The 72089-nt window shown below is 34.6% G+C and overlaps 1 protein-coding gene and 1 non-coding gene across 2 annotated transcripts; both read left to right on the top strand.

Moving 5' to 3' along the window:
• The first annotated feature begins 48425 nt into the window (after nucleotides 1–48425).
• On the top strand, nucleotides 48426–48531 carry LOC121217114 (small nucleolar RNA R71). The gene has a single exon (XR_005913316.1). It is a non-coding gene; the product is annotated as a small nucleolar RNA R71 (small nucleolar RNA).
• A 10496-nt stretch (nucleotides 48532–59027) lies between these two features.
• Nucleotides 59028–65270, top strand: LOC107951954 (amino acid transporter AVT1A). The gene is made up of 13 exons (XM_016887143.2): nucleotides 59028–59292; nucleotides 59443–59647; nucleotides 59956–60239; nucleotides 60535–60749; nucleotides 61082–61105; nucleotides 61192–61372; nucleotides 61475–61694; nucleotides 61774–61909; nucleotides 62003–62022; nucleotides 62128–62273; nucleotides 63687–63730; nucleotides 63859–63921; nucleotides 64789–65270. The coding sequence occupies exons 2-13, from the start codon at nucleotides 59445–59447 to the stop codon at nucleotides 64879–64881; spliced, it is 1629 nt and encodes a 542-aa protein (XP_016742632.1). The 5' UTR covers nucleotides 59028–59292; nucleotides 59443–59444; the 3' UTR covers nucleotides 64882–65270.
• The last annotated feature ends 6819 nt before the right edge of the window (nucleotides 65271–72089 follow it).

Here is a 72089-nt window from a genome sequence, read left to right as displayed (position 1 = left end):
AAGAAAAACGAGTTTCGGATCTAGATTAGGGGAAAAACCAAGTGTTTGACGATTAGGTCCAATTCTACTATTTTTGTACCGAAGTAAGTTCGTATGTAAATAATGTGATGTTATATTTATGTTTTAAATGCTTTAATATTGTATGAATTGTTTGATTGACTCTTTGGATGTAATCGATAAAGTTTCAACAAACGAGAAATCCCAATTGAACCTTAGGAATAGAATAGGATACGAGTGACATGTCATTAGGAACCCATGTGTATATGTGTTTATGTGATCCGGGTACTAGTCTCGTACGTCCTACCAGTGGCTGGGTAATTATGCATATGTTGCGAATACCTGATAGCTTGTGTGAACAGCACTGTGTAGATATGTCGTGACTGACAAGTTGTATGAGATATGAGGTAGCTTTAGCTACATATGTCGCACTTATGTGCAAGATTTTTCGAGTATCTGATAATATTCCAAGTGTTCAACGGGAATGTCAAATATGTGAAAGGATGTGGTTATGTTACAAGTTGGTATAGGTATGTAATAAACTTGATAGGTGATGAACTCTTGGTAAGGTTGTGATTGATGCAAGTTATGGCTATGAGATTTTAATATCATTTTTGTTATCCCACATTATATAAATTGCATGATTAAGGTGTGGTTAAGATGCTTATTATTTGCATATGAACTTACTAAGCTATATAGCTTACTCCCCCTTCTTTCCCTTATCTTATAGTGTCACCAAGCTAGCTCGGGTTCAGAGACCATCGAAAATCCATTCACACTATCAGCAATTCGATGAATTCAACATTTTGATTTATGGCATGTATAGGGGACTTGGTCATTTTGTTATGTGTCATAATTGATTTGGCCAATGTATTGGCTTATATTGGTTAGAAATTGATTTTGATAAGGCATTGGAAATGGGCTAATATTGGTTATAAGTATATTTATATAATGATGCCTATCTTGAATGATGTGTTGATGTCTTGGTTGTGGATGTTTGGTGGTATGTATATGTTTGGATTGGTGCTACGTTATGTTGTGTAGGTGTGTGCATTAAAGGGTGACACAATGGCTTGGTAAATAGCCTTATTTTTGTCCACACGGGCGTGTGTCTAGGCCGTATATGACATACAGCTTGCCCCATGGGCATGTGTTTAGGCCATGTGCCCCCTGCACCTTAGTTTTGAGAAACAGAATGCTCAGAATTGAGCACACGGGCAGAGACACGGGAGTGTGTCTCAGCCGTATGGGCGGCATGGCCTCGAACACGGGCGTGTGCCCTAGCTGTGTGAAGTCTGCACCTATTTTATGAAAATTAATTTTCCACATGGCCTAGCACATGGGCATGTAACTTGGCCATATTATCTCAATTTGTTCATGGGTTACATGTCAAAGAGTTACACGGGGATGGGACACGGGCGTGTGTGACCACAAGGCCTGCCCACACGAGCGTGTCCCGAACCACTTCCAATGCACATTTTGGGCCTCGTAGGCTCGTCTCAGGGACTTTATGGTTAAATGCAAATGGTTTTAATTTAGACGCAAATTTATAACCCGAAATTGTATGTTTGTTTGTATGATAAGTCTAGTAATGCCTTGTACTCTGTTCCAATGTTGAATACGGGTAAGGGGTGTTACAGACATCAAAGTTATACAACTAATTCCATTAAGTCATCATCGTACAATTATTCACTTAATGTCTTAATAATTTACTTAACTATTATTATGTGTTAGTAATTCTATCACTTGAAATAATTTCGTAGCATCATACTCTTCTACTATTTTTCCTCCTCCTCCTCTCTATTCCATATCCTTTATGCACGCGTATTCATATAAGAATTTATGGGTTTTAGTATTGTATGCCTATATGCAACATTAATTTTAATTTTACTATTTACATAATTTTAGCAAAGTTGTCAACTTGAGTAACAATCACTAAATTATTTATATCTGAATCTATACAATTAAAAATTAAAATCCACTTTTTTATTTTTGAAATTAGACTAATTGAAGTTTTTATTGTAAAATTTCAGAATTTATACCCAATCCAATAAATACAGTTTCTTCTTCAAATCTTCCATTGTGCTGATTCTAGGCAGCAATGACCCTTCTTTACTAAAAAATAATTATTTTCAGTACAAATCTCAGAATATTTTTTTGTTTCTTTCCCTTGAAAATAGACTCATTAAGATTTTATTCATACAAATTTCATCAGTTAATTTTTTTTGTACAATTTACTATGATTTTTCAAAGTTAAAACAGGGGATCCCGAAATCATTCTGACATTTTCTCACAAAAATTATTACATCTCACAATATACAATTTCATTGCCTGCACCGTTTCTTCTATGTGAAACTAGACTCAATAAGATTTAATTTCTTATTTTATTCAACCTCTATTTTGATTTCTACAATTTTCAGTGAATTTTCAAAGTTGAACCCTGCTCTATCTAGAAACTATTTTAGTGATAATGTCTACTATTTCATGATTCTTTGCATTAACTTTCATTTAATTATACATAATCATTATACTTTTGATTATTATTCAAATTAATAATTTATTTTTTTATATTAATGTCATATTCATTTCTTCACCTTGAAGTCTCTCATGATACAAATCATAATTTTTTTTCTCTTTCACTTGAAATTTGATGTTCCTATACATCATACTTCATCAATTACTTTCTGCCTCTACTATTTCGATTAAAATTTCACATTTCATGTATTTCAATTATAACATTTGTAACACAACTCAAAAAAGTAAAGTTAATATGAAAACTTAGCTCTTTTGATAAGAAGGCCTCATCTTATGCTTTTCTTCCATTTCATTGTAAACTTCATCACTATCCTTCTCTTCTCTTATAATTTTCTTCATTTGCCTCTACTAATTTCTTACTTCTAAATTATGAAATTTTCTCTCTAGGATCTTTACTTCACATTTCTTCTTTGTTGCCTATGGAAATTTCCAAGAATTCTAGGTGAAATAGTAGGATTTCATGATAAATGACTAAATTGTAAGGAAATCAAAGTTTCTACCTTACTCCATTCTTCCTCACGTTGGAAAGATGAAGAGTTTTTCTTCATCTTTTCTCCCTTTTATATCAATATTTTTATAATTAATTTAAATTAATATAATATTTTATTTAAAAAAACACAAAATATCACCAACATAATCATTACATTCTAGAGTTATTGCTCTTGCTAATTAACCATTTTACCCATTATGATCTTTCAAATTCCATCATTAAATCATCACTTAATTTGGTAAAATTGTGATTTAATCCCTCATATTCCTTCCACTTATTCAAATTGGTCACTATTAATCAATTTTACTTATTTTCTAAACCCTTCCCCCTTAAGATGTGTGTACTATTGGCCCTTCAAGTTTTCCATATTTATAATTTAACCCCTCACATGTTAAATATTTACACTTAGACTACATAACTTTTTATATTTTTATGATTTAGTCCCTAGCTCAAATTAATATTTCACAACATACTTTCGATTTCATTTTTCTCTAACATCCCTTATCATTTACTTTATTTATATCTTATTTCACTAAAAATCTATCTCATTATTTTCAACCAAAGAGTTTTGGGGATGCTACAATCAAGGTAAGGATGATGAAGTTTTTCATGTTTATCTTATTAAAAGTGTTTGGAAATAACTTGTAAGTGTTGTTTAATATTAAATCTTTTGTATGTATGTGTTGTTAATGAACATAAAGAGAAGAGATGTGAACAATAAGGGCTTGATAAAGGAAATGATATAGCAAAAGAGTGAAGAAAGGAGAAAAGAACTCATTCCCAAGCATTTGATAGTAAGTTCTTCAAGAATTTCACGTTACCTTATTAAGACCTAAGTGAAAATTTGTTAAATTGGTTTTAGTAATATTTGTTAATTTTTATTTATATAAGAAAATGTTAAGGTATATTATGGAATTTAATTGTAAGTGAATATGAACTTTTAAAATATATTGAATGTCTTATGTATAGTGAATTTAAAGAAAATGATTAAACTGAATGTATATCTAACACCCCTCACCTATATTCAATGCCAGAATAGGGTTACGGAGCTTTACAGGACTTACTATACAATTAAACACACAATTCACATACATTTTAAATTTTCATATAATCATCATTTAAAATCATTCACATCATCCCTAATACGAGCCTACGAGGCCCAAAACATGCATTCGGGGTGGTTCAGGACTAAACTGATAACTTATGAATTTTTTACAAAACTTAGAATTTTTTTCAAAATACAGGGGACACAAGCCCGTGTGGCCCGGCTGTGTGTCTCACATGGCCAAAGACACGCCTATGCCACAGGTCGTGTGCACATTCAAAATGGAATCACATGGCCTTGTCCCATCCGTTTCCGATCCCGTGTAACTCTCTGACTTGGGTCACATGGCAACACACATGTCCATGTGCCCTAAAAATGGTCACAGACACCCGTGTGCTAGGCCGTGCCAAACTTGTAGGTAAATTGACTTATGACACAAGGCCAAGACACAAGCCCGTGTGCTGGGACGTGTAGAGCATACTGACTTGATTTTTAATTCAATGTCAGGGGTACATAGCTATGTAACATAACCGTGTGTCACATACAGCTGAGACACACGCTCGTGTCTTTGCCCTTATGGACAAAAATAGGCTATTTACCAAACCAGTTTGCCACCCAACTTTACACATACCTAAAACAATCCATTTGGCATCAAAACATGGCATATATAGGTATTAATCTACTCTCAACCAAGCATAAATTTTACCATTTCAATGCCAACCAATACATATCATAATAATACCACAATATGCCATTTCAATTTCATACTAAAACTCATAATCTCAAATTATCAATATGAAAACTCTCAATTTTGCATCATTTAGCCTAATCTCACAAGCATACCAAGTTCAATTCTCAACCATTTACTACCTATAGTTACCAAATATTAATAAGCATAATATAACCATATTTAAACATTTAACCAAAACCATATACACATATATACACAACCAAAACAACCAAATTAAGCCAAATCACATGGCTATATACAAACCCAAAACATTTACATTTACAAGCCAATTTAAATGGCTAACTTCATTATCAAACTATATATATATATCAAAATGACCATAATCCTATACAAGCCATTTACCCAAAATACTTAAGTTTAAAGGTACCAAGTGATAGTTGGATAGTGTGATGAAGTCTCCGACAGTCCCTGAATCCGAGCTAGCTTTGAATTCACTATAAAACATGAAAATTTTAACAATGTAAGCTATAAAGCTTAGTAAGTTCGTATAGTATTTAAATCGACTCATCATATATGCTCAATTAAAAAAATAATACATAACATAACATATCTTGTAATGAACCACCAACCTACCTCATTTGCATTCACAAAGATGTAACTTTCACAATTTTTCCTTAATTCAATGTATTGCTTGGTTCATGTGCACACCTGTACCATCTCGTATCAAACTCATACTCATTCACATCTTTGACATACCCGCTAAACCATTCGGAATACTATCGGATACTCAGGAATCTCGCACCCTAAGTGCCACATACATAGCTGAAGCTATCTCAATCTCGTATCACATATAATCCTCACACTAGAGTTATCAATGGGTCTGCTTACACAAGCTGACTGTCATGCCGAAGCTACACGGTGCTACTCACACAAGCTGACGAGTATTCGCAACACATGTCGAATAACTCAGCCATCGGTAGGACGTACGGACAAGCACCTAAATCACATAACCCCTAATGACATGTCATTTGTATCCTAATCATTCCTAAGGTTCAATCAGGATTTCACACTTGCCGAATCGTCGTCAAACATGTCCGTAGTGTCGTATTCCTAGCATATGCACTATCAAAACATTTGAAATACAAATACAATAATGCTTATTACATACGAACTTAACTCGAATGCGAAAACAACGAATTAAGTCGATTAATCTGAAACCTTATTCTTTCCCCTATCTAAATCCGTATTTCGCGATTAATCTCAAACCTTGTTCTTTCCCCTATCTAAATCCATATTTCGCTTTTCTTGATCTAAATGTAATCAAAATTAACTTATTTAATAATCTCTCTATTCAATTTAATCCAAAACACACATTAAGGAACTTTTACATTTTTGCCCCTAACATTTCTACATTTTTACAATTTAGTCCTTATTTAATAAAATCACAAATTCATGCAATTCAACCAAAACCGATGCTAGCCGAATTTCAATTAGGTCCCTAGCAGTCCATATTTTCCATTTATTTCACAATTTAACCATAAAATTTACACATTTCACAATTTAACCCATAATTGACAATTTTGTCAAAAATCACTTTACAAATGTTGTTTATCTAAAAACAAGAATGCATTTTCTACCATTAAACATCAAAACACATCAACTTTCATCAATGGAAAAACCCTAAAACTTTAACAATTTTGCAAATTAGCTAGCTAGATTAACCTGCAACAATCTCAAAAACATAGAAATCTTTAAAAATGAGACAAAATTGAACTTACATGCATGGAGGTTTCTATCTTTAATTTTCGGTGGTGTCTTTCAAATTAGAAAGGATGATACATTATTCTTTTGTTTTAATTTACTTATTAACTAATTTACTAATTTAACCTTAACATATAACCTTTAAATTTCATAATCAATGTCCATATTTGTCCACTCAATATAAAAATGATATAATTACCACATAAGGACCTCCAAAATTTAATTTCATAGTTATTTAGTACCTTTAACCAATAGAACTCAAATTTTACACTTTACGGGATTTAGTCTTATTTATCAAATTAATCACTCAAACGATAAGATTTCTTAATGCAATTTTCATACAATCATTTAATCATATGTAAAAATTAAAATAATAATAAAATAATTATTTTGACCTTGAATTTGTGGTCCCGAAACCACTATTCTAATTTGACCACAAACGGGCTGTTACAACTCTCCCCTTTAGGAATTTTCACCCTCAAAAATCTTACCAGAAAAGAGGTTAGGGTATTGTTTTCTCATAGCCTCCTCGGGTTCCCACGTGGCTTCTTCAACCCCGTGACGTTGCCACAACACTTTCACCAAAGCTATGCATTTATTTCTTAATTATTTAACCTCTCGAGCTAAAGTTCTGATCGGTTCTTCGTTATATGTCATATCAGGTTGGATTTCTATCTCAAACGGAGAAATGATATGCGATGGATCTGATCGATACTGTTGTAACATCTATACATGAAATACATTTTGGATCTTTTCTAATTCTGACGGTAACGCTAACCGATATGCCACTTGCCCTATTCTTTCAATGATCTCACACAGCCTAAAAAATCGCGGACTTAGTTTTCCTTTGCGACCAAATCGAAGAATTTTCTTCCATGGAGACATTTTCAGAAATACTTTGTCACCGATCTGAAATCCATTGTATTTTTGTTTCAAATCTGCATATGATTTTTGTTGATCTGAAGATGCTTTCAAACTGTCGCGAATTACTTTCACTTTTTCTTCAGTCTCTCTGATCAAATCAACCCCGTGAATCTTTTTCTCACTAAGCTCGGTCCAGTACAATGGAGTTTGGCATCTGCGATCATACAATGCTTTACACTGTAACAGCCCATTTTTAGTGAAATTGGAATGGTGGTTCTGAGACCACAAATCCGATCTGAAAATAAAGTTTATTTTTATTTTATAATATGGTCCGTATTATGATAGACATATCGTATGAAAATTTTGATACGAAAATTTTATCGATTAAGTGTTTAATTAAGAGGACTAAATCGCATAAAATACGAAAGTTGAATTCTTGTAGCTATAAGGATTAAATAGCTATGGAATTCAAAACTAGAGGTCCTTATATGGTAATTAGACCATTAAATAAAAGTATGTAGATTTTTGGTGACTCATTCATGGAAAAGTTAGAAAAAAGTAGGAACTAAATTGGAAATTGACATAATTAATTAATTAAAAAGATGATAAAAGATATCATCTTATTATTTTTGTCATCTTCAACCCCAAAATCATATGGAAACCCTAGAAGAGAGAGAAGAAACTTTCAAGGCTTAATTGGGTAAGTTTCCTTGTCCCATTTTTAGTATTTTTGATATTTTTGAAATCGGGATAGCTTAAACTAATCTATTTGGGGGATTAATTTAAAAAGTTATCAAAGTATGGAAAATGGGTCGTGGATGTATATGCTGAAAATTAGAAATTTAAGGTAGAAAATGAAGGGTTGTTGATAGATCAACAACTTTTACAAAGTGCTTTTTGATGAAAACATGATTTAGGGACTAAAATGTAAACTTGCGAAATTGAAGAAAAATGCTGAATTTTTACGAATACATGCGCTGTAAATTTTGTAATGGTATTTTGGTTAGGCTTGGAATAGGGAGTAAATTGCATAAGTTTCATTTTTTGAGCCTAGGGATGAAATTGGAATTTATGAAAAATTAAGGGCAAAATGGTAATTTTGCCTAAGGCATATATTGAGTTCAAATAAATATGAAATATGAGAAATTTATGATTAAAGTTATTTATATAGATCCGGACAACACAAATTCGAGGTTAGACTAAGGAAAAGAAAAGGTTTCAGATTAGTAGATTATATACGCGAACAAGTGTCGAGGTAAGTTCGTGTAACTTAATCGAGTATGTAATTATGTTAATTAAAATGTTATACTTGTATGTAATGTGACATATATTGAAATGCATTACTTGACTGCTATAATGGACAATTTAATTCATGCTTGAAATGGTGAAAAAAGGGTTTTGTTTCGATTGAATATTGAATTCCGATGAATATATGTGCTTCCCGAAATGGATGAGGTCCTACATTTTTTGCGGATAGGATTTAGCTCGAACGAGTAATCCTATTGACCTCATTATAGAGAGGATTTAGCCCGAATGGGTAATCCTAATATAATACCTCTCGAGTATACATTATGATTAGGGTTTAGCCTGGACTGGTAATCCTAATTAAGTTGTTCTAAGCATACGTTATATAAAGGATTTAGCCTGGACTGGTAATCATGTTATACGATATGTAGCTCGAGAGTGTGTTCCTTGATTAAGTGCCCTAATGGGTACTCTTGAATAAGAAATGACGGATTATTAAATCATACACCTTAAGTGTACTACTTGAACATCCATCAGAATTTCAATGATTCAATGGACACGACTCTTGACATGGTATGAGAATTTTGAGATGAAATGACAATGACTTGAAAGAATATTGCATGATGAGCTCATCTATGTTTACTTGATTGATATGAAGATTTTGGTCACTAACATATTTGATTGAATGCATGTGGTTAGGAAATTTTGCTAATGGATGGAAAAACATGATATTGTATGCTTAGATTTAATAAACGGGATTGGTAAGTTTGGTTTCCGTTATTCGAACTTACTAATCATATAATGCTTACTTCATTTTATTTTCCCTATTTTACAGTGCTTGGAAGCTCGCAAAGGTTGGAGATCATTAGAGCACCATCACACTATCAACTAGTTATTTTGGGGTTTACATATAGTAGAATCATTTTGGTATAATGGCATGTATAGGACAACTTGACCATTAGTGGCTTGAAAATGACATTTGTAATCTAGCCATTGGAATGGCTAGTGATGGTTGTTTTGATATACTTGTAATGTCATGCTATGGTAGTTAAATATATGTTAAGTGGTTATTCAAATTATGCCTAACATATGAAATATACTAAGGTAAGATTATAAACATATATGCATGTAATGATATGCCTTGTTGAAAGATGGAATTTGCTTAATCTGAATGCTTAAATTGGTTGGTATTTGGATGAGTGTCTTAGTGCAGGAAAATGGTAAATTTGGTGACAAATGAGGCTAGGAAATGGCTTTATTTTGTACACACGGGCTTGTGTCTAGACTGTCTGTGAAAAACGGCCTGGTACCATAGGTGTGTAGTTAGGCCATGTGTCTCCTGCACCTTAATTTTGAGAAACAGAATACTCAGAATTGAGCACACGGGCAAAGACATGGGCGTGTGTCTTGGCCGTGTGAAACTTGCACCAAATTTTGAATTAAATTAATTAACCATATAGCCTACCACACAGGCGTGTGGCATGGCTTTGTGTACAAGTCAGAGAGTTGCATAGGGTTGAACACAGCCTGTAGCATGGGTGTGTCCCAGGGTCACACGGGCGTGTCCCTTGGACCACATGGGCGTGTGAGCCACGCACCTTGGAAAATTTTTGTAATTTCGCAAAAAATTCTTAGAGCTCCCGATTAAGTCCTAACTTAATTCTAATGCTCGTATTGGGCCTCGGGGGTCCAATTAAGGGACGTTTTGTATGATCTCGGTTAATAAATAGTAATTTACATAAATTATTGTAAAATGTTTTAAAATTTTTGGTGATACTCTAAAACCCTGTACTAACGATGGATACGGGTTAGGGGTGTTACACATACGGCGCCATCTTTATGCTCGATTGAAAGCTGTTATCGTACGTGAATTCAACCAACGACAAAAATTTCTCCCAGTTGCCTTCAAATTCTAAAACATAACAACGAAGCATATCTTTGAGAATTTGTATCACTCTCTCAGGCTGACCGTTAGTTTGCGGATGAAATGTAGTACTAAAGTTCAACCTCATACCTAAAGCTTCTTGCAATTTCTTCCAAAATCGCCACGTGAACCTCGGATCTCTATCCGGAATAATAGAAACTGGTACCCTATGCAATCTAACAATCTCAGAGATGTACAATTCAGCAAATTTATCAAGTGAATAATCTGTACGTACCGAAATGAAATGTGCAGACTTCATCAGTAAATCAACGACAATCCAAATAACATCCTTCGTTTTCAGAGACAGAGGCAAACCCAATATGAAATCCATCGTAACTCTATCCCATTTCCACTCTGGTATCATCATTGTTTGAAACAATCCTGAAGGCACCTGATGTTCGGCTTTAACTTGCTGATAAACCAAACATCTCGACACGAACTAGGAAGTGTCTCGTTTCATGCCTGACCACCAATACAACTGTTTCAAATCATTGTACATTTTTGTACTTTTCAGATGAATAGATAAACAACCACTGTGTGCTTCGTGTAGAATTTTCTGAATAAGCTCGAAATTCTTTAATACGCAAATTTTTCTTTAGAACATAAAACAATCATCAGATCCGATCTGAAAGTTTGAATCACTATTTGACTCACACTGTACTCTTTTAGCTAGTAACTCGTTATCAAACTTTTGATCTTCACAAATTTGTTGAAGAAATACCCATTTAGATTTTAATTCTTCTAGGATCGAACCATCATCAGACAAGGTTATCTGAGTATTCCTCGCTCTCAAAGCAAAAAAAATATTTTCTATTTAAAGCATCTGCGACTACATTCGCTTTCCTCGTATGGTAATCAATCACTAACTCATAGTCTTTTAGCAACTTGAGCCATCTTCGTTGTTGCAAATTCAAATCTTTCTGAGTCATTATATATTTTAAGCTCTTATGATTAGTAAAGATATGGCATTTTTCACCGTATAAATAATGTTTCCAAAATTTCAATGCAAATACAATAGCGGCCAACTCTAAATCATTCGTCAGATAAGTCTTTTCACGCGACTTCAATTGTCTGGAAGCATAAGCTATCACTTTACCCTCTTGCATCAATATGCAACCCAAACCATTCAATGACGTGTCACTAAAAATCACAAATTCTTTACCCGATTCAGGTTGAACCAAAAGTGGTGCTTCAGTTAGCAATACTTTCGACTGTTCAAAACTCTGCTAACATTTTTCAGACAATTCAAATTTCACATCTTTCTATAGCAATCTAGTCATCGGTGTAGTAGTCATCGAAAATCCTTCGACAAAACGCCAATAGTAGCCAACTAAACCCAAAAAGCTTCTAACTTTAGATACATTTCTCGGTGGTTTCCAATCAACAACTGCAAAAATCTTGCTCGGATCAACTCGTATGCCTTTAGCTGAAATAATATGCCCTAAAACTTTGACTTCTCAGAGCCAAAACTCACATTTGCTGTATTTAATAAACAGTTGCTCATCTCTCAAGGTTTGTAGCACAATTCTCAAATGCTCGGCATGCTCAGACTCATCTCATGAATAGATTAGAATATCGTCAATGAATACCACAACAAATCTATCTAAATACAGTCTAAAATTTTGATTTATCAAATCCATAAAAATTGCAGGAGCGTTAGTCAATCCAAAAGGCATAACAAGAAATTCATAATGCCCGTACTTTATTCTGAACGCAATTTTTGGCACATCTGAACCTTTTACTCACAACTGATAGTAGTCAGATCTCAAATCAATCTTTGAGAACACTGTTGCCCTTTTCAACTGATCAAACAAATCATCAATTCTAGACAAAGGATACTTCTTTTTTTTTGGTAACCTTATTGAGCTGACGATAATCAATACAAAGTCTCATTGATCTGTCTTTCTTCTTTACGAACAACATTGGTGCACCACAGGGCTAAAAACTAGGTCGTGCAAAACCTCTATTTGTTAACTCTTGAAGCTGGGCTTTCAACTCTTGCAACTGGGCTTTCAACTCTTTCAATTCTGTTGGAGCCATTCTGTACAGAGCTATTGATATTGGTGATGTTCCTGATACTAGTTCAATGGCAAATTTGACATCTCTTATCAGTGGAAACCCCGGTAACTCTTCTGGAAACACATCCAGATACTCACAGACTAGTGGCACAGATTTAATTTTTGATTCAGACACTTTTGTATCCAGTACATAAGCAAGATAAGCTTTGCAACCTTTTCTCATACATTTCTGAGCTGACATAAATGAAATCACAACAGGCAATTCACTCGACTCATCTATTTCAATTTGAAAGATTTCACTATTCTGACATTTCAATCCAATAGTCTTTCATCTACAATTCACAATAGCATCATGCAGTGTCAACCAATCCATACCCAAAATTACATTGAACTCATCAAACGACAAAAGCATCAAGTCAGCTGGAAAATAGTAACCCCGAGTCATTAAAGGATAGTTCTTGCAAACTTTATCAACTAGGACACACTTGCCTAAGGGGTTCGATACTTTAACCACAAACTCAGTAGACTCAACAGGTAAACTCTTATTAGACACTGAATTCATATAGATATATGAATGAGTCAATCCAGGATCAATCAATGCAATTACATTAGTGTCATAAAGAGAAAATATACCGGTAATAAAATCTGGTGATGATGCATCTTTGCGAGCGTGAATAGCGTAAGCTCTAGCAGGTGCTCTGGCCTCGGATCTTACAGTAGAGTCCTTACTCGTTCCTTCACTACTAGTCACGTTCCCCGTATTTCTAGGTGGCCTCTCTCTATTAGCTGTGTTGCTCGGTCTTGTATTCTAGAACTTATCTTTCTCAACTAACTCCAGGCAATCATGAATGAAATGATCTTACGAGCCACATTTAAAACAACCCCTATTATTCATCCAGCACTCACGAAAATGTCATCGACCACACTGTTGACACTCAGGTTTATTGTTTCTTACACTGCCACCAATCGATACTGATGTAGCTTGAGTTTTAGGACTTGAATATTGCGTTCCACAATCTCTGTTTAAATATCCCGCTAAAGCATTTGAGTGACTATATGAATCTCATGATTTCTTTGACAAAAATCAGTATGGCTTATTCATTGATCTTTTTCTCGAATCTCTAACCTTGAAATCAGTTTTTCACTTTTCTTTGCCCAATTCTTTGGCTTTACAAGCTCGATCAACTAAAATAAAAAATCCTTTCAATTCTAGAATCCCAACCAACAGTTTGATGTCTTCGTTCAATCCATCTATGAACCTTTTACACATAATTGCTTCGGTTGAAAACATTCCTGAGAATATTTACTAAGTCTCACGAACTCTCACTCATACTCTATCACAGACATACAACCCTTTTTCAACTCTAGAAATTCTTTGCATTTTTTATCAATGAACCTTTGATTGATGTATTTCTTTCTGAACTCAGCTTGAAAAAATTCTCAGGTAACTCTTTCTCTCGGTACCACGAACACCAAAGTATTCCACCATTGATATGCAGTGTCCCTCAGAAGTGATACGGCACATTTTAAACACTTAGTCAGTGTGCAAGAAAGTTCATCAAATACTCTGATAGTATTTTCAAGCCAAAACTCGGCACTTTCAGGATTGTCATCAGTAGTAGCTCTGAACTTTTTGGCCCCGTATTTTTGAATCTTATCAACTGGTGGATTATTCAGTCATAGAAGTTCCACACCTTGAGAAACTACGGGAATTGGTTGGGGATTAGGTGGGAGTGGAGGTTGGTGAGTAGCCAGATTTGTTCGAATAAATTTTGTAAACCACTCATTCATCATCTGGAAGAAGGCTTCTTTAGCCTCTCCTCCCTGGCTAACCAATATAGGTCTAGACACTGATTGCGCTACTCCGTGAATAGAGGCAGACACATTACTTTCAACATCATCAGCTACAACTCGATTGTGATCCATTTACTATCTGAAAACACAATTTAAATTGTTAGGATATATCACACTATCACAAGTTATATATGGCATGAATAGCTAGACTCTCACATATGCTACGTTAGTCCAAGAATCGATTAAACCGTAGCTCTAATACCAATAAATGTAACACCCTTTACCCATATTCAACGTTGGAATAGGGCTACGGAGCATTACCGAACTTTCTATACAATTAAACACACAATTCACAAACATTTTAAATTTTCATATAATCATCATTTAACATCATTCACATCGTCCCTAATACGAGCCTATGAGGCCCAAAACATGCATTTTGGATGGTTCAGGACTAAACCGATAACTTATAAAATTTTTACAAAACTTAGAATTTTTTCAAAATATAGTGGACACACCCCCGTGTGTCCTGGCCATGTGTCTCACACAGCCAAAGACATGCCCGTGTCATAGGCCCTGCGGACAATCGAAATAAGATCACATGGCTGTGTCCCAGCCTGTGTAACTCTCACTTGGGTCATACGGCCAACACACACACCTGTGTGCCCTAAAAATGGTCACACACACCCGTGTGCTAGGCCGTGCCAAACCTGTAGAGTATACTGACTTATGACACATAGCCAAGTCACACGCCCGTGTGTTGGGCCGGTGGAGCATACTGACTTGATTTTTAATTCAACACTAGGGGACACACGGCTGTGTAACATAACGTGTGTTACACACGGCTGAGATACATGCCCATGTCTCTACTCATGTGGACAAAAATAGGCTATTTACCAAACCAATTTGCCACCTAACTTTACACATACCTAAAACAATCCATTTGGCATCAAAACATGGCATATGTAGGCATTCATCTACTCTCAACCAACCATAAATTTTACCATTTCAATTCCAACCAATACATATTATAACAATACCACAATGTGCTATTTTAATTTCATACTAAAACTCATAATCTCAAATCATCAATATGAACACTCTCAATTTTGCATCATTTAGCCTAATCTCACAAGCATACCAAGTTCAATTATCATCCATTTAACACCTATAGTTACCAAGTATTAATAAGCATAACATAACCATATTTAAACGTCTAACCAAAACCATATACACAAATATATAAACAACCAAAACAACCAAATTAAGCCAAATCTCATCAAAACATTTACATTTACAAGCCAATTCAAATAGCTAAATTCATTATCAAACTATATATATATTAGAATTACCATAATCCTATACATGCCATATACCCAAAATACTTAAGTTTAAAGGTACCAAGTGATAGTTGGATAGTGTGATGAAGTCTCTGACGGTCCCTGAATCTGAGCTAGCTCTGAATTCACTATAAAACACGAAAAAATTAATAATGTAAGCTATAAAGATTAGTAAGTTCATATAGTATTTAAATTGACTCATCATATATGCCCAATTAAGCAAATAATATATAATATAACATATCTTGTAATGAACCACCAACCTACCTCATTTGCATTCACAAAGTTCGATATAACGTTCATAATTTTTCCTCATTTCAATGTATTGCTTGGTTCATGTACATACCTGTACCATCTCATATCAAACTCATACTCATCCGCATCTTTGACATACCTATTGAACCATTCAGAATATTATCGGATACTCAAGAATCTCGCACCCTAAGTGCCATATACATAGCTGAAGCTATCTCAATCTCGTATCATATATAATGCTCACACTAAAGTTATCAACGGGTCTACTCACACAAGCTAACTGTCATGACGAAGCTACACGGTACTACTCACACAAGCTGACTAGTATCCGTAACACATGCCGGATAACTCAGCCACCGGTAGGATGTACAGAACAGCACCCAGATCACATAACCCTAATGACATGTCATTTGTATCCTAATCTATTCCTAAGGTTCAATTGGGATTTCACACTTGCCGAATCATCATCGAACATGTCCATAGTGTCGTATTCCCAGCTTATGCAATATCCAAACATTTAAAATACAAATAAAATAATGCTTATTACATTCGAACTTACCTTGAATGCAGAAATGATGAATTAAGTTAATTAATCCGAAACCTTGTTCTTTCCCCGATCTAAATTTGTATTTCACTTTTCTTGGTCTAAGTGCAATCAAAATTAACTTATTTAATAATCTCTCTATTCAATTTAATCCAAAACACACATTAAGGAACTTTTACATTTTTGCCCCTAACATTTCAACATTTTTACAATTTAGTCCTTATTTCATAAAATCACAAATTCATGCAATCAACCAAAACCCATGCTAGCCGAATTCCAATTAGGTCCCTAACAGTCCATATTTTCCATTTATTTCACAATTTAACCACAAAATTTACACATTTCACAATTTAACCCTTAATTGATAATTTTGTCAAAAATCACTTTACAAATGTTGTTTATCTAACAAAAAGCATGCATTTTCTACTATTAAACATCAAAATACATCAACATTCATCAATGACAAGACCCTAAACCTTTAATTTGTTTTGCAAATTAGTTCTTAGGCTAGCTAGATTAAGCTGCAACGATCTCAAAAACATATAAATCATTAAAAATGGGACAAAATTGAACTTACATGCATGAGAATTAATTTGGACTAATGTCAAGTGTCCATGGAGGTTTCTATCTTCAATTTTCAGTGGTTTCTTTCAAATTAGAAAAGATGATACATTATTCTATTGTTTTAATTTACTTATTAACCAATTCACTAATTTAACCTTAACATATAACCTTTAAATTTCATAACCAATGTCCATATTTCTCCACTCTATATAAAAATGATATAATTACCACATAAGGACCTCTACAATTTAATTTCATAGTCATTTAGTACCTTTAACTAATAGAACTCAAATTTTACACTTTACACAATTTAGTCCCTTTTTATCAAATTAATCACTCAAACGATAAAACTTCTTAAAAAAATTTTCACGCAATCAATTAATCATACTGTAAACATTAAAATAATAATATAGTTATTTTGACCTCATATTTGTGGTTCCAAACCACTATTTTGATTTGACCAAAAACGGGTTGTTACAGTATAAAAGTTAGATAAATGAAATAGATAACTATATACACTCTTAAGTGAAGTGGTAAACAATGATAAAATGAACATCAAGTGATAATTGATGATTGTTGACCTTTTGCGAAATAAGGACTAAATCATAAAAAGAGTTAAGTTTGAATTTCCTTTATTTATTGAGAGAATGTAATGAAATTAAGTGCATAAATGCCTTTATAGATAAAATGGGAACTAGTAGGATATAAATCACATATCATTAGGAAATCTTCAAGCTTGCAAGTGATAGTGGCACTTCTATGCAAATTATTGTTTTTTTTGCATAGCCTATATGTTCTATTAAGTCTACAATTTGGCTATAAATTTTAATGGCAAGTGACTTTTGAATTGTAAGCTTGAGATTCTAATATAGTTATCATCTAATTAATTTCATGTATGATAGTATTTATTTCATTATTTTTTTATACATTGATATTGGTTAAATTTTAAATGAAAATTTTAATTCTTGATGTACTTACTAAGCTTTCACAAGCTTAACACGTTATTTTTCTAATGCATAGGTGAAGGGTTAGATTTGAAGTTCTAAAGTGAAGGTCGATTTCTACATCATCTCATCACATACCGAAGCTTGGAAGAGAGTATGATTTTGATCTTTGGTAATAGTTTATGACATGTACAAAGGTTTAAACCAAGTATGTGTGTGGATGAATTCTAATGGAAACTTGTTGGAATTTGTTCACCTCGATAATTTTCTAAACTTGTTAAATTTTGATTGAATTAGATGTGAAAATATATGATGTTTGATGGAGATTTATGTTTTATGACATTTAAAAATGATTTGGAATGGTTGATGACAGTAGAGATTTGGTTTTAAATGTTTCAAACAAGTTTCTGGCAATCTGTCTTCAATGTCGCGACATCCAACTTTCAGTGTCACGACATAAGAGTAAATAGAGTAATTTGTCTTTGGTGCTAGGATATTGACCCTTTTGGTACCGTTTCTAACCAAGCTTTAGGAAAAGCCTAAAAATGACTTGAATAACTCTAAAGGAGTCTTATTATGTTAAAAAAAATTAAAATTGATGATCAAGTTGAATAGAATAGTCTCTAATTGTGACATCCCTTGCTCATGATGTATTGGTTCACTCCGGGTAAGGTGTATTACAAGAGGACAATAGGATTTGAACCTTGAAGACGACAATGTTGGAAGGGACAACAATGAAGTCCAAACATAGACCTTAAAACAGACATGAAAAGTACCAAATATATATACATAGTGAGTGAAGATACAAGATTTTATATGAGACCATTATTATTTAAACTGGACCGGATCGACCGGTCAGTATACCAATCTGGAGGAAGAAGTTAAATCGATTAGCTTGTAAACAATTTAGAACAACAATTGAACCACGAATTGAAAACTAGTTGAACTAGTAGAAAACTAATTGAGTTAGGCTTTTTGTTTTCTCTCTCCCAAATTTTGGCCCAAACTAGGAAAAAAATAAAAGCCCAAGTCTTTTTGCTAAACCAGTCAACCCAAATATAAAATAAAAATAAAAATTAATCAAAAAAAACTTTGAACCCAACCCAAATTTGGACCATTACGTTTGCTACTATTGTAAATGAATGCATGATGGAATGAAGAAGAAGATAAAGAAATGCATGATGGAGGGAAGAAGAAATTAAAGAAATGTAAATAAGAAAATTGAAAGAATAGCCCACAAAAACCAAGCTTAATTAGAAAGAAAAGGAAAAGCAAGAGAAGAAACTAAAAGAAAAAATAAAAGAGAGAGATTGAAATATCTCGAAGGAGCCATGGTTAGAACTCAAGAGGGAATTTTGAAATAGAAATAATAAAAAAAAGCTTTAGGGGAAAAAACTTTAGGGTAAAGTATACAAACAGTCACTCAACTTTGATCTCAATGACAAAACAACCACTCAACTTTCAACTCAGTCACTAAACTTTGAAAAAATAAAAAAAATCAGTCACCACTAACCATTTTTCATTATAGATGTAATGAAACTACTATTTTCCTTTATAGACATAATAGAACTACCATCTTCCATCTTTCTTCCCCCTCCCTTCTCGTCTCCCTCCCCCTGCCTGCGCTCTCCCATCCCTCTCCCTCTTCCCCATCATTCCTCCCCTTACTTCGATTCTCTCCCTTTTCCCTATCGTCCCTCCCCCTACTTCAGTTCTCTCCCTCTCCCCCACTATCCCTCCCCCTACTTTGACCCTCTCCCTCTCCCCCACTGTCCCTTTCCCTCTACTAACCCATCCACCCTTCAAGCCTTCTAATTTGGTCTCCAAAAACCATGGGTCCTATACTTCCTGTAACATCCCACCCAATGGAATCTTAGGATCTGAATTCTATTCAAAAGAATAAGACAGATAGAATAAGTTTAGAGGCGCATAGAGCTAAGATTTAATTTTAAAAAAAGAACTATGTGAGTGCGTTAGTGGTGCCTTAATGTTGGCAAATATTGGGATAGCACATGCTAATTAAGAATTAAGGAAGGATTCAACCAAAGAGCCCAGGACTAGCATGGACAGGATGGGTGGAATCTATTATAAGAAATAAGGAAATAAACTAAGTTAGTCTAAGTCAGCAAGGAGTGTACTTTGTAATGATAGTTTTGAGCCAACTAGGAAACAATAGCTAGAACTTAACCGAAAATGAACTAAAATGGTTAAGAACCAATGGAAAGTATTTTATTAATAATCTTGGAATTGGTAAGATTTGAATAAGACCACCGAATGATTGATGTGACGTTCATTTGGTCCCAATTAAATGCATAGTTCTGGTCAAAGATTTTAATATCTCTCCTTGGGAGAGTAAGATAAAGAAATATAGAAAGACTTCCCTTAAACTTAGGACAAGGCCAAATAATGGGCGAGGTCTGTAGTTTTTAAATAAATAAAATATTGAACGCTCAATAAGACACTTGGTGTGGACATAGACATGTAAGTCCTTACAAAGCGAGATATCATTTGGGGAGATATTTAAAGGAGACGACGCCAATGAGGTGTGATGTACCAAAGCCTTAGCAATACATCACCAGTAACGCTCTAATGAGATGACTAAGGACCACAGTTAAGTGGAGACTCAAGGTTAAGCCATGAATGTGTTTTCACACAGACACGACCTTATAGTTGTCTTCCATCTAACTGGAAATCACATGGATTAGTACATGCGTCGAACATCCATTAAAACCAAGGAAAAATATCTGATAACCGAGTAAGTGATAGGTACTATTTATTACTTCCTCAAGAAGTATTCTCTGCCTATAAAAGGGTGAGCTGTGGGGAAAAATCCTTTCATCCTTTAAGGTGAGCCTAGAATGGGAAGATCAGCCCTAAGATGCCCTTTGAAAGGTAAATCTTCCGACCTTTCATGCTAAACTGCTAGAGAACAGTTCTGTTTAGCTTGGTAGAGCAAGCTTAGTGAAGTTCTTTTATATGATTTACTGCTCAAAGTAGAGGGAGAAATGAGTTAGATAAATAGGCCTTAATGTTTTTTTTATGGTTTAACGTTTTGGGGCTTACGATTTACTCAAAGGAAGCCCAGGTCTAACACTTGAAGTTGCTAATGACAAGCAATAGGTGAGACACTGTGAGATCCTATAAGGCTCTATGAATATTATATGATATAGATCTCTTGTAAATGGTACGATAAAGTGAGAAAGTTGTGTGTACCTTGTGAGTCTTTGGTTAAGTAACCCTATAAACTCTTTGAGTATTTTGACTGTTGATGCATGCATGTGTTTATGTGTGATTCTCTATGTTGTGTGGTTATTCTTGTGATGAATATGTGAACTATGTGTGACATGATGATTTTGTAGAAATATGTATCTGATATGTTGCATATGTGGCTTGACGTCAAGATGATAATACGCCTCCGTTGTGAAAAAGCCTGATATGAATGATATGCCTCTATTCTATTAAGATATACGTGCTTGATAAATAAGCCCTAGCGAGCTTGAGTATGTCGCTTATGTAACACTTTTCTTTAAGTAAATGCATGTGGTCATGTGTCTGTCATGAATCTCTGTATGAAGAGCCATGCATGAATAAAATAAGTGTCAAATGAATAAAAGAGTAAATGCATCTGCATGTTGAAGTCTGTATAAAGAGTCATTCATGCATAAGTCTGCATATCGAGCCTGTTTATGAGTCCAGGTTCGTTATGCATGAGTAAAAAGTCACATAAAGAGTCATGCATGAGTAAAATAAGTTGTCCTTGATGATTTGAGTAATGGTCATCACATGAAGAATCATGCACCAAAATTAAATAAAAAGATGAGAACAAGGGGACTTGACCTTTGGTGAAAATTTATTTTAAACCCTTAACAAAGGTCATCCCATGTACTTAAATATTTTTTGTTAAAATAAAAACAAGGAAGTGAAGTGGTCAAGTGGTTAAGTGCTCATAAGCTATCCTAGAGGCCCTAAGTTCAAGTCCCCTTGTTCTCATCTTTTTATTTAATTTTGAACGCTTGTCGTCCACCCTATAATTACCATAACTAGGAGGATTCCTTTCCTCCAGTGGACTCAAACTTACCTTAAGTTGAGGGAAGATGATCCCCTTTTTCACTCCATGTCTCCCTCTTCTTGATAGAACTTCGTATCTTGCCTATTTGTTGTAGTTCATTGAACCTAGTCACAGTTGACCAAGCTTTCACCACCCTTTGCAATCCCTACCTCCCTATTTCATCCATTCTTTCGCTTTTCCATTTCCTTTCTCATCCATTTTCTCTCCTTTTACAAAATAACCACCACTCTTTTTCTTCTAAATCTTTACTTTTCCTCCACCACAACCGACCATAGCACCACCACCGTAACACCTCCTAGCCACCATAGCACCTCTTTTTCCCTCCTCTTTCTTCATCTAGCGTCGTTGATCGCCACTGTGACCACCGTCGCAAGCCACTGCGGACCCTTTTCCTCCTCTACTTTATTTTCTTTTTCTTACTCATTCTTCCCCTTTTCATCGAAACCCCCATAGCCTTTAACCGTAAGATCGCCACTCCATCGTCGTTGGACTATCACCGAGCCATCACTGTTGCCACTACTAGACAGTTGGTGACCAAAATTCTTCCTTTCTCTTCCTCTTTCACTCACCATTTTCTATAATTTATTAAGCTTTCATATTCTCTTTACTCTATCAATCCTTTTTTATCACTCAATTCATTGACTTCATTCCTTTTTTGACTCACTGTCCAATCTGATTTAATCAAGTGTAAGTGTGGGTTATTTTCATCGTAAAATCCTTCTCGTAGTAATTTCCTATCATGGTCGAATGGTATACTGCCATAGGAACAACGTAATATTTTATTATTTATTTATTCTCTTACTAATACAATTTCATATCGTCTTGAAGGACCAAACAATAATCATAGGCGAACCCCTAACTTTGCATAAGAAATCCTCCTTTCGAGAGTCTTACATCGTGGGGTAAGTGTTGATGAGATTATTAATAATCATTCTTTAAAGTGATATAATACTTTCAAAGGATCCTAATTAATAAATGTTACTTATGTGTTAGATTGTCTTGCAAGATAGATCAAGTGAAATCATTAATAACGATTGTGGCAATCAGATCTACAATATAAGGTATGGGATCGTTACCTTTTGTCTTGTGTGATACAGTTATTTAATTACATTAAGAATTTAATTATAATAAATCATTAATACACTAAATAAACATGAAGAATTGAAATCCTTAACAAGATGAATACAACTCTAACCTAGTGATTTTATGAAACACATGATAGTTGATGTGATTGTGATTTTGGTTATGATTATGAAGTATGCATAAATCTTATCCTCATGATATGTGATGTATGGCTTATGTGATATATGTGATGATTTAAACATGTTTGATTTATGTATATATGTGTATGACAAATCGATATCTATGATCTATGTGAAAACATGTTTAACATGTTTAAAGTGGTTATTATGTGATATGTGATTATGAAAGCATGTTTACATGCATAAGAGTAAAAGTGATCCTTATGTCTTAAAAGTGAAATTGTCATATCACATGCATGGGGTTGGATTATGTGAAAGGTGGAAGTAGTGGTAGTTTTTGTATATTGTTGAGTGTAAAGTAACTAGTGCAATTGTGCAAGTGTACACGTCATGCAAGTAATAAAGTGATAAGTAAGTATAGTCTCCACAGGGATCAAAAACTGGTAAGAAATTGATTATGTTATTATAACACTGTTAATTATACCAAAATATCAAGAAATAATCTTAGAGTGAATAAGAAACTAGAATAATGAATTATTGAAATTCAATGATAAAGAACAAAGAATTGATATGGCAAATAAAATGATGTGGCAATTCACAAAGAATATCAAGTTGTTGTTGAATGAATAGGGTTGAAATTATTTAGGAGAAATGTTCATATGAAGATAATACCATGGCAAAATATTATCTAATCTACTACTACCCAGAGATTCGCTACTGTGACCTGCCTCTTTCGATAGCTAGATCTTAAGCTAAAAATCTAAGTTCATCTACGTCTACAGAACTCTAGATTAACAACTACAATGAATGTTCTTTCCTACACAACTCACAACATCTATGTCTAGAGTGCTACGAATACTTTATCGAGTATTCACTTACATTAAAGAATTCAAGATCCAATATATTTAACCTTTTTAGAATTAAAAATACATCAAAGAACACAACGCACAATCAACTATGTCTAGAGCTTGCATGTATGTATTCAAAATAAGCATAAATCAAATGAAACAATGACAAAGGCAATCTCAAATCATGAGCATTAAAGATGATAAAGCATTAACCCAAATAACTCCAACCTAGATAAGATCTAGTTCATGGGTGGAAAAGTTAACACCAAAATAAAATAATTCATCAACATTCTTAAAATAAGTTTGAATCACAAAAATTTCAATTTAGAAAATAATGGCAGAACTACAGCAAGTTAATTCCACACTCTAGCTCCACTTGGTTTTTCAGATTGCTCGTGAAACTAGGATAGATTTCTCTTCCCTTTCCTCACATCTATATTCTACTCTCTTCTATTTCTTCCTTTGGAATTCTCTAATGGAGTTCTTCTTTGTACAAAGAGAAAATTGTTGTCACTAGTCTCTTTCACACGCTAATTCTCCTCCCACTTTCTTCTTCACTCTCCTTCTTTTATTAAGTGGATTCGTCCCTCCTAGAACACATTTCTTTCTCCTCTTTTTCAAGATAGTTTTTTTCTAATACACGTCCAGCTGGCTGAGGGTGACATGGATAAAGTGCTGAGTCATCTTCCTAAAATTGCAATGGCAATTATGTTGACAATCAATCTCACCATTTGCCACTGTAATATTTCACTTCCATTATTTTCTTTCTGCATCATGTTCTTCTACCTACACATGTGTCCAACCAAGACCATAACTATTCCTTCCCCAAGTAATAAAAGTAATAAATGATTACCAATATAGCACAATCTAAGCTTTATTATGCAATTTTCTAAAATTATCCTAAAAATGTAGTTGTATTTACTTAATTTCAAACAATTAATTCCATCTAGAGGCCTAAAATATAACTCTTTTCAAGAGTTATCACACCCTCAAACCTGGATTATTACTTGTCTTCAAGTATGTAACACCCCAAACCCGGCCTAGACGTTATGACCGAATCTAGGGTGTCACATTAAAATGCTTTTTATAAAAATTTGTCTTATTAATAAATCTCGCTTGAAAGAGAAAAACCCCTTTGTTTAATTCTAAAGTCAACTTAATTATTTGTTAACTATTTTAAACCAGCATTACTTTTAAAACATGTTTGCTGCGGAAGCATTTCAACAATGTTGTGAAAACGTGATGTTATGAAAATAGGTATCATTTTGGAAAACCGCGCTCTATTTTTAACAAAAACAAATCATAATAGTTAAAAACCGCCAAATTAAAAACTAGAAAATTTGAGAAAAGGCCTTATTACATCAAAAACCCAAAGAGAAAGTAATTTAAGTAATGTAAAAGAAAATACGAAAATTTTAAGCTGTTCATAGTGTGGCCACCTCCGAGTCCTCCCATACGTCGAACCGCCTACTGAGGATTACCTGAAAATTTTAAAAAAGGGGGTGAGTTTATGAAAACTCAGTGTGTACAACCCTCATCGATTATAAAGCATGCATCTCATCAATTTGGGCCTAAACCCATTACAATAACGGTGGCACTTGGGCCTTAGTCCATAGTAGCCTCAGTTAGGCCTGAGCCCATGTCACAATCAGAATTAGATTATGCAATGTACAAATACCCAACCAACCCTGCACTCCATATCCCATCCAACCCTACGCCCTGTGGGGATTTAATCGACCCACCCATCCTACATTCCTGATGTAGCACCGGTTGCGGCACAAACTAATTCCGCAGCAAAGCTCCAATCACATAATGGCTTTAAATCGTCAGTGGATCCACAGTCGTCAAGCGACCATGCGACCCTAACAAATCATATACTTCCTCCGAATCAATGATCTCGTCCCCCACGCAGCATAATATCACATGAATGCAAACATATCATAAATGGCATATAATAACAATCATATAACATGTAAGGGCATTTTAGTCATTTTTCCCTTCGGGGCTGTAACACCCCTTACCCGTATCCGACGCCGGAACAAGGTACGAGGTATTACCAGACTTGACTACTTGTAATCATTTAAAACCGAGACATAAAATTTCATCAAATTTTAAACTTTTCAAACATATTCAAGCTGTCCCTTAAAAAAATTACAAGACCCATATCATGCTTTAAAACCTTTATATATCGATCAATAGTTTGATAGTGTGATTTAACCTCCGGCGACCTCCAACTCGAGCTAACATCTACGACACTATAGGAAAAAGGAAAGGAAGGGAGTAAGCATTATAGCTTAGTAAGTAAATATGTAAATATTAATAAACAATACATTATCATACATTAAACAAAGTTACAATATGTTCCGGAATATTACCATCACAAACACACATACTTTCACTATTACAATTATAAACAGGTTCAAAATAAGCTGTCTAGCAGAGTACTAGCAGCTAAATTATTTATTTCTGGAGCTACAGAACTCCAAATTACAAACCGTAAATTCTCCCTAAAACTAGATTCACGTATATTCTTACCATAAAATTTTCAGAATTTTTGGTCCAGCCAATTAGTACAGTTTATTCATTGAAGCTACCCCTGTTTCACTGCTCAACTACCCTAACCACTCTTCACTACAAATAAATTTTCTCTTCGTACATAACTCATATGATGTTATCGTTTATTTTATTTGAAGCTATACTCATTAAGGATTTCAAAAATATAAATTATATCCCATAATTATTTTTTTACAATTTTTAATGATTTTTCAAAGTCAGAAGAGGGGATCACATAGTAATTCTAAACCAGTCTCGTAGAAACTTAAATATCTCAGAATATAGAATTCCTTTGCTTTCTCCATTTCTGGTATATGAAAATAAACTCATTAAGCTTTAACTTGATATCTTATTCAGTCCCTGATTCAATTTTTACTATTTTTGGTAAATTTTTAGATTCTCGTCACTGCAACTATCCAGAATAGTTTTATTGTCAATTTTGATCTTTCACACTTCAATTGTATTCATCACTTACCCATAACAATCTTTCCAATTTCCAATCACATATCGAGCATATTGCTCATAATTTACACATATATATACTTACACTTATCATCAAAAAGTCATACACAATTTCATTTAACCAATTTCCCAGTTGAACGCTTCGGAATAATAACAGATACGCGATGGTATCGCACACAACCCACCTTTAAAATCGAAGCTCTCTTGTACACATAGTGGCCTTCACTTAGCACCACTCATGTGACCTAGCTCGATTGTACACATAATTTTGGCTCTCTTGTACACATGGTGAACACTTAGTACCACTCATGTGACCTAGCCACTTTATCTCATAGCTCTCTTGTTTACATGGTGTCCTTCATTTGGAACCACACATGCAACCTAGCTACATTTATCTCGTAGCTCTCTTGTCTACATGGTGTACACATAGTATCACCCATGTGACCTAGCTACATATATCCCGTAGCTCTCTTGTCTGCATGGTGTACACATAGTATCACCCATGCGACCTAGCTACCTCATAATGTCTCGTAGCTCTCTTGTACACATGGTATACATCCCGTATTACACATGTGACCTAGCTACATACCATCTGTATCTTTCGATTCCAAAGGTTCAAACGGGAAGTATCTCACTTTCTAATACTTTGTTCCATTCTTCTAATAGTCAATTATGATACAAAAATCAGCTACAATACATAAAATATGCTAAAATATAAAAACATAATAAAGATAATGTATTATTTACATACAAACTTACATACTTTCTCATTTCTATGTCGAATTAATATTGAACATTTAAATCATCATAATTATACTCACTTTCAACACCTCGGCAATCATAGTAAATATATCAATTTTACATTGAAACATGCATAAATTAATGCTTATTATACATATGAATTTACCTCGATACAAAAACGACCATTTTACCAACTTTCTCGATTTTCGATTTTTCTCCCATTCTAGGTTCAACTCTCGTTTTCCGGGATCTAAAACATCATATTTTACTTATTTAATTAATGTACTATTCAAAAAAGTCCTTAACTCAAACTTTTGCAAAATTACAATTTTACCCCTAAACTTTTGCATATTTACACTTTTGCCCCTAGGCTCGGGAATTAAGCTTCATCCCTTATTCTTATGTTTTATGACATGCTGATCATTTTTCCCTTGTATGGAAACATAAAATTCTCACTCTAACACATAGTTATGAACAATAATAACTTTTACCGATTAAGCCATTTTACTCATTTTTGCTTAAAACCGCTTAGCAAAAGTTGTTTAACATAATTTCAGCCTTCATATTCTACCATAAAACATCAAAATAAACACATTTCACCTATGGGTATTTTTCCAAATCTGAACCCTAGCTTAAATTATTGCTAGAATAAGCTTAATCAAGTTACCGGGATTCCAAAAACGTAAAGAACTTGAAAAATGGGGCTTGAACGGACTTACTATTAAGCTTGGAAAGCTTGAAAACCCTAGCCATGGCTTCCCCCATGCTAATTTCGGCTTCCATGAAAAAGATGAGTCAATTTTGGCTTTATTTTCCCTTTTTATTTCTTTTAATTACCAAATGACTAAAATGCCCTTAAGGCCTTTCTTTTAAATTTTGTCCTATTCATGCCCATTTTTGTCCAAACGAAATATAATGATCTAATTACCATTTAAGGACCTCCTCTTTAAAACCCCATTTCAATCAAGTACTTATCAATTAAAACACATATTTTGCAACTTTTGCAATTTAGTCTTAAAAGTCCAATTAAGCACTTTATCAGTAAAATTTCTTAACGATATTTTTACACAATATTTTAATCAATAAATAAACTTTAAAACTTACTCAGAATAAATTTTTTGACTTCAAATTCATGGTTCTAAAACCATCATTCCATTTAGGCCCTAAATCGGGCTATTGCAGCAACTTCTGCAAATAAGCCCTAATAGGCAAATTAAACATGCAATCTATAAAATTTCTTATCAATACTCTAACACATGCATCTAATCACTCGGTAAATCATAAAAATTAATCGAAATAAACATTTCTATCTCAGATTTGTGGTTTCGCAACCACTATTCCATTTATCTATCTCAAATTTGTGGTTTCACAACCACTATTCCATTTAGGCCCTATTTCGAGATGTTACATTTCTCGCCCCTTTAGGGATTTTCGTCCCCGAAAATCTTACCGGTAAAAAGATTCAATATCTTTTCTCAAAATTTCTTAAACATCTCCAAACAAATTTTCTTCAAAGCAGTACTTTCAAAATCACCCCACTATCAAATTGAAATCCAATATAACTAAGTTTCAACTCTGTATGACCTCTATATTAATCGAAAACTATTTCCAATTCTCACATTTGCTTTTACTTTTTTTTAACCAAAAACACTGCATTCAGCTATTAATACAACTCAATCATTATTCTTCTGTCTAATTCTATCATTACTAAATCCACATTATCTCATTCACAATCAAAATTTATTTTAAAAAAAATCCAGCAATCATATACTTTAAGCATCATACCTAGATGAGTTAATTAACTAAGTCTAATCTTTCTTTAACTGTAACATTTCAGAATTCAGAAAATCTTTATATTAACCTGATATCTTTTCTGCAACTAAGTTCATTTATTAAACCATTTTCAAATGCTATCACATTGTCAATTAATCTTATTGGAAGGGGGTGAGGTTGTAACACTTCTAACTTGCCTCTTATATATATTCATGCATATAACTTAACACTCATCAATATATATATAATTTGCTTCAAATAACTCAACTTGCATGTTCATTTTACACAACCCTCCTATCATCTTATACAAACAAATACACTTATACATGTGTTCATAATTCTCAAATAGAATTACTCATAACATTCATTTAATTTCACAAGTTACACTCATAGCATCACACAATTGCCAATCAATATGAACATTTATCATAATATAAACTTTCCCGTCATCTCATCTTTCATATTCCAAGAGAAATTCTTATTCACGACTCATTCATTATCACATAAACATCATGAACTGATACTCTTACCTTTTACGAGTCTCATTTCATCTTAATATTATCACAGTTATATAATTCACTTTAGACAGGCTTACACACATATTCATATCTTAAAAAAAATGCACTCAAACATACATTCCACTAATTTGAGTAAATCTATTTATCCAATTCACTTAGTCAAATAAGTTAGACACATAACATCATGTCAATGTCAACCGAACATGGATGAGTTTATAATGATGTAAACTTTCGTTTCTTTTCACTTTTCTATATTTCTCCACTTATGTCTATTTCATTTTACACTTGATCTCACACTTATCATCACAAGTGACCAAGATCAATTTTTAAGTACACCAATATATCCACCAAATTATATGAACTTACTTAACCCCTTTTTTACACTATCGATGGTAGCTCGGTCCGAAAACACTTTTGTCTCAACAGAACTATTTCATTGGGATCGGGAGGCATCACACTATCAAAGATAGTAATATGGCATGTATAGCTTAACTCTTACACATGCCAGGTTAGTCCGAGAGCCAACTAAACCATAGCTTTGATACCACTAAATGTAACACCCCTTACCCCTATCCGACACTGGAACAGGGTACGAGGTATTACCGGACTTGAGTACTTGTAATCATTTAAAACCGAGACATAAAATTTCATCAAATTTTAAACTTTTCAAACATATTCAAGCTGTCCCTTAAAAAAACTTACAAGGCCCATATCATGCTTTAAAACCTTTATATATCGATCAATAGTTTGATAGTGTGATTTAACCTCCAGCGATCTCCAACTCGAGCTAACATCTGCGACACTATAGGAAAAAGGAAAGGAAGGGACTAAGCATTATAGCTTAGTAAGTAAATATGTAAATATTAATAAACAATACATTATCATACATTAAACAAAGTCACAATATGTTCCCGGAATATTACCATCACAAACACACATACTTTCACTATTACAATTATAAACAGGTTCAAAATAAGCTGTCTAGCAGAGTACTAGCAGCTAAATTATTTATTTCTAGAGCTACAGAACTCCAAATTACAAACCATAAATTCTCCCTAAAACTAGATTCACGTATATTCTTACCATAAAATTTTCAGAATTTTTGGTTTAGCCAATTAGTACAGTTTATTCATTGAAGCTACCCCTGTTTCACTGCTCAACTGCCCTAACCACTCTTCACTACAAATAAATTTTCTCTTCGTACATAACTCATATGATGTTATCGTTTATTTTATTTGAAGCTATACTCATTAAGGATTTCAAACATATAAATTATATCCCATAATTATTTTTTTACAATTTTTAATGATTTTTCAAAGTCAGAACAGGGGATCACATAGTCATTCTGAACCAGCCTCATAGAAACTTAAATATCTCAGAATATAGAATTCCTTTGCTTTCTCCGTTTCTGGTATATGAAAATAGACTCATTAAGCTTTAACTTGATATCTCATTCAGTCTCTGATTCAATTTTTACTATTTTTGGTAAATTTTTAGATTCTTGTCACTGCAACTATCCTGAACAGTTTTATTGTCAATTTTGATCTTTCACACTTCAATTGTATTCATCACTTACCCATAACAATCTTTCCAATTCCAATCACATATCGAGCATATTGCTCATAAGTTACACACGTATATACTTACACTTATCATCACAAAGTCATACACAATTTCATTTAATCAATTTCCTAGTTGAATGCTTCGGAATAATAACAGATACGCGATGGTATCGCACACAGCCCACCTTTAAAATCGAAGCTCTCTTGTACACATAGTGGCCTTCACTTAGCACCACTCATGTGACCTAGCTCGATTGTACACATAATTTTAGCTCTCTTGTACACATAGTGAACACTTAGTACCACCCATGTGACCTAGCCACTTTATCTCATAGCTCTCTTGTTTACATGGTGTCCTTCACTTGGAACCACACATGCAACCTAGCTACATTTATCTCGTAGCTCTCTTGTCTACATGGTGTACACATAGCATCACTCATGCGACCTAGCTACATATATCACGTAGCTCTCTTGTCTACATGGTGTACACATAGTATCACCCATGGGACCTAGCTACCTCATAATGTCTCGTAGCTCTCTTGTACACATGGTATACATCCCGTATTACACATGTGACCTAGCTACATACCATCTGTATCTTTCGATTCCGAAAGTTCAAACGGGAAGTATCTCACTTTCTAATACTTTATTCCATTCTTCTAATAGTCAATTATGATACAAAAATAAGCTACAATACATAAAATATGCTAAAATATAAAAACATAATAAAGATAATGCATTATTTACATACAAACTTACATACTTTCTCATTTCCATGTCGAATTAATATTGAACATTTAAATCATCATAATTATACTCACTTTCAATACCTCGGCAATCATAGTAAATATATCAATTTTACATTGAAACATGCATAAATTAATGCTTATTATACATATGAACTTACCTCGATACTAAAACGGCCATTTTACCAACTTTCCCAATTTTCGATTTTTCTCCCATTCTAGGTTCAAATCTCATTTTTTGGGATCTAAAACATCATATTTTACTTATTTAATTAATGTACTATTCAAAACAGTCCTTAACTCAAACTTTTGCAAAATTACAATTTTGCCCCTAAACTTTTGCATATTTACACTTTTCCCCTATGCTCGGGAATTAAACTTCATTCCTTATTCTTAAGTTTTATGACATGCTGATCATTTTCCCTTCTATGGCAACATCAAATTTTCACTCTAACAAATAGTTATGAACAATAACAACTTTTACCGATTAAGCCGTTTTACTCATTTTTGCTTAAAACCGCTTAGCAAAAGTTGTTTAACATAATTTAAGCCTTCATATTCTACCATAAAACTTCAAAATAAACAATTTCACCTATGGTTATTTTTCCAAATATGAACCCTAGCTTAAATTATTGCTAGAATAAGCTTAATCAAGTTTCCGGGATTCCAAAAACGTAAAGAACTTGAAAAACGGGGCTAGGGACGGACTTACTATTGAGCTTGGAAAGCTTGAAAACCCTAGCCATGGCTTCCCCCATGCTAATTTCGGCCTCCATGAAGAGATGAGTCAATTTTGGCTTTATTTCCCCTTTTTATTTCTTTTAATTACCAAATGACTAAAATGCCCTTAAGGCCTTTCTTTAAAATTTTGTCCTATTCATGCCCATTTTTGTCCAAACGAAATATAATGGTCTAATTCCATTTAAGGACCTCCTCTTTAAAACCCCATTTCAGTCAAGTACTTATGAATTAGAACACATATTTTGCAACTTTTGCAATTTAGTCCTAATAGTCCAATTAAGCACTTTATCAGTAAAATTTCTTAACGATATTTTTACACAGTATTTTAATCAATAAATGAACCTTAAAACTTAATTGGAATAAATTTTTTGATTTCGAATTAGTGGTTCTAAAACCATCATTCCGTTTAGGCCCTAAATCGGGCTGTTACAGCAACTTCTGCAAATAAGCCCTAATAGGCAAATTAAACATGCAATCTATAAAATTTCTTATCAATACTCTAACACATGCATTTAATCACTCAGTAAATCATAAAAGTTAATTGAAATAAACTTTTCTATCTCAGATTTATGGTTTCGCAACCACTATTCCATTTAGGCCCTATTTCGAGATGTTACAGGGCATAACGATCATTTCGTAAATCAGGGTCTAAGTACACTTACTGATCCATTAGTAGATTCACAGTCGTCTCGTGCGACCCGTGCAACCTTTAGCAATCAAACAGTGCCATTTGGCCCAAAGCCCATTTAAGTAGGCCTATAGGCCCACACGACCCATTGGCCCACCAAGCTCGAATTTAGTTACGGCTATGTGACCCACATAGCCCAATCCAACATTTATCACATATCGTGGATTTAATCTGTGTAGGGCCCATGAGCTAAATGGGCCCACATAGCCCATTTTGGCCCAACGTGGCCCATAACGGCCCAAGTCCACTGAAATGCTCATGGTGGCCTTTACAGTTTATCGCCCATGATTTGTGGGCTCAGCTTTTATCATTTTACAGTAAAACGGGGGTGTGATTACACACCTGCTACGAAATGTGCGCCTAGCTCAAGAGTTTCCCAAACCTACATTCCATCAGGATAACCCATTAGTCAATAAGAACTAGGGTTAATCACCCTTCTCAAATTCCCATTTAAAGATTACATTCGATACCTGTCTTAAATGCAAGAGTGAATAACCCTGCTTGGAACCGTTGGCGAAAGGTGGGTTTACTCTCTTAATCGAATAGTTGCACTAACCATAAAACCCATTAATAAAGATACATGACATGAGACTAAGATATGGCTTATTGAAACTCAATCCAAGGATAAGAGGAAATAGACAACAGGCCAACCCCTCCCCAAACCAGTCATACACCTATTGAACACCACAACAGTGAGTAGGATTACCTTGATCGAGTAAAGTGGAAGAGGTTTGACTCCCCAATTCTCACAAGTGTCACCTTCACTCTTCAAGAGACTCTAGAACCCAAAAAAACCCCACGCCTAGGAGAAAAGAGGGTAAGAATCGGTAAGATGAGAATAAATACTCGGCTCTTAAGTAGTGACAAAGTACTTACCGTCTTGTTAATTAAACAACATCAACCGTAACCAAAAAGAAGCAGCGTAATCAATCTCAATAGCCAGATGAACAAGAATGAACTTTGATGAACTCAAGAATCGAAAGGGGAGATGGCATAATCGGTCAAGTGAAAAGAAGAGAGGGAAATAAGAGAAGAGAAGAGGGGAGCAATTGATAATAGAGTAAGAAGTTGTCAAAAGAACTGAGAGGTAGTAAGCTAGGTCTTTCGGTTAAAAAGGAAAACTAAAAGAGAGAAGGAGAGGAGAAAGTAACCAGTCAACCAAAATAATTTTAGAGAAAATAAAACCAATTCGGGAATAGACTAAAATGAGCAAAAACCCGAAGGAAGCAATATTTCAACACCAATGAATGAAAGAAAAGAACGAAAAATGCCAAAGTCAATAACCAAAAGTGAGTAGAAAGGAATCACTAAGGTTTAACTGAAATTCTGAGTGCCTAAAGTTCAATGTTAGCACAACACTTCCACTCCATTCAAATCCCACTTTTTCCTCCCTTAAATCTCTCCCTAAAAATCCTCCATTATCTCCTCCTTGATTTACTCCACCCTCCTCTCTTAAACCAATTCAAATTCTACCCTGCAGAGTTTCAGTCGACTTCTACTTCTCACATGGAAAGAGAACAAAATAAATACTCTTCTTACCTTGCCACGACTTGGACCTTAGACCACAAGAGAACTCCACACACAACCTACCACTGCACCACAAGTTCTTTTTGTGACACATTTTACCTACAAATATTTTAAGGCCTACCAGCTAAAGACAAGGTTCACTTAAGGGGAAAAACTAAAATTTTTACAAAAGCCCAAACTTGAACCCAAGATTCTCCAACACTCCCAAACACACCAAATCACTTAGCCATCATAGCAAACATATAATTTGTGTCACTTTCTAGCTTAACTAAAATATTTATGAGCAGTCCCCTAATTCCTTTCATGCATAAGGCCCAATACTTCTAGGCCCAAAATTCGGGGCGTTACAAAGTAAATGACGTATGATATGCATGAATGTAAGGAATTGTCAAACATTCAGTAACCAATGATACTGCCAAATCATAATGAGAATATTGTGTACCTCTATTCTCAACAATCTTCTACTGAAACAAGGAAAAATTGCCTACAGTTCTTGTAAACCTGTTTAGCAAATAAAGTGTTGAAAATGTTTCATAAAGATAAAAAGTCCTAAATATTTCAGCAATGAAAACTATAGCAGATTTCTTCTAAATATACCTAGGTTATCTCTCTCCTAAACTCAACTTTTTTTAGACACTTAATCAATTTCCAACACAACATTTTTCTAGGGAATTCATATTGTCACATGCTTTTATACTTGAAAACCTCAATGAAGCATACACTAGACTGTCATCTATTATATCATGTCACAATTTGAATATAAATCACTCATGAAACAAAAGCTTTTAACTAAAAAGATGGATGGAGCAAACAACTACCTTCTAAGAAATTTAGCTTAAAAAATCAGTGGAGTGTCCCTACAATATATACTTTTTTTAGACAAACACTCATATCTGAACTCATTTTTCTGGTCAACAATATAATGGAGCAAACAAAATATTACTGACCTGCTCAATAGATTCAAATATTGGAATATTCATATTATTTTACAATGACATAAATTATACACTATTACAATAATGAATTTAAGTCAAGAAGTCCTAAATTTATTCAAAGAATGCTACTATAGTTTAATTTCATGTATATTTCAATTATTATACTTTTAGAAATTCATTTTCAACAATCCTTTTATGCTAAACATGCTTAAACAACTATCACAATATTTTCTAAGCTTACAAAGAAAAGTTATTATCCTCATTAAACATCATTGATAACCATATACTCACATAATCAGGTAGTTGAATGGAAATTGAATGTTATGGCAAAATGATTGTATGAACAATTAACAACACACCCCCAAGCCTAAGGGATGCATTGTCCTCAATGCATGAACATGAAAGAAGTAAATAAATAAAAGCTATATGAATTTAATTAACAGATATGAACTAAAATGAATTAAAATTATGAAGATCAAAGGTTCAATGATAAGAATGTTACTTTACTTTGGTTGTGGAGATTTTCTTGCAACTCGTTTGTAATGTTGCAGCCTATCCTGGTCATCACAGCTTGAATAGTTTTACCAGTAGCCTTCTTGACTCTTTTTCTCTTAAGCTAGTTGATGGGCACCTCTTCCTCATCATCGTCAGTATTTAACTTTGTAATTTCATCAATCAATTAATGAACTACATGTTCCTGGAAAATTAGAGGGGCCTTAGATTGTGGTGCAGGTGCAATAGTCTAAGTGGTATCCATTCCATCATCAGCAGATTCAATGTGGATAGATTCTGTCATGGCTTCATCTCTAGTAGGTTTTTCATCTTCTACTTTAGGATTCAAGATAAGTTCCTTAAGAAAAATAGAAAATGGTGGCATTGGGTGTTAGAAGTTCTTTTGCAGGGATTTACAAATGGCAATATCACGTTGGTAAACATATCCCCAAAAGATGGCCATCTCTTCTTGAGCTTTGCCAAAGTCAGTGAAAAGTATTTTCTGAAGTTTTTCCAACACAAAAAAACTGTTGTTTCAAACCTTCTACAGCTTCAAGCATTCAATGCTCAAAATCAGTGTGACAAGTCGAAGGGATAGCAGAAGTAGTCCTAGGAGGAAAAAATGAAAGTGTGTCAGTTTGCCTTAGCATTTCCTCGCCAGCCAGTTTTTGGCAATGTGCGTAGTAATAGCCACTTTGTTCGGAAGGTAGTCTTCATTTGCTGACAAGGGAACCTTGAATTTTTGATAGAGTGCAGTAATCGGTGAGGGAAATTTAAAACGCGAACATTATTTTGGGCACAACGATAAATCTCACAAAAGATAATGTTTCCAACGTTAATCTTTCGGCCCACCTTTTAGAGTGGAGAAGCAATAATTTACCTTTGGATATTGTAGCATTATGTGTAGAAGGAATGGGATGGGTTTTCAAGAAATGGTACCAAAACTTGCATTGAGGCTTCAATGAGACTCTATCGACAGTGTAACAGTCATTTCTTGAAATTGACCATTGTGTACCTTCGACACAAACATCAGTGAGAACTTGGGTTAAGTGCTATAGGGACATTGTCTTCATAAAGCCAGCATGCTCGTCAGGACCTTTAGACAGTCCATATTGGGCATTAGAGTCCTCATCAAATAGAACTGATGCACCATGCACGTATATAAATACATTGTCAGGAGAAGTAATGTGGGCATAAAACTTTTTTACTACCTTTGAAAAGACATCATTATGATGGAGACAGAAGCTTCCCCATCCATGCTTTTCAACAACTGAAGAGATGGCCTCTGTACACCCTATGAATGGAACATCCTAAATAAAGAATCCTTTTTCCACGCAGAATGGTCTTTTGGAAATATTTTTATAGTATCTATCTTCAGTAAGTTTACTGAAGAACGTGCATGGAGAGGCAGAGGTTGAAATAGAAGCTGTTTGGGAAGCCATTAAAGAAAATATAGAAAGCTTGAAAATGAAAAAGGCTAGACTTTATTATGGTTATGTAGGAAATATGGGGTAAAAGCATAAAGCAAAACAAGATGAAAATGTAGGAAGAAACTAAATCAGCAAGGTTAAAACGTGGGAGAGAAGAAATTTTGACATGTGTAATAAGATTGGCCTTAATCATGGTCTGACAAGGGAAAATAGTTGGCATTTAGCGGGAAAAGGAAATGTATTTAGTGCAAATTGTAAAAATTAAAAGAATCCAGCTACTACTTTTAGTTTGTACGTACTATGGCCAAAAAAGAAACCTATAACAAGACAAAATACAAAGTTAGATAAATTTATTGGGTAACAAATAAGGAAAAGTTTAAAAAATAAAATAAATGAAGAAGACTTCTACAAGAGAACAAAATTAAGTATTTCGAAGAGAAATAATTTTTTTGTCGTGCATTATAGGAGCTCCAAAATAATGTTTTAGGCGTTGGCCATTGACTTTGAAAGTGAATCCTATTTTTCCATATTTAATGTCGATAGCTCCATGAGGGTATATACGCTCGACTTCAAATGATCCAGACCATCTTAACTTTAATTTGCCGAGAAATAGTTCAAGTTTGGAATTGAAGAGTAAGGCTTGTTGTCTAGGTACAAATTTTCATGGCAAAATTTTCTTGTTATGCCTGTCACGCCCTGAATTCTGGGCTTAGAATTATTGGGCCTTAAGCATGGGAACTGTTAGTAGGTGGCTTATAAATATTTTATTTCAGCAAGAAAGTGACACAAATTGCATGTTTGGTGTGGTGGTTAAGTGAATTGGGTGTGTTTGGGGATGTTTGAGAAGTCTTGGGTTCAAATCTAGGGTTTAGCAAAATTTTAGTTTTTCCCTTAATTGAACCTTGGCTTTAGCTTGTAGGCCTTATAAATATTAGAGGTTAAAATATATCACAAGGAAGCATGTGGTCTAGTGGTTGTGGCATCATTATGGTGGGGAGGAGATCTTGAATTTGAATCCCATGATTTACAAGGTACATTTATTTTATTCCCATGAGGTGAGAGAGGTAAAGTTGGATTAAAACTCTCCTGAGGTGGTTGTGGACTTGGTAAAAGGGGAGGGGATCAAGGGACAGGATGTTGGTTGTTGGGGATTTGAAGGAGTGGATTATGGAGAAAAGGGTGGAATGAATCAAGGAATTTCAAACTTGGAGAGTGTTGTAGCCAAATAGGGAAGCTAGTGTGTGCAAATTTGGCTAAGGGTCCCTTTGTGTGCATTTTATGTAATTGGAGGAGTTGTTCTCTTATGCAATTTCGATTTTGGGGCACTTGGTGCCTAATTTTTTTGAGGTTTACTCTTCCTTTTCGATTTTTGGCCAAAACGTTCATTTTGATATCCTTTCACTTTCTGGTAGAAGCCGAATATTGCTTGTCATTCGGGTAACTCAGTTTCATTTTTCTCAATTGTTGGTACTTATTCTTTTTGACCATTTGGTTCTTCTTGAAACCAATTGTTCTTTTCTTTCCCTCTAAGCCTTTTTCTAGACCGATTTCTTCTATCAACATTCTCCCTCAACCCTTGTTTTCTCTGGCTGATTATCTAGTCTCTTCTTCCCCTCTATTTCTTTTCTCTCTTCACCCTTCCATTGTGTTTGGTGCATTGGCCGATTGGTGTCAGGTAAGTCTATTGTGTTCCTTCATCCTTAGTTCTTTCCTTTTTGCCCTCGTTCATAGTGTTCTTGTATTTTAGTTCTACGTGAGGAGTGAAGGTATTCTCAAGGGACTTTTGTGGCATTCAAGATCTTGTGCCATCATTCGGCTAAAGGTAACTCAATCCTTAAAAATCTTGTGGTGCACTTTGTGTGTGTTTGGTAGTAGAGGGTGTTGGCTGAATGTCTGACTTCCTTATATTGGATCTAGTATGTTCTATAAGGTTGTTTTGATTCTAGTTGAGTATGTATAGGAGACCATCATTTAATAGACCGCTTTGGGTAGTGTAGATCCTTGACAAGGAATGGAGATCGCAAGGTTAAGGAAGGAGTGAACTCTGCTTGCTTAATCAGGTGAGTGGTACGATTGGAGTTTTTACATGTTGATAAGAGGGTGTTAACCCTAATGGTTTAAAGACTAACGTTGGGTTATACTTGAATCTAGGTTGGCGTTGTGGAAAGTCGCTCACGTATTGCAAAAATGTGTGTAATCACACTACCACAACGTTATACGACAAAAGCCGAAAAATTGTTATCATCGGTGCCACACGAGTGAATGCACATTCGTGTGGTCAGCTAAGTGCAAAAACGCGACCATGTGACTATAGAGACCACTACAAGTGATCTCGTGGGCATGGGTCATTTTGGGCCACATTGGGCCGAAATGGGCCGTGTAGACCCAATGGGCTCGTGAGCCCCACATGAATAAAATCTACGGTAAGTGACAAATTATGAACTGGGCTATGGTGTTCGCGTAGTCGTGACTCAAATTCGGCTAAATGGGCCACATAAGCGTGTGGGCCCACTTGGGCCTAGTAATGGGTCGTAGGCCCATTTACACCTTTTGACCATCTAGGTTACCTGAGTCGCTTGAGGTGACGGTAAACTATCTATGAGGTCGTAATCTGTATTGGGACCATAAAATTAGTGAAATAACCAAAATAACCCTAAAGGGTAAAGTGACTGTTTTGCCCCTCGAGGGTAAGTGACTGATTTTTCTGTGATTGGTATGATTGATTTTATGTATGACATTCTGCATACATGACATACTGCTTGGGATTGGGATATTGTTATTGAGGAAGTGCCACATATTCTGATATTAGTAGCTTTGCTACGACTTTAGTTAGTGCCGCAACCGGTACTAACACTGCAAGTGTAGGGATGGCGTGGGTGATTTATTCCCCACAAGTAGTGCAGGGTTGGACAGAGGCAAGTGCAGGGTTGGATGGGTTATCATGCATTATTCCTATAGGTTTGAAATTGAAATGGGCTAGGCCCAACTGATATTGGTTCTGATATGGACTAGGCCCAACTGATATTGATTCTGAGATGGGCTAGGCCCAACTGATACTATGATGGGTTGAGACCCAAATGCTAATGAATCGGGCTTTGGCGCACATATCTTCTAAATTGGACTGCTTTGTTACTGACTAAGGCTCAAGCCCAGATTGGTTCTAAATTTTATTTTTGATAGACGGTTTGGATGCTAGGGGATTACACACTGAGTTTCTATAAACTCACCCCATTTTTAACTGTGAAAGTAATCCACGACATTAGGAGGATCGGTGCTGCGAGGGACTCAGAGATGGCCACAAAGTTGCTTTTGTTATCTACTATGTTTATTTTCTTCTCAGTACTTTAATTTCAGTTTGGGTTATAATAAGGCCTCTCTGGTTTTTATTTTAAACTTTAGGATTTTATTTACTATGTTTGATATTTGTTAGAAGTGGATCGCAGTTTTCCAAAACAATAACTGTTTTCAAAACACTACGTTTTCGCAACTTAACTTTTAAACGTCATGTTTTCGTAAATCGACTATTTTAAATTAAGCTTCCACAACAAACACCGTTTAAAATAGGAATAACTTTCCAGTGAACCACTTTTTGCAAAATAAACCAACATAAATAAAGGTTTTCACAAGTTTTAAAATGGCCAGAGGTTTTAAATGGTAAGAAGGGTTTTCAATCGAAACATGTTTTTCGAAAAACACTTCAATGTGACACGCCAGATTTAGCCACAATGTCTAGGCCGGGTTTGGGGTGTTACAATGCAATCGCTTTGTCTTTTCTTTATACAGTCTAGCATTCTTACAAGCTTGAGCCCAAAATTCATCTATCTCATTAAGCTTTAGTAAGCGATAAGTTGCAACAACACCGCAGGCCATGCTTAATTTATTGATTGCCCAAAATGCTTTGTGTTCTAGCTCAACTGGCAAATGACATGGTTTGCCATAGGCAAGCTTGAAAGGTAACATTCCCGACGGAGTTTTGAAAGCTGTGCGATAAGTCCACAAAGCTTCATCCAACCTTGTTGACCAATCCTTGCGGTTGGGATTGACAACTTTCTCCAAAATTTGCTTGATTTCCCTATTGGAAATTTTAGTTTGTCCATTTGTTTGTAGGTGGTATGCTATAGCAATTTTATGTTTAACCCCATATTTGTTTAAAGCATTGGCAACTAATTTGCAATCAAAATGTGAACCTTCATCACTAATTAAGGCACGATGGGTACTAAACCTAGTAAAAATATTTGTATGCAAGAATCTCAGAACAGATTTGGCATTATTTGCAAGTAAAGTCACAGCTTCAACCCATTTGGAGACATAATCCACAGCAACAAGAATGTAGATCTTGCCTCAAGATGGTGAAATGGGCTCAAGAAATTAATTCTCCACACATCAAATAATTCCACCTTTAAAATATTTTGCAACAGCATTTCGTGTCTCCTTGATAAGTTACCAATTCTTTGGCAGCGATCACATCTTTGATAGAACTCATGAGCATCTTTAAACATGGTAGGCTAATAGAAACCAGATTGTAGAACCTTTACAACAATTCGCATGCTTCCAAAATATTTGTCATAAGGTGCAAAATGATAGTGATGCAAGATACTTTGAATTTCCTCATCCGGAATACATCTCCTAATTACTTGATTTGCACACTACTTGAATAGAAATGGCTTGTCCTAGTAATATTGCTAGACATTGTGAAGGAATTTCCTTTTTCCTTGATGATTGAGCACAAGTGGTAGTAGCCCACTGACTAGAAAGTTAACAATATCAGCATTCTATAGCAATGCCATAATTGACAACAGGTGCTCATCCGGGAATTCGTCTTTAATCATTTGACTATCACCATAAGTATTCTCTACTTCCAGTATTAACGAGTGATCAGTCACTTGATTTTCAATGCCTTTCCTATATTTGATCTCCAAGTCAAATCCCTGCAGCAATAATACCCATCTAATGAGTTTGGCCTTGGCCTCTTTTTTCGTCACCAAGTATTTAATGGCAGAATGGTCTATATAAATTGTGACTTCGTGCCTTCCAAATAAGCTGTAAATTTTTCAAAGGCAAATACCACTGCTAACAATTCTTTCTCCGTGGTGGTATAATTGAGCTGTGACTATGTCAACGTACGACTGGCATAATATATAGCATGAAACATCTTGGCTTTTCTTTGTCCCAAAATTGCTCCTACAGTAAAGTCACTTGCATCACATATCAGTTTGAGTGGCAAATTTCATTTTGGTGCAGTGACTATAGGTGTTGTAATCAATCACTCCTATAACTCTTCAAATGCTTTTGAGCATAACTCATCAAAATTAAATGGTTTGTTTTGTTCCAACAGTTGACACAGAGGTTGGGATATCTTACAAAAATACCTGATAAATCGACGGTAAAATCTAGTATGACCAAGAAAGCTTCTAATTCCTTTCATTGAAGTGGGTTGTGAGAACTTTTCAATGACTTCTATTTTGTCTTTTTCGATAGTATTTCCTTATTGTGAAATCTTGTGGCCCAAAACAATGCCTTTACAAACCATGAAGTGGCATTTTTCCCAATTCAGAACAAGATTTGTTTCTTGACATCGGCAAAGTACTAACTCCAACATTTTCAAATAATCTTCAAAAGTGTCGCCAAACACAGAGAAATTATCCATGAATACTTCAAGGAATTTCTCCACCATGTCAAAAAATATTGCCATCACGCAACACTGGAATGTTTTCAGGGCATTACATAACCCAAATGGCATTCTTCTGAAAGCAAATTTTCCATAAGGATAGGTAAATGTAATCTTTTCTTGATCAGTAGGAGATATGGGAATTTGGTTGTACAGTAGAAGGCTTTCCTTGCTAGTCTATCCAACATTTGATCTATAAAAGGCAGAGGGAAATGGTCCTTCTTCGTTACTTTGTTGAGATTTTAATAATTCATATAACTCTCCAACTTGTGAAGTACGTGTGGGAATGAGTTCATTGTTATCATTACTAACCACAATGACCCCTCCTTTCTTGGGTACACACTGAACAAGGCTCACCCAAGAGTTATCAGAAATTGGGTATATAATTCCAGCATCCAACGATTTGATAATCTCATTTTTAACTACTTCCTTCATGACAGGATTCAGTCTCCTTTGTTGTTCAATAGATTTGCTATGGCTATTTTCAAGTATTATTTTCTGCATTTCCTTTAATATTCGCAATTGACCATCTTAAAGCTCTCTTGTATTTTTTAAAACTTCCAATAATTGCATCTCTTGGTTTGTTGTAAGCTCGACAAAGATAACTACAGGCAGTTTATCATTATCTCCCAAATAAGCGTACTTCAAATGCATTGGTAATAGCTTCAACTCCAGCATAGGTGGATCTTCTATTAACGATCGAGGAGGGTTGAACGATCGACCTAATAAGTCTAATGATTCAAAGCTCCTTCTGAATCCATTTCCAGGTTGTTGAATGTCCATCAGTTCTTTAGATTCTTCAGTCAATTCTATTCAATTTCATTCAACAGAATTTGCATCAGAATTGTTGTGTATATGACCTACAAATTCTTCCTACGCTCTAATGTCAACAAATTCAGCAGCATGGTATTCTTCATCTGGATCTGCACAATTTAAAGCATCAAACACATTAAATGTCAACTACTGATCATTAATTCTCATGGTTCATTCACTTTTCTATACATCAATTAATATTCTACCAGTTGCTAAGAAAGGTCATCCAGATATTATGGGTACCTCTTTATCTACTTCACATTCCAAAATAATAAAATCTACTGAAAAAATGAACTTGTCAACTCTTACCAATACATCTTCAATTTTACTTTCTAGATGGACGTATTATAATAGCCTAAATTTTCAATGGTGTCGAAACAGTGATTCGAGATCACTAAATCTGAAAAATGAGTTGAAAACATTATTAATTTAGTGAATATAAGTTAAATGCGAAGTTAGGGAACAAAAATTTGAAATAGCGAATAGTGGACTAGAAATAAATATTAAAATAATTAGAATCGAAAATGAGGTATCGAGACTTTAAAAATTTTAAACTGAGCCATAAATATTTTTATAAATATTTATGGAGTGTTAATAAGTTAGTATTAAAGTTTCGTCAAGAAATTTTAAAGTTCTGATAGTTAATTGAATAAAAAGGACTAAATTGTAATAAATCTAAAATTGTAGGAAATGATTAAATAGCTTAAATGATAAAAGAAAGAGGGTCTAAAAGGAAAATAGACCCAAGGTCTATTTGGGTTGGATGGCAAGGGCATGAAATCAGCAAGAAAATAAGGAGAAATAAGGGTAAAATTGGAATATTGCAAAATTTATTTAATAAAGCTAGGACTAGAGTGGAATTATCTAGATTTCTCTTTATTTTTCTGCATTCTCATCAGCAAAAACACCATAGAAGGGTTTCCTTAAGCTGGTTTTTCATATTTTTACTGCAAATCGAGAACCCGAAGCAAGTCAAGGAAAAGGAAAAGTAGTTGATTAGTCCCGGAACTTTTACAAATTTTGCAAATCGACCTAGGTAAGTTCATATGGTTGAAATTTAATGATTAAGTGTTAATTTTATGAATTATATAATGTATGATGAGATATATTTATTAATGAATTGAGAATAAAATAATAATATAAAAACCGAATAAATGATCAAATTGAGCGGAATGTCGGATTTGAGTACTTCTGATCAGTGACAAGTGATAAGTGGTAGTCTCAACTACACTTATCTGATTAGTGACAAGTGACAAGTGATAAGTGGTAGCTTTAGCTACACTTATCTAATTAGTGACAAGTGACAAGTGGTAAGTGGTAGCTTTAGCTACACTTATCTGATCAGTGACAAGTGATAAATGTGATCTGTGTAAGACAGTTGCAGGGCTACGGCTTCAGAAAATGACAAGTGATCATACGCAAGACCATAGTTATATTATGGCAAAGTGAAAGTCAAGTACTCAATTTCTCGTAACCGTTCCCTAATTTGATTAAGAATGGTATGTGACAAATTGGCCCAAAAGAATTAAAGGAAATGAATCAATGGTAGTGAGTTTATACAAGGGAACTCACCAATGATTGTGGTTGACAGGTGAACTTAATATTTGTGTAAATTGTATAAATATATGAATTTTTGGTAAGAATTATGTTTTATGGCTATGAACGTACTAAGCTTCTATAAGCTTACTTGAGTGTATTCAATGTCTCTTATAGATTGACGTGGAAGTATACGGTGGATCGGATCAACACAGAGGATCACACTATCCACATTATCTCTGGTAGCTTTTGTAAATTTTCTTTTAGATTTATATAGCATGTATATGGTTTGATGATTATATAAATGCTAAGACTTTTTTAATGAATATCCATTAAAGTAAAGAGTGTTGAATATGTTAAATGGTATAATTATAATAGAAGTATAATTTGGTATCAAATTGGTTGAAATGGATTGGTTGGTTGGATTGATCTCGATTTTAGAATTTGCAGGAAAGGTTAGATATTTATAAAGCGGTTATATTGAACTTATTAAAAAAAAACTTTGAGATTTTGTGAAAAATTCCCTATGGTTTCGATTTAATTTCGGTTTGGTTCCAAGTATGTTTTGGACTTTGGAAGCCCATTTAAAGGACGACATGACATGTTTCGGTAAATGAATAGTATTTAACTTGTAATAATAGAAAATTAATTCGGTAAACTTCGCTAATGCCTCGTACCCTTTTCCGACAATGAATATGGGTAGAGGTGTTACACATATGATCTATCAACTAGTTGTAGTGTGACTATAGTTGGTCTTGCCTTTCCTATCCCGAGTTTCCTGAAAACTGACATAAGCATTAGATTGATACTTACACCTAAATCGCATAATGCTTTGCCTACATAATGGTCTCCAATAGAGCAAGTTATAGTGAAACTCCCTGGATCTTTTACTTTTGGTGGCAAATTGTTCTTTAACATTGTTGTGCACCCTTCAGTAAGTGCAACAGTTTCAAACTCCCTTGACCTTCTCTTCTTGGATAGGATACCTTTCATGAATTTCATATATTTAGGCATTTGTTCTTCCACCAAAGGTATACTAATGTGTAATTATTTCAAGACCTTCAGAAATTTCTTGAATTGAACATCTTGCTTTGACTTTTGGAAATGATGGGAAAAGGTGGCGGTGGTCTTCCTTCCATTTGTTGAGGCTATTTGCCATGGCATCTGTATTGGCTTTACAAGATGAATTTGTTTTTGTATGCTTCTGTATACTCCCTTATTTTGTAGTTTGTTCCACTACTAATTTGAAAGTTGTTCTTTTGGGAACTTTTGAACTTTCCTCCAAGTAAAGGCATCATTCACAACTCTTGGTAATTGAATGCCACTCTGAAGTGTTATGGACTCGCATTGTTCCTTTCCTTTAGACCGAGAACTTTTTGTGTCATTAGGTAATGGTCATTGTTGTCTAGAACTTAGTGTAATGGCAATTTGTCACACTTGATTCTCCAAGGCTCTTAAGGAAGCTGCCTGACTCTGAATAATTGCATCATTCTTAGCCATATAGTCCTTTAATAGAGCTTCCATAGTTGTTGTTGCAGACGACAAATGTTGTTGCACACTTTTCTATGGCATTGGTTGACTGTATCCAAGTGGTACACCAGCCACATTTTATCGATTAACATTGCTAGCATTTCCCATCCTTGATTGCTCTAGCTGAAACTCAGATGTTGTTTCCACCCTGGATTGTATGTGTTGGAGTAGGGATTATTGCTGCTCCAATTAAAATTCCCCATGTAATACACAGAGGCTGGATTTGATGGGTATTCATAAAAAACATGATCTTCTCCATAGTATACGCATGCTAATTTTGTAACCTTCATCTCCTACACTATAGAGGGTCTTTTAAGAGTTTTACTCATATTTGTTAAAGATGATACCTGAGCTGTTAAAGATGTAATTGCATCAAGTTCCATTGCTCTAGCAACTCCTCTACTAGTACCAACTCTGGTAGTGAGGTACTGATAATCATTGTTTGTTATTATTTCAAGAATTTCATATGATTCATTGTAGGATTTTTCAAGCAATGTCCCACTAGTAGATGTATCCACCATCATTCGCATATGAGCATTTAATCCATTGTATAACATTTCCATCTGTGCCCAATGCTGAAAACCAATGATCGATCATTTTTAAATTAGTTCCTTAAAACGCTCACATGCTTCATATAATGTTTCATCTTCAAATTGCCTAAATGATGTAATGTCATTCCTAAGCTTGGAATTCATGTTTGGAAGATTGTACCTAAGTAGAAATCTTTAACACAGTTCATTCCAAGATGCCACCGTACCTGAAGGTAATGCATTCAACCATGATCTGGCACGATCTCACAATGAATAAGGGAACAATTTTAACTTAAGGGATGAATGTAAGTGAATCCTTATTGTTGAAAACACCAAGTTGTTGATTCTGTGGAAGCCTTTGTAGCTATTATGTGGAAGCCTTTGTTGTTGTTCTAAGGAAGCCATTGTGGATGTTCTGATATATGTGAGCCTCTATGGTTGTTTTTTGTAAGCCCTTGTGGTAGATACTTCATATGTGTGAGCCCTTGTGGCAGGAACTTGTTACACGTGAGCCCTTGTGGCAGAAATCTGGTATATGTGAGCGTTTGTGGTGGAACCTGCTGTATGTGGTAGCCTTATGGTTGTTTCTTTTATATGTGCATCTTTATGAGGATGATTGTTTGAATGCAAGTGGATGCCTCAGTGGATATTTGATGATGTATGGACACCCTTGTGGCTATCTGTTGACAAAGTGTATGTCTGCAACTTCCAAGGAAAACGGAAGATATTTAAAGTGAAGTGTACGCCATAGTGGTGCAGTTCGTGAAATGATCTCAGGACAAAGAATTCAAAGCCAATGCCAAAGTGGCTAATGCCAAAGTGGCTAACTCTAAAGGAAGAGTGAGTAGTCAGAATGAACCTGTAGGTAAGTTGGATGAAGCCAACTGAGGTAAGATAATCACTAAATGTGAATGAGTATCAGGTAAGAAGAGTGTAATACTCATGTTGTGCTAAACTAATGAGTATTGTCTGATTTCATAAAGTATGTTGTGACGTTTTAGATTTGATGTGTATGGATGAATGTTGTGATGTTATATGTTTATTATATATGTATATAATGTTGTATGTATGAATGATAATGCCTTGCTAGGTACTTGTGAACTTATTATGGATGCCTCTAATTGCAGGATTCATTAGAACGAAGAAAGATGAGATACGATGCCAAGGCTCTGCCATGGAAGTGATGGTATGTATTGATATGCATACAGAGAATATGAAAGGAAAGATTGTGGCTGAAGTGTAGTCTATGCCAAAGGTGTAACACCCCTTACCCGTACCTGAGACCGGGACAAGGTACGAGGCATTACTGTACACAAACATGGACATTCCGGGAAAAATGGGTTATAAAATTTCATTCAAATTTAAAACCAATCGAACAAAATCATATTGTCCCTATTATGGACCTACGAGGTCCAAAACATGTGTTAAAAACGATCCAGGACTAAACTGAGAACTTAAGAAAATTTTAGAAAAAAAATTTTATGTTTAAGCCTCACACGCCCGTGTGGAGGCAATGCAAACGCCCGTGTGCTTAGGACACGCCCGTGTCCTTTACCCGTGTGGAATTAATTTTCATTTTGAACCTACAAGGGTTTTCACACGGCCGAGCGCACGCCCATGTCCCTCACACGGCCACGACACGCCCTTGTCACAGCCCGTGTGCAAAAACCTGTACATTTTGTTTATGACATCATCATCCATTTAGGGTCACACGGCCAAGGTACACGCCGTGTGCTAGCTGTGTCCTCCACACGGTTGAGACACATGGTCGTGTCTTTACCCGTGTGTTTACTACCATGCATACTGACCTAAAATTCTAGGTGCAGGGGACACATGGCCATACAACACGCCCATGGAGCTGACCGTGTGTCACACACGGCTTAGACACATGCCCTTGTGTCTACCCCTGTGGACCTTTTGTAGGCTATTTTCCAAGCCCTTGGGTCACCCTCAAACATCCATACACACTAATGTACTCCCTAGACATCTATCATGGTATAAATGTGCATTTAAAACCTTCTTGGCCAAGGTCAAGCATGTTACTTCATTCCCCTTTTTGACCTATATTAATATTACCCTCTTTGCGTTAGGGTTACCATATACAAAAATCACATTTTATACTTGGCCCATTTTAAAACTCATGCCAATTATGACATAAACCATTATCAAGTGATTTGGCTACATTACACACGTCCATATTACATCAACCATCACATGAAAACATTCAAGCATGAACATGCACAATTAGTAGGTTTACAACCTAAATCAATATGAGTCATATCTCATGGCCATATATAAAATGAATAAGTATATCATTTAAGCCCTTACTTTGGCTAACCAAATGGCACATATAACAAAAATGACCAAGAATCCTATACATGCCATTATAACAAAATAAAAGTTTCTATATACCAAAGTAAGACAAGTTGATATTGTGATCGATGCTCCAACTGTCTTCCAATCTTCACGAGTCTGCGAGCTCTATAAGACAAGGGAAAAGAGAGGGGGTAAGCATTAACATGCTTAGTAAGTTCAGATAACAAGAAGGTAAACTTACTGATTATTTAGCATACAACCATATTAGATATTCATTCCAACAAGTATAGTATAATTCCTTTATCACATACATTCAATCATCAAGTTAGTCTCAAGTTAAAACATTATTGCATTAATCTTAGATGAGCTCATCAATTCAAGTATTTCCATTCCATTACTTATATTAATCCCGTTGAATTTCTCAGAATCTCGATGGATATCCCATTTACTGTCAAATCATACAAGTGATCGTTTCAAGTACGCACTCCCGCGAACCTCGCTCTTACAGCGGGATTACCAGTCCAGGCTAAATTCCTTGCAACGACAATTGCTCTCATGAGCTCGGATTGGAATTACCAGTCTAGGCTAAATTCAGACCCTAATCGGATTACCCATCCAGGCTAAATCCATAATGCACACATATTCTTCAGGAGGCTAGATCACTTTAGGAACACCCATTCGGGCTATATCCTTTTACCGTCAATTCATTTTCGAGAAATCCATCAGATATCCTTTTTATTCAACTAGGACAATTTATCAACTTTTTATCAACACAATATTTTTCATAAATTATTTCATAATGAATATCAATTTTATAACTCATACATGAATATACCTTTTTAATGTATTTAAATAGTCTACATTCGAGTTACACGAACTTACCTGGTAGTCATTTCAGATTCGAATTTCGTTTACTCCAAAACCTTTTGCTTTCCTTGGTCGACCTCCAAAATTGGTCTCTCGAGGTCTATATCAACAAAATAGATTATTAATACCTCACATTATCCATTTTCAGCCTAAAACTCACCCCCGAACAAAATGACCATTTTGCCCCTAACCTTTCACAACTTTTACAAATTATTCCCTAGGCTCGTATAATGGAATGCATGTAATTTCTTGGTTACCCAAGCCTAGCCGAATATTCTTCATACCTATAGCAGCCCATATTTTCTTTCATTTCACATTTTTCTACCAATTTTTACAACTTTTACAAAATGGTCCTTTAAGTCATTTCCATGAAAAACTACTTAGTAAAAATTGTTTTCTATCCTTTAAACTCTCATATTCCTCCATAATTCATCAAAAACAAGCTTCTCATGCATGAGTAAATTTCTAAACATGAAACCTAGCTTAAAATATGGGTAGAAATAGAAAGAGCATCTTATAAGGATCTCAAAAATACAAAGAACATTAAAAACAAGGCTAGGAGTCACTTATTTTCAAGCTTGAAAATGTTGAAACCCTAGCTATGAAGAACATACAAATTTAGGCGGCTATGGGGAAGAAGATGAGTGAATTTTGCTTTGATTTCTCCCTTTTTATTAATTTTATTACCAAATGACCAAAATACGCCTCCTTACTAAACTTTCAATTTTTTCCATGCATGCCCATTTTTGTCCAAAAACTTAGAAATTAGGCAAATTGCTATTTAATGCCTCTTAATTAATAATCCAAAGCAATTTCATACAAATTGCTTCTAGAACCCAAGCTTTGCAACTTATTCAATTTGGTCATTTATTTCAAATTAGACACCTTATACTTAAAATTTCTTCATGAAATTTTCACACATGCATATTTTCATATCCTAGGCCTCATAATAATCATAAAATAAAAATTTTAACATCGGATTTGTGGTCTCGAAACCACTGTTCTGACTAGACCCTATTTTGGGATGTTACATTTCTCCCCCTTAGGGACTTTCATCTTCAAAAGTCTTACCAGTACATAGGTTCGGATATTGACTTCTCATGGCTTCTTCAGGTTCCCATGTGGCCTCTTCCACTCCGTGTCTATGCCATAAAACTTTCACCAAGGCTATATTCTTATTCCTCAACTGTTTGACTTCTCGAGCCAAAATCTTAACTGGTTCATCACCATAAGTCATATTTGGTCTAATCTCAACTTCCGTAGGTGAAATCACATGAGAAGGGTCTGATCTATATCTACGCAACATGGACACATAGAATACATCATAAATCTTTTCCAATTCAGATGGCAATGCTAATCGGTAGGCTAATGGTCCAACTCTTTCAGTATTCTCATATGGTCAAATAAACTGCGGGCTCAATTTGCCTTTCCGGCCAAATCTCAACACCTTTTTCCATGAGACACTTTCAAGAATACTTTATCTCTGACTTGAAACTCAATCTCTTTTCTTTTCAAATCAGCATATGACTTTTGCCTATCCGATACTGCTTTCAAGCAATCACGTATCTATTTAACCTTTTTTTTTAGTTTCCTTGATTAAATCAACTCCATGAATCTGACTTTCCTTGAGTTCTGTCCAATATAGTGGAGTTCAGTACTTTCGACCATATAATGCCTCATAAGGTGCCATTTTCAAACTCGTTTGTAAACTATTGTTGTAGGCGAACTCCACCAATGGTAAGTATTTTTCTCAACTACCCTGAAACTCAAGAACGCAACACTGTAACATGTCCTCCAGAATCTAAATCGTCCGCTCAAACTGACCATCAATCTACGGGTAGAATGACGTATTAAAACTCAACTTTGTACCTAAGGTTTCTTGTAGTTTCTTCTAAAATCTCGAAATGAACTCGAGATCCTATCTGAAATGGTCGACAACGGTACCCTGTGTAATCTCACAATCTCGGATATGTACAAGTCGGCCAATCTATCAAGAGAGTAATCTGTCTGTACCGGAATAAAGTGAACCAACTTCGTTAGTCTATTAACTATAACTCAAATAGCATCTCTCTTTTTCGGGGTTAATGACAATCCAATCACGAAATCCATGGTAATCTTATCTTATTTCCATTCAGGGACTATCACAGACTGTAGTAAACCCAAAGGTACTTGGTGTTCAGCCTTAACCTGTTGACATATCAAGCATTTCAATGCAAATCTAGAGATTTCATACCATTCCACCAGTACATTGTCCTTAAATCATTGTACATCTTGGTACTTCTTGGATGAATAGACAAGCGACTATCATGTGCCTCTTGCAAAATTTTTTGAATAAGTTCATGATCTTTGAGTACACAAACCCTATCTCGAAACATCAAGCAACCATTAGAATCAATCTGAAAATCTAATTCCACGCCCGTCTCACATTATGCTCTATTGACTTGTAAGTCACTATCATTGATCTGAGCGCGTAAATTTCTTAAAGAAATGTCAGCCTGGCTCTTAACTCTGCCAAAATCGAACCATCATTCATGTGTTCATAGCCCTTAATGTAAACAAGGACTTCCTACTTAAGGCATCGGTGACCATGTTCACCTTTCCCGAGTGATAATCAATTATCAGCTCATAATATTTAATCAAATCTAACCATCTCCACTGTCTCAAATTCAATTTCGTTTGAGTCATCAAGTACTTCAAACTCTTGTGATCGATGAATAAATGGAAAGTTTCACCATACAAATGGTGTCTTCAAATCTTCAAGGCAAAGACAATGGCAACTAGCTCCAAGTCATGTGTTGGATAATTTTTCTCCTGCGACTTTAGTTGCCTCGAAGCATAGGCTATCACTTTGTCCTCTTGCATAAACACGTAACCCAATCCATTCAAGGATGCATCGCTGTAGACCACAAATTCTTTTCCAGGTTCAGGTTGCACTAAAACTGGAGCTTCTGTCAGCAATGTCTTTAATTTCCCGAAACTCTGCTAACATTTTTCTAACCACTCAAACTTAACATCTTTTTGCAGCAACCTTGTCAAGGGAGTTCCAATCATATAAAATCCTTTTACAAAGTGTCGATAGTAACCGGCTAAGCCTAAAAAGCTTCTAACCTCAGTTACATTCTTTGGCGGCTTCCAGTCGATAATAGCAGAAATCTTATTTGGATAAACTCGGATGCCATCACCCGACACAATTTGACGTAGGAATCCGGCCTCTCGAAGCCAAAATTTGCTTTTGCTAAACTTAACATATAGTTGATTGTCTCGTAAAGTCTATAAAACATTCCTCAAATGTTCGACATGCTCGAACTCATTTCGGGAATAAATCAAAATGTCTTCTATGAGTACCAAAATAAACTTGTCCAAGTATAGTCGGAAAACACGATTCATTAAATCCATAAACACAGCTAGGGTGTCTGTAAGACCAAAAGGCATGACAAGGAATGCATAGTGACCATACCTCGTCCTGGAGGCAGTCTTAGGCACGTCCGACTCTTTAACTCATAACTGGTAGTAGTCGAATCTCAGATCTATCTTTGAAAACATGGTGGCTCCCCTCAATTGATCAAACAAGTCATCAATCCTTGGCAAGGGATACTTGTTCTTAATAGTCACTTTGTTGAGTTATCGGTAGTCTATACATAACCTCATCGAACCATCTTTCTTTTTCACGAATAATACGGGAGCACCCCAAGGTTGAAGAGCTCGGTCTTGCGAAACCTTTGTCAGTTAATTCTTGCAACTGTGATTTTAACTCCTTCAACTCAGTTAGGGCCATTCTATATGGAGCAATAGAGATAGACATCATTCCCGGTACTAGCTCAATACCAAACTTCACCTCTCTAGCAGGAGGTAATCCGGGTAGCTCTTATGGGAACACGTTTAGATATTCACAGACTATCGGTACCGACTCAATCTTCAACTCAGATTCTTTAGTATTCAATACCAAAGCAAGGTAAGCTTCGTGCCCATTTCTCATATACCTTTGAGCCAATATTGAGGTAATCACAACCGGCGGTGCATTCAACTCATTTGAATCAACCCGGAGAATTTCACCATCTAAGCATTTCAATTTTATGTACTTACTACCGCAATTTACAATCACATCATGGACGGTCAACTAATCCATGCCAAGTATTGCGTCAAACTCATCAAATGGAAAAAGTATAAGGTTAGCCGAAAAATAATGTCCTTGAATCATCAAAGGACAATTCTTACAAACCTTATCTACTAATACAGACTTGTTTAGAAGGTTCGATACCTTGATCACAAATTTTGTTATTCCACAAACATATTCATGCAAGACATCAATTTCATGTAAATGTATGAATGGCTTGATCTCGGGTCAATCAAGGAAATAACATGAGTATTATGGAGAGAAAATGTACCCATAATGACATCGGGAGCTGAAGCCTCCTCTCCAGCGCGTATCACGTAAGTTCTCACCGGGACTCGAGCCTCAAATTTTGCAGTAGAATCCTTTACAATAATTCGACTGTCGCTAGCACTTCCAAGATGTCGTGAAGGTCTACATCGGGAAATAGGGGCATTAGGCTTCGGGGCTAATTCCACCTATTTATTGGCTCGCTTTGGGCAATCTCTAAGGAAGTGGTCAAGAGAACCACATCTGTTGCATGCTCTGTTCTTCATTCGACATTCTCTGAAATAAAATTTGTTGCAACTTTTACATCTCGGCTTTTGATCATCTACACTTCCCACACTAGTTACCATAGGGGAAGATGACTTTGAGTTGTGACGCTTAGAGCTTCTTGCTCTACCCGAATATCCCACCGATGTAGTGGAGCGTTCTTATTGACTTCTCAATTTCTTTATTGGGAAAGAGTCTGTTCTGCCGCTAGATCTCTTACTCGAAACTCTAACTTTTCTCTTTGCTTGCTTTCTTTCGTTATTTAGCTCTTCGATCTTCTTGGCTCGATCGGTTAATGTAGCCAATTCCCTTATCTCAAGGTCTCAATTAACAGTTTAATTTCCTCATTCAAACCTTCTTCGAAGCACTTACACATTTTTACCTCTATCTTGACCCACTTCTTTGCATACTGACTTAGTCTTACGAATTCTCTTTCGTATTCTCACACGGGTCTATTTCCTTGTTTGAGTTCCAGGAACTCCTTTCGCTTTTGATCTAAGAACCTTTGACTAATATACTTCTTTTTAAATTCCACTTAGAAGAATTCCCATGTGATACTCGCTCTCGGTGTCACCGAAGATATGGTCTTCCACTAGTGGTATACAGTGTCTTTCAATAGCGACACTGCGCATTTCAAGTTTTCCTCAGGAGTACACGGTAGTTCGTTGAGAACTCGCATGGTATTCTCAAGCCAAAATTCAACACGTTCTGAATCGTCGTCAATCGTGGCCCTAAACTCTTCGGCCTCATATTTTTTAAGTTTATCCATTGGGGCCTTACCAATTCTCACGGGTGCCATACCTTGTGGCACTTCTTCTTCAAATCGAGCAAGGGGGGAGGTCGTGGTATATTGGGGCTGTTTCTCAAGTAATCACCAAACCACTCATCCATCATATCGAAAAATGCAGCTCTCGCCTCTTCCCTGCCCTCAAACATAGGCCTTCTACTACTATTAGAAATAGCTCGCTGTACGGAAGCTGGAGCATGGCTTTCGGCTCCCTCGGGCTCATCTTGGGCTTGATTGGAATACATTTACTATATTCAAATACAATTAAAAGGGTTAGGAGATGTCACACTATCATAACTTATATAATGTCATGTATAGATAGCCTCGATACATGCTACGTTAGTCTAAAAATTGACTAAACTGTAGCTCTGATACCACTAAATGTAACACCCTTTACCCGTACCCGAGACCGGGACAAAGTACTAGGTATTACTGTACACAAACATGGACATTCCGGGAAAAATGGATTACAGAATTTCATTCCAATTTAAAACCAATCGAACAAAATCATATTGTCCCTATTATAGACCTACGAGGTCCAAAACATGCGTTAAAAATGATCCGGGACTGAACCGAGAACTTAAGAAAATTTTAGAATTTTTTTATGTTTAAGCCTCACACGCCCGTGTGGAGGCAATGCACACGCCCGTGTCATTTACCCGTGTGGAATTATTTTTCATTTCGAACCTACAGGATTTTTCACACTGTCGAGCGCATGCCCGTGTCCCTCACACGGTCACAACACGCCCGTGTCACAGCCCATGCGCAAAAACCTGGACATTCTGTTTATGACGTCATCATCCATTTAAGGGCACACGGCCAAGGCACACGCCCGTGTGCTAGGCCATGTCCTCCACACGGTTGAGACACACGGTCGTGTCTCTACCCGTGTGTTTACTACCATACATACTGACCTAAACTTCTAGGCCTAAAATTCGGGGCGTTACAATTATTATTAGGTAAGATGGGTTAAACAACAATGATTATTGGTGTACTTTACCCTTATTATTATTGGGTAATAAAAAGTTCGGGCTATCAAATCACTACGATTTCAAAACAATTAGAAAACAGTGGATCCCATTTTAGAGAAGCTCAAATCCATTTTTGTCAAATTTTATATATTTTAGATGTTTTCTTCCCTTTTGTTTTGTTTGGATATGAGAAGAAAAACCCAGAAATAACTTCAAACGCTGCTATTTTGATAAGTAAGAGAAGATGAAGATGAGAGAAAGAGAGAAGCTTACAGGTAGTGGTATGAGATGAGGTATGGAGCAATTTAATTGAAAAATTAAGAACGCGATTTTTTTTATGCATTTAACCGAGATTTTTGGTTGGGAAGAACATGACCCATGGTTTTGGGAGACAAAATCAAAGGGCTTGAAGGGTGGGCGGGTTAGCAGAGGGAAAGAGACAGTAAGAAAGAGAGAGAATTAGGGTAGAGGGAGGGATGGTGGGAAAAAGGGAGAGCGATGGAAGACTAGTGGTAGGAGTAGAGAGACAAGTAGAGAGGGGGAGAGAATGATGGAAAATGGCAACTCCGTTATGTCTGTTACTTTTCGAAAGTTTAGTGATAAAGTTAAAAGTTGAATGATTATTTTATCATTAAAATTAAAGTTACATGACTATTGGTATATTTCACTCAGAACTTTATTTACTATATATTTCTTCTATAATTAAAAATATATTATTTGTTTTAAGGATTACATCGAGTTTTTATGCAAAAGCAAGAAAAGAATAAATCTCTCTTTTTAAGTTTCAACTTTTAAGTAATGAGACAAACTAGAAATGTAATTAGAAATTAAATAATAAAATAATATTTTAATATAATATTAATAAATTTATTTGTAACTAAAGTGAGAGTTATAAATTGCTTTAATTACTTGACAAAGCTAGCAAATTGTGCCAAAAAGTACTTTTTTTTATTTTAATATTTATTAGTGATAATTAAATCGAAAATTGATTATTTTATGGGATGCAATTATAAAAACATTTATGAAAGGAAAACAAACAATTTCCATAATTATCTGATGTAACACGTCACTCATGTCTTCTGGATTTTACGCGAAAACCTTCTTATCGATCCTTATTTCTCTCCATTGATGCTTTCATTCTGAACTCTTATCTATACTTTACAGCCATCCATTCACCCTGAAATCCTGCATTTTTATTTCTTAAAGTAAACGATCAAAACAACCCTCCCACTGGAACCCCCATCTTCATTCCCATTGATTTTTTCCTCTTTCTGTTTCTCACTCTTTATTCAGCACTCATATCCCGAATATTGTCTTCTGTTATTAATCATGTGATTGATCCTACCTTTCCCTTCTCTCTTATTTTAGTTGTTATTTTATTACTTACCTTGTAAATGTATTCGTATGTGGTATAATCCATAAAACTATGTTGTTTACTTGTTCCTTCACTCTCTTTTTAATCTATATATCTATATTTGCAGTTATGGCTGACGAGGTTAAGGAGAGGCATAATGAAGAGTTCGTCCTGGAAAGTGATGTTGACGATAATGAGGATGACCTTGAAGAGAGCAAGGCAGGGGACGGCAGCAGCAGCAGCAGCAACTATAATAGTGATGATGACGGTGAGGGAGGCCGGGGAGGTCCTTCCACCACTTTCACTTCACAGCAATGGCCTCAGAGCTTCAAGTAATGCCTTTCTTCTCTTAGTCATGCTGTGTAATTTTTACCATGTATTTGGCCAGAACTTATCTAATGGTTATCCTAGAAAATAGGAAGGTGATGAGACCATCTTTCTATCCTCCTACCAAGAAAATCCTATATCTTGGCACTTCACTTCATGCATATAAAAGTTAGAACTTTCATATACGTAAAGAATTGGTAACTATATAGCTTTTTGTCTAATCCTTCAACAGCTTTGCCTCGGTTAGTTGATGTACCACCTGCACTTTTTAATTTTTTGTTTTTTCTGGCTACTTCCTTTGTGGTTTTTACAGAGAGACAATGGATCCTTATACAATCACAGCATCACCAAGCTTTGGACTTATTGGGGGAATTTCAAATTTTAGACATTTTAGTTTTAGCAGTCAGAAAAGTAATTTGGACCTGGATGGAAAGCTTCCTCTTCTGCCTGAAAATCGAAAGAGTTATTCTAAGGAATTTTTAGATAGCATCTCAGGAGCACAGTCAACTTGGTCACAGAAGCATTCATTTTCTAAGCAACTTACTGGAGAATTTCCCATAGCTTACGGATGTAGCGTGACCCAAACAGTCTTTAATGGTAAGCTATGTTGTTATCATGCTCTGTTTCCCTTATTTTTGATATGTTTGAGTGCTTTTAGCTTCTTTATGTCTATGCTTGAAAATAGTTGAGAACCTCTTGTCAAATGATCTAGATGGAAATTTGCACGGTTTTGTCTAGTTACCTGTGCCAAATCATCGTACTTGCATCCTGGAAAAGCAATCTGACAATTCTTATAGTTTTTGTTGTTGGAATTTGAGAAATTGACAATTATTATCTGGATATACCCTATGGTTTCAAAAGTTTTAACTTCATGATTTTTATTTTGTGATAGCAATAAATGTAATGGTTGGAGTTGGGCTTCTATCAACACCTCATACAATAGCACAAGGAGGCTGGGCAAGCTTGTTGGTCCTAATCTTTTTTGCAGTTGTATGTTGTTATACGGCCATACTCATGAAATACTGCTTTGAAAGCAGAGAAGGAATTATATCTTACCCTGATATGGGTGAAGCTGCCTTTGGACGATTTGGACGCCTTTTTGTATCTGTGAGTTATTCTTAGCTTCTTGCTTTTAAGTATAATGAATATTTTGTTATGCAAGGATGGCTTTAGTGACAATAGTTACATGCTGGTACCTAACTGTTTGTATCTGATACACATTGTTTATCCTCACAGTCTGATTTGTAGTGGCAGTTTCAATGTTTTGTCTTGCCTCTCTTCATTTCTAGAATATAAGTACTAAATTTTATTTCAATGGTTATGTATTATAATTTTTAAGTTGATTGGAAAATGAAAATTCAATTGCTAATATAGATTATTTATATTTTGGTTTGGTTATGGCAAAATTCTCTAATACTGTATTTGTTGGGTTAATGCAGATTGTTCTCTATACAGAATTATATGTAAGCTTGTGCCTCTCATTTACTTGTTGAATTGTATGCTGCAACTTCTCTATCTAATTGAAAAAAGTTTCATTTTTCCTGTACAGTCATATTGTGTGGAATTTATTATCATGGAAGGTGATAATCTTACAAGGCTATTTCCTGGAGTTTCTTTGGACTGGCCTTTTTTAAATCTGGATTCAATGCATCTCTTTGCAATTGTAACTGCCTTGGTTGTTCTACCCACTGTCTGGTTAAAAGATATCCGTCTGATTTCATATCTTTCAGGTGCAGCAAAGTCGTTTCAAAGATGCTTGATGTAGTCAAGCATTTAAAATATTGAAAATACATTATGATCTTACACCAGATTTCCCATTACTTATTTTGCAGCTGGTGGGGTTGTTGCAACATTGGTGATAGTTCTGTGTCTGCTATACCTTGGTGCAGCAGGTGGTGTTGGCTTCCATCATACTGGCAAAGCTGTTAATTGGAGTGGCATTCCCGTTGTAATTGGTGTATATGGATTTTGTCATTCGGGACACTCTGTGTTTCCTAATATCTATCAATCAATGGCTGATAAATCACAATTTAAGAAAGCAATGCAAATATGGTAAGGAAATTTGTTGTGGCTTGGGAGGATGATTCATGTGCTCCTTTTATTCTGATTTCTGTTTCATGTTTTTCTGCAGTTTTTTTCTGTGTATAGTATTGTATGGGGGTGTTGCAGTCATGGGTTACCTCGAGTTTGGTCAAAGCACATTGTCTCAAATAACTTTGAATATGCCACCACACGTTTTTGTTTCTAAAATTGCATTGTGGACGACAGTAAGTATGAGGCTCTTCATTTCAAAGGTCTTTTCAGAGAGAGAGAGAGAGGTTTGTTGTTGTTTCTAAGTTGCCTTTATTGTTGTGTCGCAGGTTATCAATCCACTCACAAAATATCCTTTTGGTTGTATATATTAGAATTTGGAAAATTGAATGAATGTTTCATATGTTCTGAATTTCTTTTCAATATACCAATTTTTTTCCTTGACATTAAACAAATATGCATTGTTGTTGATCCCCTTGGCGAGGAGTATAGAGGAACTGCTACCAGATCATGTTGTAGATAGTTTATGGTGTTTCTTTCTTCTTAGAGCGCTACTTGTCTTTTCTACGGTTGGTGTTGCATTTGTCATGCCTTTCTTTGGTAAGGTTTGGTATTTGCTTTCTCTCAATACTCTAGATTTAGTTAAGTTTCATACTTCATGATGCAGTTTATCATAGAAGCTAAGAAATAATCTTAGGCAAACTTGAACTCTTTTATATTCTAGGAACAGTGTTTGTATTCCATATCTTTATTTTTTCTTTATTGTTCGCCAAAAGTATTTAATACGAAGCTTAAATATGTGAATAACTTTTTACTTAATACAGTGCATGTAATCATTAGTGTTTTGTTCTTTTAAATCTGTGCTAAGTTATGTTTGTAAGATAGCAACCTACTAAATCAGAATGCGCATTACCAAAAGTGAAATTCAAGGATATCTACCTCATTGCCACTGTCTCTGTTCTCTTGGTCTATAATCAATATTTCCATCTACTTTTGTTTGGCTCAATTTGCTCATTCAACTTTTATATTGGTACAATTCAATCAAAAATTAAGGGGAAGAAATACTTGAAGGATTATTCCCTTTCAAACCTAAAACGAACAAATTTTCTAATTTGAAAAAAATGGAGTGAAAGAAAATTGTTGGTGGCAATTGTGGAACTATTTTCTTTATTCCTTCCTTTTACCTCTTCTATTTTTTCCTTGGTTACGAGCAAGCACTATTGGCTTGAGTAAGGAGTTGAACTGGCCAAGGTCTAAGGTAGGCAAGCCAGCAATTGTCCGGACAGTTGATCAGATTTGGCCTATCTGGACTGTACTGTGTTTTGCTGGACTAGTCCTTCCTACGTGGATCCGTACTGAGTTTAGTAGCTCCAATCTGGTCCTGTGGTCAACTCTTCTAGCTGGCTTAATGATCTGGTATGGGCATGATACCAGCTTGATCATTTGTGGATTAAAAGGGGAATCATCTGCAAAGATCTTTTAATAGGCTAGGAACAGTAGTCAGTGGCATGAACTTGTACAATAGGACAAACCTGCAAGGACCTTTCACTAGGCTAGGGACACTCGCAGAAGCAAGCTGTATCCTTGTTTCAAAACTATTGAATTATTCTTATGCAGTTAAACATTTTAGCATGCTTAACTAGTTACTTCTGTCAGCTCTTCTGTTGTAATACAAAGAATAACTATCTATTGAAAGCTTCTTGTCAAGTACCGCCTCTACGAGCAATCTAATGAGTGGGACTCGATTAAGCTGGTAGGGTTAAAGAAATAAATTCCACATTGGTATGATGCTAAAAGTTAAGCACCAAATTAACTTTCAAAATACATTTTAGTAATAACATTGTCACAATTTTTGCCAACAATTTTGGGAGTATGATTGTACAATGATTTGTAACTGATATTTCTATGTGATTTTTGGTAGCTTCAGCTAAGTTCTTAATAATTTATTATTTTCATCCATTTCATTAAATTTATTATAAGAATTCTATGATTTATATGCGACATTGATCTCAGGTCTTCTGATGGCTTTAATTGGTTCTGTTCTAAGCTTCATGGTGGTAAGTACTGTGTTCTGTTTATTCAAATATTAGAATGGAAAAACCATTTATAGAAGCTTCATTGAAGGTAGTGAAAAAGAAAAAGAATTTATCTTTTGTAAGGACAACCAAATTTTCTATATTTTCAGGCTATAATAATGCCAGCACTGTGTTTCATAAAGATTGTCGGGAGAAAAGCTTCAAGGACAGATGTAAGCAGAATCAACTTGTTACGTGCATTTATGCTTGTTTTCTTTTCTTTTTTCAAAAATAGAACACTTGTTCCTTGCATTTAATTTGTCTTCTAAAGATATTCTAATGCAAACTGGAATAGGAAAAGTAGAATATTTGAGAACAAAAGTAATAAATTGATGTATCCATTGAACCAACATTGAGATTATAATTGAATAATAATAAGTTAACATTGGTCGCTTGCATCAATTATCTTCTAAATATGGAATGCGTACTACATCACCTTTCATGTTGCTTGTTGCATTGAAGCGGACCTAAATTTCAATTTGAGCATGGTTGATGCTAGTAATATTGGCAGCGGAACACGAATATTATGACCTCATGTACATACATATACACATAAAAATGAAATTCACTTACGCATACATGTACAGATGTACACCTAAATGTGCATGTATCTCTTATCACGTCAGCTGATAGCTGATCGGCTGAAGTAGATTTTAGGTTTGAGATTTTATATCAACTGATACTTTCTGGAATAAGGTGAGCTGTTGGTTCCGTTAGTTCCAAGTTGTAACAGTTCAGTGAATGTAATGTTAATGCTGAGATCATGAGGAGATTGTATTCAGAAGAATTTGGTGCTTTATAAGTTACAACTTCTAAAATTTGATACTAAAGCATATAGTGTTCTTTTATGTTGTTGGTCTCTTATATGAGAAAGCCCTTGTTGAGAAATTACATTGTGTTTAGGATAAACTCAAGCTGTACCATGCTTAGTGATCTTCTTGGGTTGCTTAATCTTCATTTTGATTAACTTTATATGCACATATACCTATATACTTGCTTACTTTAATTTAATTAAGCAAAGCTTTTTAACATATGAACAGATTGTTTTGAGTTCAACAGTAGCTGTAATCGCCATCATCTGTGCTAGTTTGGGGACATATTCTGCATTGCAAGGGATTGCGAGCAATTACTAATACCGAGAGAATAGCTTCCTGCTAGTTTCCGATATGTAGATTGTCATCATGGGGTTGCTCATTCTTCCTGCATCTACGACTTTCTGCTGGGAAAATGGATCTTTCAGTAGCTAGCTGCCTGGATAAATTTGGTTCCAGATACATTATCATAAGGCATTACAGAATATTAGGATTAAGACATGCTCATGCTCATGTTACAGTGTTGATTGCTTTAATGTTCCCCTCTTATTCTGTCATATTTTATTTTAGTTTTAGGTCTTAGAGTTCCTGAATGGTCCAGAAAAACACAAAAAGAGAAAAAGGGCCTTGGTGTCCCTGGGGTTGAACTTGATCCAACTGTTGACTTTCATATTCTCTCCCTTTTTTATGCCAAAGCAAGCTTTTGGATCTGATCATTATATAAAAACCTCATCTTTCAGTTTTATCAGCCAATAAGACAACGATGTCAATTTTATTTTAGTTCGGGTTTTTGCATTTTGTTTTAGCAAAAACTATGAAGTATTTTAACATAACAGTAAATTCAATCTTTTGACGTTTTATATTTTTTTTCACTCCAGTTTTAACGTTTTCTTAATCGTTTTAGCAGTTAACTTTTAAAATCTAATTATTTTCGTGAAAGTAATTAAGGGTTTGTTTGTTTACATGTAAAATATTTTATAAAAAATATTTTTTTTTATATTTTTGTGTTTGTTTCGTAAAAAATAGTTTGGTCAACAGAAAATGATTTACAGATAACGGAAAATAACTTATAAGTTTGTGTCAAATAAGTCATTTTTCTTGTAAAATGATTAATTTTTTCAAAAGCCTAAATTATTTTTTTTGAAAAGATTTCCTTTATAGATAATTTTATTTTTATATAAAAATTAATTTAAATCAAGCTTAATGTTATTATATTATAATAAATTTTACTTTTATTTTTCAAAATATTTAAAATTATTAATATATTAATATAAAATATTATATTTTTTAATATTTTTAAAATACATGTTTAATTATTTATTTTTAGACATATAATAAATTAATAATATAATTTATTATTTTAGTAAATTATTTAATATTTTAATTTTATTTTAATAATAAAATTTTAAAACAATAATTTTAAACAAGATTCTTCACATATTATTGAAAATAAATATTATTTAAAATATTCAATATTAATATATTAATAATAAATATTTATTACAATTATAAATATATTAATAATAAATGTTTTGTAGTATAAATATTAAAATATATTATAAGTCTATATACTCTTCACAAATTTGTAATTTAATCTCTGTACTGTTGTTTTTAAGAATTTAGTCCCTTTACTTTTCAGATTTAAAAATCAAGTTCAATTGTTGACATTGTTAATTTTTTGTCAATTTTGTTGATGTCATATTTTTAAATAAAAAATACTCACTTGGTAGTCATATAACTAAAAAAATGATGTAATGAATCTAAATTTAACAAAATATTTTTAATATATACAAAAATAACCTAAAATATAAATTTATAGATATAAAATAAACTTAATTAAACAATAAGAAAATAAGAAAATCTCAAATGTATGTTTATTTAATTGAAAATAGCTTTTATAAAATATTTTTAAGAAATCTGTCAAACAACAAAAAAAATTTTACACAGATCCATCCGAACATCATAAAATATTAATTTTTCCAAGAAAATAAGTCATTTTCCAAAAATAATTTTCCTAAAACTATTTTCAATGAAATAAATAAATCCTCAATATTTCAAATTGTAACAGTATTATGTGGTAGTTCACATATCATAAAACATTATAAAAACTAACAAATTCAAAATAAAGTTATAAAAAGATTTATAAAAAATTATTCATGTTAATAATGATGTAGTAGATCATTAGATTGTTATGTGAGTTGTGTTAAATGTTATTAAGTTAATGTTTAGAAAGCCGCTTTATAATTAGATATGAGTGTAATTTATTGTAATTACACAGGGGTGTGGTATATTTGGTTAATAATTGTAATTAGTGGGTCTTACTTAATTGGGTGTAAATCAATTATACTTTTCAATTCTTTGAGTATTGAAATAATTACATGGATAATTACTCTTAAATTCAATTAGCCAATGACTTTTTGAACACTCATACATGATTTAACTTTAAATGAGTATCTTTTATACAAGTTATGAAAATTATATTATAAGTATAAACATGTATGAATGCTTGGGATGATTATGAGTGCTATGATCATTAAGCTTAGGGTTTACTTCCTCTCCCAAACAACTGATCTGCTAAGAAAACCCTACATAGCAATTAATTAATCACACCTCCACCCACTTATCCCCCATAATAGGATTAGTTCCTCATGGATCTCATAAACCCAATGAACTTGATAAATAAGATGAACATTAAAAACAATTCAAGAAAAGAGTTTAAGAAAAATATTGAGATGTATTTGAATGAAGCACGAAATCCACAATATTCCGATCGCATTTACAAATCACGTTCTCCTAAGAACAGTAATTAAAAGAATTGTAAAATAAATCTAAAACCTAATAGAAAGAAAAACTAAAACTAAAATTACAGAGAAAAACTTAGAATATGAAAAGTTGTCTTTAAACAAGTGCTAATTGAGCATATTTATATATTTAGGGTAGTCGTCGTCGTCAACCCTAGGTTAGTTGATGTTTTTGTGTTTAATTTTCATTCCGCGGATCAATATGCGCCTGGCTCATAAGTAATCCCATATAGGGCCGGTGTCGTGACACCCTAGTGTTTGTGTCGCGACATTGAAGACAATATGCTCTGGTACAGAGGTGGCTTTAGGGGCATGTCGCGACATCTATTGGTTGTGTCGCGACACCAAAGACAAACTTGAGATTCTTGTATTCTGCTCCTTATGCTGCAACATTGAACTTCCAGTGTTGCGACATAGTGACCAGCCTTGAGCTCCTATGTCTTTGAATGGTTTCCTGCACACTCACTAAGTACGTTAGCTCTCCTTTAGGCCTCATTTGGCTCCTAAGGTCAATAATAGATTCAAAATACACTTTTTTTAATTGAATTTAAAGAAAAATATGAAAAATTAACTAAAACATAATAAAAATGCTCGTATTCAAGCTCATAAAGTATGAAAACTTGTTTAATCAGCTATGCCAAATTACGGCAGATTAAACTCCCCCATACTTAAGTCATTACTTGTCTTCAAGTAAGGCAAGATAGAAACAGAAAAATAAAAGACTACCCTTGAGCAAGTATAGTGCAAAAATTGGTTTCAAAGTACATAACTAGGCATTTTTATATTTACACATAATCTTGGCATGATATATAAATGATTTCACTTTCAATATCAAACACCTAAGTTCAGTATACTACAAAGTATACAGTCATTAAGGTTTTCAAATATATGAATCCATCCATAAATCATACAAGTAATTTAATTATCCTAATAGAATACAAATAGTCGTTATTGTAATTCTCAAAATAATGTCGATTCATGAATAAATTTACCTAGGTCACATATGGCTTTTCGGCTTGTAACTCTCTGAGGCTTAAGACATGTATGGAATTCAAGAACAGAAAGCATTCAAGCACAGAGATAGTTTGACACAATGTGTTGCTCCTTATTCTCCCCCTTTAATAACCCTTACCCGCTCATCACCTTATTTCTCCTTCTCTCACCTTCCTTATTTCTCAACATAGGAAGTCAGAATAATTTAGCAACTACAAGTAGCTCACGAGTTTTTATCTACTAATGACTAAGTTTTCTACTTTCGTGACTTTTCACCATTTTCTTTCTTTTTTCACACATCTCACTCATAATGCTTCTGATTTTTACACACCCTTTCCACTCGTTTTGACTTTCTTTCGAAATTTTCTTTTGTCTTGCACATATTGGCTAACCTATAATTACTATATCACACTGTTTCTTCCCATTTCACTCTGTTTTTACAAAATCCACTGTGATGTATCTACTTAACCCTCAATATGTATGGCTAGACGTTTATGTTCGTGAACTTCAAGACGAAGGAAAAAGGGTAAGTACAAATTAATGTTTTGGCTCTGGTTTTGCATGAAGGTTCATCAAGAAGAGTTTTCTGGCTCAAAATAGATACTAAGGATTGATAAATATGGTTAGTTTTTTGGCTCTGGGCCTATACCAAACAATGCCTTAGGTCATCCCTAGGTATCTCAATATTTACAAATTTAATTACATAAACAATCACAAATTCAATTATTTATCATAGATACTTGCATTCTTGTTTCCCTGCATTTTCTATATCATTTGGTATTGTCATATCCTATATATATATTAAATTGTAGTGCAAAAACAGAAACAAGGAAAGGTGTAGTCTAGTGATAGCAAGCCCCTAAGCTATCTAGGAGGTCTCTACTTCGAAACCCCTTGCCTTATTTTTTTATTAAATTTTTTGCACACTTTTCCCATGTGCATTAAAGCATTGCCATCCAACCCCCCACTGTTGCCTTAATTAGTTTGATTCATTTCCCCTTTTATGGGTCAAACTTGCCATAAGTTGGGGAGCATGATCCTCCTTTATGCTCCTATGTTCCCTCTCATTCCTTTTACCTCATCCTTACCAAAAATCAAGTGTTGACCACCCCGAAACACCTCATTGCTGTCCACCCCAATCATTCACTCTTTTTTTCTTTTCTTTTTCCTCTCATCTCTTCTCCTTTTTGACAAAATAAACACCACATTCAACAACCACCTAAAATTCCTCCACCGTGAGCTATAGCTTCACCACCGTCCAAGGGTCTCTTCTCCTCCTCTTTTATTTTGATCTCCTCCCTTCATAGCCACCGTCGCCACTGTGAGCCATTGTGAAACATCGTGAACCACAGTGGGAAAACCTTCCTCCACCACTTATTCTCTTTTCTCTCAATATTGTGATCGAACCCTCCCACTCTTTTTATTTTTTTCTCACCTCATTGGACCACCGCCGCTATCGTCGCCGATGCTATTTTTTTGTCGGGTTTCAAATTTTCCATTTTTCTTTCTCTTTTAATCTCTCCCATCTTTTCTAGGGATCAATCATCCTCTTTTATTTATTTTGTGACCAAGACTCATTGTAGATAGTTAAACCTCTCGCTTCTTTATCGAGATTCATCATCGACTTTGTTGTGTAATTGAGTAGTGTAAGTACATCAAAAGTATTGAGAATAGTCTTTTCTCTTTATATTTTCCCCTCACAGCCGAATGGTATTAAGATACTTTAATTTTTCATGTGTTTACATCTTGTACCTGTGTTCTTTGAAGGACCAAACGATACTAATCTAGAAAATCATTATTGTGACAACGAGGGCCTCAAATCTAAGTTTTGATCTAAGGGTAAGTAGTTGGTGAGATTTATTTTAATAATCAATCTTTAAGTAATAAACCATATCTGATGGATCTATACTAAAATAAATATTTGGTACATTAGATTCATCTACTAGGTTTAGATCCAAACGAAATCTCTTCTAATAGGATTGTGGTAATCGAATATACAATATAAGGTGTGGGATCTAAATCTATAATTTGAGTATAATAGGTCACTTTTATTTTTAATAATATGTTATAAAGAACTATTTTAAAGTACACAAAGTACTCTAAGAGGAGTTGAAAAACTCATCGAAAGGAAATCCAAGTAAGTGATGTTAATCCTTTAGTTTCATGAAAAGCATGATTTGTGATGTGTTGATGTATGTGATGATGACATGTGTGCAAATCTCATCTTTATGTTATGTGATATATGACTTAATTGATATGTTGATGATAAGTGTTATATATATGTGCGTGATGAGATCCATGATTTTATATGAAAAATATATTAAAGCATGCTAAAGTGTATAAAAAACGAATAATGTGTGATATGAGAAAATGTTAGCATGTTTACATGCATATGTGTAAAATGAAGAAATATGTGTTATTTGAGATTATAAGCATGATCACGTGAAAAATTTGAAATATGAATTATATGCCTTAAATTTGACAAATGGCCATATCACATGAATGGGTTGGGTCTTGTGAAATGTGGAACTTATGTGGTAGTTTATCTACGATTATGTGACTGTTATCGGCAATTATGTGGTAGCTTGTCTGTATGTGTAATGTGGTTGTTTATCGGTATATATGTGGTAGCTTGTCCATAAATGATGTGTTATTGGATGGATGGGTTATAGGGAACTTGAAATTGATGTGTAGCGGAGATGGGTTGGAAATTATTCAAAATGTGCATTGTTGCATGAGCATGTCGCGATATATTCGTGTATGCGTATTAGTGATGATCTGAGATTTCTATGAACATGATATATATGTTAAAATGGAAATGTTTAATTGATATGTTGATATGCATGATATAATATTTTGTTGATCTCACACTGGGCTTGTAAACTCGCCCATCTTTGGTGTATGTTTCAAGTAATCCTCTTAATTAGGACTCGGATGTGGATTCTCGGTGATGTTCTTAGATATAATCTTCTTAATAAATTATGGACTTTATACCATTGATAGATTTTTATGGACTTTTATTCGGGTTGGTTTTAAAAATTTTTTGGGACTTTATTTTAAATTATGGACCGTGGCATGCGGATTTTCCTTTTTGGACACGTTTAAATTATTGCATGGATTGTTATGTTGGATATTTAGTGTAACATCCCGAATTAGGGCCTAGTCGGAATAGTGGTTTCGGGAGCACAAATCTGACGGAATGATTTTGTAAAAATTTCGTTCGAAAATTTCGACGTTTGGGCACTCAATTTGGGCAAAAGGACTAAATTGTAAAAAGTGCAAAAGTTGAGTTCTACATGTTAGAGGTATCAAATTGTTATGAAATTTTAAATGGGAGGCCCTTAAATGGTAATTAGACCATTGTACAACTTTTTGGACAAAAATAGCCTTGGATGGATAAAATTTCAAAGAAAAGCAAAAAAGGCATTTTGGTCATTTAGGGGTAAAATGCATTAAAAGACAAATTTTAAAACCCAAATGTGTCCCTTTCTTCTCGTTTCAGTCGAATTTACCTAGGGCAGCCATGGTTAGGGATTGGCTAAGCTTCCAAGCTCAATAGTAAGTGATTCTGAGCCTTGTTTTTAATGTTCTTTACATTTTTGAAATCCCGGTAACATGCTCTAGCTATTTCTACCATTATTTTGAGCTAGGGTTTGTGTTTAAAAATTTACCCATGAATGAGATGCTTGTATTTTGATGTATAATGGTAGAAAATGAGTGTTGGGTGTTTAACAA

Source organism: Gossypium hirsutum, chromosome A02 (genome assembly GCF_007990345.1).
Source record: "Gossypium hirsutum isolate 1008001.06 chromosome A02, Gossypium_hirsutum_v2.1, whole genome shotgun sequence".
Lineage (NCBI taxonomy): Eukaryota > Viridiplantae > Streptophyta > Magnoliopsida > Malvales > Malvaceae > Gossypium > Gossypium hirsutum.
The sequence above is the reverse complement of the archived record's forward strand: the minus strand, read 5'-3'. Positions and strand labels throughout refer to the sequence as shown.

What these genes read in the sequence shown, in the direction of transcription:
- LOC107951954 (XM_016887143.2), top strand. Translation starts at nt 59,445, where the DNA reads ATGGCTGACGAGGTTAAGGAGAGGCATAATGAAGAGTTCGTCCTGGAA. An exon ending in GTTATCAATCCACTCACAAA is followed by an intron (nt 62,023 to 62,127) that starts ATATCCTTTTGG and finishes GACATTAAACAA; the next exon opens with ATATGCATTGTTGTTGATCC. An exon ending in ATTTGTCATGCCTTTCTTTG is followed by an intron (nt 62,274 to 63,686) that starts GTAAGGTTTGGT and finishes CATTGATCTCAG; the next exon opens with GTCTTCTGATGGCTTTAATT.